Source organism: Lathyrus oleraceus, chromosome 4, assembly GCF_024323335.1.
Source record: "Lathyrus oleraceus cultivar Zhongwan6 chromosome 4, CAAS_Psat_ZW6_1.0, whole genome shotgun sequence".
Classification (NCBI taxonomy): Eukaryota; Viridiplantae; Streptophyta; class Magnoliopsida; order Fabales; family Fabaceae; genus Lathyrus; species Lathyrus oleraceus.
Window position 1 is genome coordinate 446169994 of NC_066582.1, and position 72089 is coordinate 446242082.

The following is a 72089-nucleotide window of genomic DNA, read 5'->3' on the forward strand; positions in this document are numbered from 1 at the left end:
TAACGTCAAAGTATATTTATTAATTCAATATGAAGAAAATTTGTAAGCCACATAATAGCATTCTGTATCCTTAAAGTAACTAAAGTGAAAAACTATTCCTACTTTTATATATATATATATATATATATATATATATATATATATATATATATATATATATATATATATATATATATATATATATATATATATATATATATATATATATATATATATATATATATATATATATTTCATGAGTTCTATTTATTAGAAAATTCTTAAATACTAATAAACTATTATTTATTTCTAAAATGATCGGTCAAATAAATAAATGTATATCCGAAAAGAATATGAAAAAGTAAATCACTAATACCACTTTATATGATATAAAAGACTACTATGTCATTCAACTTCACATTGATCAACGCAAGGAGTTTAGCTCATGATTAGAAAAGTAAATATAATAAAAAATTTTAAATTAAAAATAAATAAATTATTAACTTAAGAGTGACACTTCAACTACTTGCAGCCTTCATCCAGCAAGAGGCACTTTGTGTTGTGCCTACTCGTGCTATATTCCTTCAAAAGTGATGGGACTGGATGCTCATGAGACTCATGTTCTTCTTTTCTTACTTCTTAATAACTTTCTCTCTCTAAATTTCTGAATTCTTTTATCATTCCAATGCACATCCTTTTATAAAAATTATTCAGCTTGGGTGTTGTCTCAATCGTTGGGTTGGGCCTTATGATCAATACTACAAATAATACATTTCATGACAAAAATTTTACCTCATCAAACAAAAAACCGAAGTATAATTCTAAAATTCGTCATGTTTTATTATTATTTTTTAAATAATATTTATTCTCTCGGTTTCTCAAATAATGGAGGGGAAAACAAATTCAGAACATGCTTCAAAAATCAGAGCAAATACAGTTTATGTTTTTATTTCTTTAAAAGCGATGTCTTTTATATTTTTTATTTTTTTTGTAAATTAAATGATATTTTCCTTAGGTTTCTTAAATAATCGAGGGGTTTAGATAATCAGGTTTTACTATAAAAACACACGTAAATCCTAAGTGTAGCTTATCTATAGTCTCTCCAAACTCATACATATCATTGTTGTTTTCACCTCTTGCAAGGTCATTGTATTATTTTATAAAACACTCCATAATATATTGCTTTTCTAGGTTGACAACATTGAGAAATTTATTTCAAAGCATATTGTAAATTGCAAGCAATGTTGTTTTATAATACAAGTCCTTGTTTGAATATTGCAGCATACAAAGAAAGTGGTGAATGCTAAAAAATTCAAAAATGAAACAATACATGTTACTTTTCAATTTTTTACCAGTAACTATTTTTTTCAAGTAATATATTACCTCGGTTATTTTATTAAACCAAGGGGTAAAATGCCATTTTTCACCTCGATTTTATTTAAACCGAAGTGAAATTATATATATATATATATATATATATATATATATATATATATATATATATATAATATATATATATATATATATATATATATATATATATATATATATATATATATATATATATATATATATATATATATATATATATCTTAGCTTGTAGCTTTCTGTTTCACGTACCTAGAAAACATATAATAAAACAACTCCCACATAACCCTAACGAAGATCTCTAAACAACGAGAATCTTAGAAATATATCATCCACCAACTCCCAAAAAAGTAAGGAAATACGAAGATGCTATGTGTTTAGGGTTTTTGTTCACTTCTTCTTCTTCACATATCCGGTATGTCTAACATCACTATTCATGTTATATTAATGTTGTTGTTGTTTTCATTTGTTGTTGTTGTTGTTGTTGTTGTTTTTGTTTGTTGTTGTTTTTGTTTGTTGTTGTTGAGCTTCAAAATCTTAAACGTTTTAATCTTGTTGTTGTTTTTAACTCGTTAGAGGTTTAATCTTGTAGTTGTTGTTTAAACTGAGATTGATGTTATATGTTGTTGTTTTGGTTGAATTAAATACATTATAGGTTTATTGAGATTAATGTTGTTGTATTTTTGTTGAGAGACTGTTTTTTAGTCGTTGTTTAATGTTAGTTGTTGTTTAGATTGAGATAAACAAAATATTGTTGTTATTCATTGTTGTTTTTGATTTGTTGTTGTTGTTGTTGTCTAGTTAGTATACATAGCAAAATTTTGAATCAGATATGTTTAGGTTTAGTTGTTGTTATTAAGCTTGAGTTTGAAATTGAGACTGAGATTATGTTTTTTTGTGATTCTTTGTGCAACTCTCATATTGTTCCTCTGAACATGTCAAGAGGATATTATATTGACAAAAAATATAATTGAGTTTATTATGTCTAATATCAATTATTTGTTTCATTAATCTCTCTCTAAACATATAAACTATTAAATTATTTTTGGAAATAATATGAATAATTATGTTATATTTGAAAAACATCTTACTCTAATCAATATTTTTTCGGGAATTTTGCAACTCATCATTCATCTCATGTCTTTGATGGTCAAAATCTCTCCAATGCTTCTAATTTTTGTTTGAATTTCTTCCTAACAAAGAGAGTTGAACAAAAACTAGAAACATTAAAGAGATTTTAACCATTAAAGAACATGACACTACTACAAAAATTATATACAACAACGCTCACATTACCACAGTCCTGTGAAGGACTGTGATGATATCTCTAATTTCAGACTCCGATTTTTTTAATTAAAATTTTTAACCTATTGCCGCGGTTGTTTAGAACAACCATGGTGATATCCTATACATTTCATGATTTTGAATCTCAGCGTCAGCAAATTCATTATTTCTTCAGTATTTTAGTTGCACCTTTCATCTTTATATATTTTTAGTTAAAACATAAAAGTGATATCACTATAATTATTTAATATAACCGTCGTGATATAATTTTCATTTTTTAAAATGCTTAACACTTGAAGCTTTTTTTATAAAATTTCATTAAGTAAACCATATATCACCACAGTTGGTTTAGAAGACATTGGTGGAATGACTTATTCACTTAAAAGAAACACAAATATCTAGCTTGTCTCTTTATTTTCATTTCTTCATTTTCATTAGCAAAACAACGTCATTTTTAACCCTGATGAAACAACGTCATTTCGAGACAACTTCATTTTTAACCCTAACGAAACAACATAATTTTCAACCCTAACGAAACAACACCATTTTCGACCCTAATGAAACAACACAATTTTCAACCAACTTCATCGTTCTTTGCTTACATACCGTCGAGGAGGAAGTCGACACCAACTTCATCGTTCTTTGCTTAACAACCATCGAGGAGGAAGACAAAGATTCTGACAACATTTTTTTACTTATTCATCACGTTTCTGGTACATAAACGTTTTTTCTCATGCATCTACATTAAACTTTATTTTCCATTGTGTTTATGTTTATGTTGTTGGTGTTGAAATAATATGTTATTGTTTATATAGTTATTGGTGTTGTTATTTAAAAGTTGCTGATGTTGTTTCTATTCTACTGGGTTGAATGATATGAGGTTCTTCTTGTGTTTCTAATGTAGATATTTAAATTTGGAGGTTTGATGAAATGGGGTTCCATTATGATTATGTTTATGTTGTTGGTGTTGAGGATTTGGCTTTATCAGCAAACTTTAGCCTTCCCTCGTTCAACGCTCCTTGCACCAAATCTGAAAAGGACACACTGATAGGTTTTATGGCCCAGAAAGTTATGAAACTTACAAAAACCTCTTTTCTTACATTGCTCTAAAGGTTGCGTTTTTAGTCCTTTAGGGACTAAGATTTGGCCATCAGCAACTAATAGGTCAAAAATCTCGTCGCACTTAGTTACGTCAAATGTGTACGTTTTGGTGACAAACTTGTCATTTTTTGGTTCGACCAAATTCTTTTTTTTGGATGGTTTCAATAGTTTATAAACATAGAGAGGTTTAGGCTTAAGTTCCGCCATGTTAACATCATTTTCTTTGGCCCCCTCGTATCATATATCATAATTCTTGTCTCTCTCATCTGCCTCTATATAGGCAACCTTCTTTTTTTATGGAATTTGCTCGTCATGGCCTTCTCAGCTTTTAGTCGTTCAACCTGTCAGACTCTGTCAACTATTGTATATCTAGTTTCTTTCTAATAGAATAATCTAGACCCTAACAGTCATTTCAACCAGTTCATGTTCAGAAACTTGGATAAAGCACATTGCCTTCAACATCCTGAACCTATTTAGGTAATCATCGATTGACTTAGGGGATTTGTGCCTCACGCTAGCCAATTCTGAGACTAATTTTTTACTGTCCCGGTATAAAGATGTTCATGGAACATACTCTCTAATTGGTTCCAGTTATGTATTGAATGGGGATGGAGTGTCATGAACCAAGTGAAATAATTTTTTGGTAGAGAATTTGGGAAGAATCTCATTTTTAAATTCTCATTATTTCTTATGTCATCTACTTTGGTTTGGTATCGAGTGATATGTTCGAAAGTCGACTCACTTGTGTCTCCTGCAAACTTTGTGACCTTAGGGACTTTCCATCCCCTGAGAAGTTCTGTTTGCAGAACATATTCAGTCAAAGGAGACACATAATTTGGCCTATGTAACTCTACATTAAGGCCATTCTGAGCCATGATGTTTTGGACTATGTGGGATAAGTTATTTATCCCACTTAGGTTATCTTGTCGAACATTCCTAACCATCTATTCAACATTTTGGTTCCTATCCACCATAACTATTTCGTGGTTAGCCTGGCCTATTCGTTCTTCTTCCCCCAAAATTACAGGGGTCTGACAGGTCGAAGTCCTTCTTGTTATTGTTGGCATAGATTAAAAGGGGCAACCCCATTATCAGTTATCCCCATCGGCTTGACTAGCACAATTTAAGAAATTAGTTGTGCTTGAGCCTATGGGGCGCAATCCAAATACAAGGATGAAAAACACAAACAATCCAACAACCTAATTAAAATAGTAATTAAAACAACAAAGTGGACTAACTATACAAACATTCAAATTAATCAAATTAATATTAGTCAATCAAATGGATCTCGCTCCAAGCCTCTCCCACGACAAGGATTTAACTAAAGATGTAATTTTCAAATCCCCTTTGTGATCATCTTTGAAAAAAATCTCAATCCTAACTTGTGAAATAGATCAGACTGTTGATAGTCAAAACAGACGCTATCATTTCTTCTTTGTTCTTCCTTTCATAAGACCATAAAAAGCCAGTAGGTGGTCCGAAAGTGAGCCACAAAAGGATAACCTGCACGGGCCTAATCAGTCAAGAATGATCTGCCAAACTCTTGCAGCCACATGACAAAAAAGAAAGAGATGTAGATGAGATGCTTCTAGACCTAAGTAGGGTGGACAGAAGACGTTATGAACACTTGTCAGCACCCGTCACTTTGCAAGCTCATCTCTAGCTTGGAGCCTACTCAACAATAACATCCACACAAATACTTGAATATTGTTGGGTACATTTGAGCCCCCCAATAACTTGAATGCCTTAACTTTTTCTACATCAATATGAGAACCAATACTAACAAAGTCTACCGGAATACCATAAGCAGATTTAACAGAAAATCCTAACACATCACGCCACCAAACAAATGAATCAATATGTTTCAGATTAGGATTAATATTCAAGAGAATATTTTCAAGTTCATCCCACTCAGAGCTCCTCTCCTTGTCCGCATTATGATCAATTGAAGTTCTAATGCTCCAGACCCACCCATCATTGATCCAATGCCCTACATCTTCTACCTTAAGCATGGAATTCTGAAATGTCTCAAAACAGTCTGGAAATAACAGATTAAAAGGAATTTCCCCTAACCATTTATTTCCCAATTTGCAAGAAACACTGCTAATGAACCAATTTAATTCCCCCCCCCCCCCCCCCCAAAAAAAATCTCATGGACAATCTACAATCTAAGATCTCTCAACCATCAGAAGAATTGTGTGGATTGGAAAAAATTGATTTTGAAAAACTTTTAGAAATAAAATAAGAGTTTGAAAATATTTTAAAAACTTAGCAGCGAAAAATAAATTATAGAAATAAAGGGAATTAAGGGAAAAGAGGAACACCGAGAATTATAGATGTTCGGTCCAAAATAAAAGGACCTACTCCTCTCCCCAAGAATTGATCTTGAGAGATTTCTAAAATACTTTGAGAGGATTTATCAAGAAAGACACACGAACCTCCTTATACAAGAAAATGATGATCGATCTTCAATCACAATATACAAGACTATGGATTGGGGGTTTGTGTATTTTCTTCGTAATAAACTTGAGAGTGAAATAGTTAATCTTCCTTCTTAAATAATAAATTAAAGCAATTAATCTTTTCTCAAAAACTAAAAAACCTCAAAACATTTCTTACTAGAAAAATTCTACTCCGATAGAAAAGGACTAAAAGCCAACAAGAAAGTAAATATTCCGAAGAAAACACAAGAATTTGAGGTAATAATAAATTTGACACAAGAGATGACATGTGACGCATAATTGTATGAAACGACAAAATCCAACGTGGTGCTTATTAGTATGTCCTGTTGAGGAAACCGGTATTTCTAACATGTGCTACATTTGGACAACCATCCGAACAACAATCATTTTTGAAATGTGTCACGATTTTCCACACACGGTTAATCGAGACTAATTTAGCAAGGTAACTACGACCGTCATGGCCTTTTCTTAAAATGACAATTAGCTAATTCTATTTACAGAAATAATATCCTTACATTTGTTTATACACCTAAACCGTATCTACATACTGGTCTTTTTATAATTCATTAATTTAATAGGGGTAAGTTGGTCATTTGTACTTTAGGTTTTAGGGTAACTCAAAAGCACACACATCACTGCAGAGTGTACGCTGAATATTGAAGTTGCTCTCTCAAAAAGACCAGTTGCGCTCTCCATCTCCATCTCGTTACCTCCGCGCGCCGCGTCTCCATCTCGTCACCGTGGCGTCTCCATCTCCGTCACCACCGCGTCTCCGTCACTGCGTCTCCGTTTCCGTCTCTATCTCTGTCACCTCCACCGTGTCCTTCTGTCTTCATCTTCTACGTGTCATCCTGTTTGTCTTCATCATCTCCGTCTCAAGGTTAGATGGTTACACTTCCACCATATTAACACTGGAAATTTAGGGTTAACGCCTTTTAGGATGGCATTTACAGTGGAACCAGAAGCATGTACAAGATTCCTTTGAAATTTAGGGTTTAGGTTGAGTGATTTATGTGTTTCTTTGGTTTTTAATTCCATGGTTGTAGTACTGATTATGTGTTTTTTTTTGTTCTGTTTTGTTATTAGGTGATTTATTGCCGAAACTATGACATCATCAAAAAATGGCGATGAAACTGAAGTAAGTAATAGGCATAGGTTTAAACTTTTATTTGCTTACATATTGTAGTTGGTTTGCACTGTTGGTTAATCAAGTTTTTTCATGAACTTAAGGTGCGAATGAGGCATAGCTGTATCCCGGTGAATTTGAGCAGCATCAATGAAAAGTTAACAAAAACTCAACGTGCTCACATCGAATGCACCCCATTCAAATGGGCGATGGATATTTCTAACAACTTCTCAATCTCAGGTGGTTTATTATGGGAGTCGGTAAGTAGATGGGACGTACGTAGTAGGGGATTTAGGGTTAGGGATAGAATAGTTCCCTTTACTCCAGTTGATGTTTCTTTTGCTCTTGGATTGTATATTGTTGGTAAGTCTCTAGTAGTAGAATAAGATCAATAATATGAAACATTAGGTCTATTTAAAGGGGATGAGATAACCATTAACAATATCCGCAAACAACTTCGTTACCATAAGAAAAAAATAGTTAATTTTGTTAGACTTTACATATTACTTGCATTTGCAGAGTTTTACTTTCCCAAAATAGGGAATAAGGTATTTACGGGATTTGTTAAGCAATTGGATGATTTGGATTCCCTTGATGCCCATAGTTGGGGCATTGCTGTTTATAACTTTGTGGTTTCTAGTTTATGTGAGTCTTCAGTTGTGTTGAAGGAGGGAAAAAACAAGGCACACAGACATTTAAACGGGTGTGCTGCCATATTGCAGGTAAATATATTATACTACTTTATAGTTACATCTTGTGTTTTGAAACTTTGAAACCTTTCAATTTTGAAATTTACAACTCCTAATATTTGTTACAGATTTGGGCATTCAACCACTTATCTTTGGGGAAAGCACCAGCTGTTTCTAGGTTTAATTTTCCACGTGTATTGAATTGGCCGATTATAAGTATGTAGAAGAAAAATATTGAAAAAGCATTTGAAAAACATATGGTAAGATTTTGTGTGTTTGAATTGAGAAAATTATTTTTTTCTATTATTGTGTTGTTGATTGAATTTTATTTTGTTAGATAATTGATAGAGTGGTTGCAACAAAGGAAGAGCTAAAATATGACATAGTCAATGCTGCTCTGTTTGAACAAGGACAACAGTTTGTGGATGTTATTGATTATCATAGATTGGTGGCTGAGAATAAAGATTTTAAAGAGAGGATAACAGTTCTTGAGTATGAAGTGAGGATGATGAAAGAGGCGAGAGTTAACACTCCGTTTGAGGAGGAGGTTGTTCAAGATGATCGACAACTTGTGAACTTTATCACTGAAGATGAAGTAGGAACTTTGGCTGGAGATGTTGGACATAACACTCCATTTAATGATGATGCCAATGTTGCGGAAAATCAATCAAAGTCTAAATCCAACATGGCTACAAGAATGAGGAAGAAACCAAGGAATCGTGGAAAAAGAACCAGACTTAATTTGTAATCATTAGTGTTGTAGTGTAGAATTTGTGTAATATGTATTGCAGAACTTGTACCAATTATGATGTGTTGTAGTGCAATGTTGACAATTTGTGGTTGTGTTTTATTTATGTGCACAATGTCCTGATTATGTTATCGTTCATTTTATGGTTAATGTGTTGAGAATGTGTTGAGTATGTTATAGTTCATTATGTTGAGAATGTGTTATAGTGAATATTGTTCCATCAATGTATTAACCAAGTCTAATTTAACAATTTCCCTTGTTTTGAAGTCTGGAATTGTATTAACCAACTTCATGAAAGGTATTAACCAGGTCTGGGACTGCAATTTCCCTTGTTTTAAAGTCTTAAACTTTTGTTAACCAACTTCATGAAATGTATTAACCAAGTCTGATTTAACAATTTCCCTTGTTTTGAAGTCTGGAACTGCATTAACCAACTTCATGAAAGGTATTAACCAGGTCTGGGACTGCAATTTCCCTTGTTTTAAAGTCTTAAACTTCCGTTAACCAACTTCATGAAATGTATTAACCAAGTATGAAAATGCAATTTCCATTATTTTAAAGTCTGGAACTGCATCAACCGAAGTTAAACTTCCATTAACCAACTTCGTGAAATGTATTAACCAAGTCTGGGACTGCAATTTCCATTGTTTTGAAGTCTGGGACTGCAATTTCCATTGTTTTGAAGTCTGGCACTGCATTAACTGAAATTAAACTTCCATTAACCAACTTCGTGCAATGTATTAACCAAGTCTGGGACTGCAATTTCTCTTATTTTAAAGTCTGACACTGCACTAACCGGAGTTAAACTTCCATTAACCAACTTAGTGCAATGTATTAACCAAGTCTGGGAATGCAATTTCTCTTGTTTTAAAGTCTGGTACTGCACTAACCGAAGTTAAACTTCCATTAAACAACTTCGTGCAATGTATTAACCAAGTCTAGGACTGCAATTTTTCTTGTTTTAAAGTCTGGCACTTCAATTTCTCTTGTTCTAACGAGCATTCACATTTGAAATCGTGGTTTTCCTTATTAAGCATAACTTTTAAGACTCACTTTTTGCGTATGTCTCCAACTAATATCTCCTCCAACACATGATACATAGCAAAGCAATCTTCCATGCTATTTAATGAGGCAGAACAATTCATTTTAGATCTGAATTCCACTTGAATTTCCTTGAATTTGGCATTCGTAAACTCACTTTGGAATTTCTTCTTAATGGACGAGTTTGACCCACATGGAATTGTTATATCCATCGAATTAAAATCAACTTCAAATTCCTTTTCTGCCCGACTTCTAAGAGCATTATCATATTGTTTCACGAACTGATTTAGACTTGTTGTAGAATTGATATATCCATCAAAGAAAGCATGTATGCTCTCACTACATTGCGTAGTTGACATACCAACCCAAAATAAATCCTTAACAAAGTTGATGCCCACCTATGACGCTCAATATATAACCCACCCAACCAATCATTTTCTTGGAGATCAAACTTTTCTATGAACAAACACCATTTTTTTCAAAATTAGTTGTTGTAAATGTATCATAGACGACTTCTTTCATTGCATACTTGATCCTTTTGTATTCACCATATCCACTTAGCTTTTCTGGAATTTTTTTCATTATATGCCATAAACACCACCTATGACGAGTTGTAGGGAAGACTAACTCAATAGCATTTTTCATAGCCTTACATTGATCGGTCACAATACCCAAAGGTGCTTTTTCTAGCGTACAACAAAGCCATGACTTAAATAACCACACAAAAGAATCTGTGTCTTCACCTGATAGTAATCCACAACCAAGTAATGTTGACTGACCATGGTGATTCACACCCATGAATGCAGCAAAAGGCATGTCATACTGTCGCTACCGGGATTTCACGATAACGAAACCGGGACTAAAGAGATACCAAAGAGAGGCAAAATCAGAAGAGTCGCCACTGAATTTTATTTAGTTTACCTCTATCGGAGAGGAGAGGGGAAATAGTCGATAAAACCCTCGGAAATGAGACGCATACGGGAAGCGCTAAAAGAGAATAAGGAATCGGTCTCGCAACCGAGATTTGAGTTCGGAAGTCGGTTACGTAAGGGGAAGGTATTAGCACCCCTTACGTCCATGGTACTCCATGGGAACCATTTGGGTTGTTTTACATACATGGGATTTATCTATCATTGTTTTATTTTCAAAAGAATGTGTGAAAAGGGGGGGGGGGTGTTTTTGTTATTATAGTGCTCACCAAGGATTGAGGCCCTTGTGCCTACTTATCACTCATTCGGGGATGAGGAATCAGAGCTCCGTAGTTCGGAGTAGAAAATGTTTGTGTGTTGGTTGATTTTACCTTTGAAAAAAGGGTTTTCGGGATGATGCCCTAAGGCACAAAAATGAGTTTGATGAGTTGTATTATTTTTACCTTGAATAAGGGTTTTATGAAATGAGTGTTTGTGATTATATTGTACTAAAGTCTATGGGCGGAGGTGATTATTCTAGACAACAAGCCAAGCGTCTTGCGTCCAAAATAATCAGAGTAAGGGTATGAATGCTCCATTCTTACTCATTCTTTACCACTTAAGGCTCGTGGCGCACAATAATAATCGTAATTATTAAGTATTTTTGAATTTGGTTATGAAAATTCCGCTTGACGTTGAATCAAGGGTTTGTTTTATTTGATTATGAAATTTGGCTTATGCGACATGAATGCAAAGTAACCAACAAGAAATTAAAGGGGTCTCATTGTAAGGTAGCCCAAGAGAAAGCCTTTTGTGTGCGAAAGTGACCTAAGCTAAACAAAGGATAATGGTCTTACAAACATGTCCCCCTAAGGTGGTGCCATGATGCCATTCTTACAGCATGAATGTAAGTTACAAATAAAATCCAACATTTACAAAGTATCACAAAGATAAGGAAAAGGCCTCTAAGCAAGGGTCCTAAAATGAAATCCTCTAAGTCCAAGTTGATTAAGAGTGGAATGGATATTTTTGTCTTATCATTTTATCATATTTTTATCGTTTTTAATGTTTGATGACAATAAAATAAATAACAAGTAAATAAACATGCATGATGAATTTATACAATGATGATGATGAGTACTTTAATGTAAATTACAAGGTAATGACATAAAAGTAAATTACAAGATAAAGAAACAATATCACAATAATAATGGTTAATGAATATAAATGATATAAAACAAATATAAGTCAATAATACCAAAATCACAATAATAAAGGTTAATGATAAACAAAATTAATGAAGTATAATTAGTGGTTAGTAACATGTACAAAAATGAATATTTTTTAAGACTATTTTTCTAGGCCAAAAAGACTTAAAATATGACACATTAAGGGATAGCTTATCATTGATGCAAAGTATTGAAGATGATTAAAAAATCAACTAACAATAGATTTGTAACAAGGAAAGTTATGCAACCTTAAGTCCATCTATTAACATTTTAGAAAAAGTGATTTGTTCTCTTTCTTTTGTTTTTATTCCTCTTTTATTTAACAAGATAATAAGGTAGTAAATAAATTAGCATAATGTAAATGCTATAGTTAGATAACAATAAACATAAACATAAAATACTTGAAATAAAGTGAACAATAAAATAAATTGCAAAATAAAATAAAATGCAATAATATAAATGTTAGAAGTTAGTAGTTAGTGAACATAAACATAAAGTAAATGAAATAAAATGAACAATAAAATAAATTGCAAGGAATTAAAGTGCAATAATATAAACGTTAGGAGTTAGTAATTAGTAGTTAGTAACAATAAGCAAATGGATTAGCAAATTAATGTAAAGACATGGTTTCATCTATGCATCAAATGACCCAAATATGGTTAAAATAGAGGCAATCTATCAATGCCTCAAAGTATCATGAATGATCTATTGATCAACCATTAATATGTTTGAAACATTGAAGATTTAATCAACTCTAAACAACCATGGTCATGATCTAATAGACCTCATCAACCAAACAAATACAACAACAAGTCCATAATAAAAGAAAATGATAACACACATAAAGCAACCACAAAAAGGTTAACAAAAAGATAGTAAGAGTAAAAAATCTTTTAAAAAAAGTGAGTAAACCAAAGTCAATCATTTTTTGCAAGCTTGAATCTAAATCATTTCAAAAGACCAACCAAGAACAAACAACCATTTTTAATAAAAAAAAAGAACCAAAAAGTTAAAAAGTTTAAGTTAAAATCATTACCCACAAAATGTGAAAAAAGTTAGGTAAAAATGGTGTTGAGCTTAAATGTGAAGCAAGGCGTTTGGGATGAAAATATTTGTGGTGAAAGCTTAGTAAAGGGATTGGGTTATAGGTGTTAGAGAGTGAGTAATTTTGAGGAAAAAATATGAAAATGAAAAAAGGTTGGTGGTGGTGACTTTTGAGAGAGAAAGATTTTTTTTGTTTTGATTTAGGTTTGGAGAAGAGGGGTTGAATGATATTTTTTCAGAATTTTTGGGGGCTAGAAAGCATGAAAAATGAGGGGGAATAATGCATCTATTTATAGGGAAAGCAAGTGGGAAAGTGGGGGGAACCAAATACCCTTTGTGAAAAAAAGGCTTATTTTTGGTGTCTGCGCAGGGGAAATCGATTTACCTAATTGGGTAAATCGATTTCCCTATTTTTTATTTTTTTTATTTTTTTTATTTTTAAAATTCATGCCTTGAGCCCATGCAATATGCCTTTGGTTATGAATGTTAATATAATTATGGTGACGGAGCAATGAATAAATATATGTATAATAGGATCATAGATCTGATGAAAATTGTTTCGGGGTAGGGTGAATTTTGGGGTATGACACATACTTGTTAGTCAAGTATGTTACGTCAAAAGTTACAACATCTCCAAAATATTCGTAAGCGGCTCTACTTCTTGCATCAATCCAAAATACATTCCTCACATGAAAATCATCATCCAAATCTATGTCATAGAAGAAATCAGTATTTTGTTCCCTCATTTTACAAAAATAACTAATCAAAGCCTTACCATCACCTTCTTTTCCAATTGCACGACGCTCTTTATTAATATAATTCCTTACATCTTTTTCAAAAAAGGGAATATTTTCATGTCCTCCTGCATCTTTAACAAACGATTGAAAAGTCTTATTGATCCTTACTCCCGCATCATCATTGATTTGGATTGTTCTCCTCACATGTAAGTTCATTTTCTTGTTAGCCTTGAACAATCTTGCTTTTGTAGGGCTAGTCTCATGAGAATGGTTAGATTCAAATTGTGTAATGTACCAAAAACCATCTTGTTTCAATTTAATACAAATCTTAGCATGACAATTTTTTGCTCTAGATGGTAGTGTCTTTAACGTGCATGAAATTTTTGAAATGTTAGACCCCTCTCTTGAACATGAAAGTATTAGGTAGTTGACCTCCCCGTCATCTCCTTTTTTCGATAATCTAATCCTCCATCCAAAGCCCTTTTTTAAAGCATACTCTTGAAAATATGTTTTAACTTCCTCTAGACAAGAAAAACACATCCTGATTGCAGGAACCCAAAGTGTGTCATCATCATAACCACCACAATCACTGTGATCAACTTCTACATCTTCCCCTTGACTACTACCACATTCTATAAAAATGCTTGAACTGTCCATTCTGACACAAACTGCACAAAAATGTCACTGTTATGTATAATATAAATTTATAACAACGTTGATTAATAGCATTCACAAGTATGGTTAATGTTGTCTATAACTTGGTTAATAAACTCCCAGACATGTGGACAGGTTTATAACATTGTTTATTACAGAGTTGTTTATTGGTGTGACATAACTTGGTTAATACAGTTCCCAAAGTGGTTAACGAACCAACATGAGTAAATATATGAAATCAAATCGTTTCACAGTAAATAAACATGGTTAACGGTGTGACCAAAGTAGATGAATATTATTTAGAACATGGTTAATGAGCAAACGTGAATAAACATATGAAATCTATAACAGTAGATCCAAAAGAAGAACATTGATATTATTGGATGAATCTACAAAAATGATATCTAAAAACTTACTGAGTTAAATCTTCATCTTCATCACATAATGATTCTAAATAATTTTCTATTTTTTTTTCAAAAACCATGTATGTGATTGGGTAAAGAAAAGAATAGTTGAAGAAGAGATGAGTAGATGGCGCGCAAGAGAAAGAAGAAGAAGAAATGGAAACAGGGATGGCGTGAAAGAGAAAGAAGAGGAAGAAATGGAAACAAGGATATTGTGTATGTAGTTGTGGTTAGGAGAGAGAGTGTGATTATGACCTACACAAAATACCACACATCCATCTTACAATATGTTATATTTATTATTTATTATTTTAAATACTATTCTTACACTGTTCATACGGTTTAGTGTATGAATCAAGTGTAAGAATAGCAAACCTGTTCTATTTATCTATAAATAATAATTCTTATGAAGAACAAAAATTAAGATAGACCAATCATGAACTATACTATTTAAATTCATTTATTTTATTTGCACTTTATATTTCAAATCATTTCATGATTTATGTCATTTAAAATTTTCAAGTTATTCACATTTTAATATTTATATATTTTTGCCTTTTACTATATTCATTTATTTAATGTGTGAATAACAAATACATTCCGTAGTTATACTCCCAAGGCACCGCTTCTAATTGTGACCGAAATTCTAATTCCTATAGTAGTGTCTAAATCCATTCTGCCGCTATACAATACGTTACGTGTCGTTACCAGATAAGCAAAACGACGACATAACACACACATGTATCAAGAGGAGCAACCTCGTATGGTGACAAGCTTCACACAAAGGACTCAGTCTCCGTCACTATAAAACCCATGTCTTCATTCTTATTCATACTCAACATAGGTACGTGTGTGTTCACTACAGTATTTAAAAATGTCGCAGCTGGTTAATAAAGCCAAGAACTTCGTCTCTGATAAAATCAGCGATGTGGCCAAGCCTGAAGCGAGTCTCACCGACGTCGACTTTACGCGCGTGACCATGAACAATGTCGAGTACTTGGCCAAGGTCGCTGTTCATAATCCTTATTCACATCCACTACCCATTTGCCAGATCAACTACTCATTCAAAAGCGCCACTAGGTACCACCTTCCTTAGTTAATTCCTTTCATATGCTTTTATTTTATATATGTTTTTGACGTAAGGTTTTTGTGTTGGGTGGTGAAAGGGAGATAGCATCAGGGATAATACCAGATCCTGGGTCATTGAAAGCAAAAGACACAACAATGGTGGATGTACCTGTGAAGGTGCCGTATAGTATATTGATGAGCTTGGCAAAGGACATTGGGGCTGATTGGGATATTGACTATCAGTTGGATGTGGGTCTTGTTATTGATCTTCCTGTTGTTGGTAACTTCACCATTCCTCTTTCTCGTAAGGGAGAGGTTAAGCTACCAAGTCCTTTCTAGCATGTAAAGTAATAGTAGTTGTTGTGGACATGGACAATATACTAAGAAAGTAAATAACTTTGTACTTTGTACCGAGTTGTGTTTCCTTTTATGTGAATAAATAAATACCTTGTTCTTTGTCTCTACTTATGTTTTTTTAATTGTATATTATATATATATATATATATATATATATATATATATATATATATATATACACTTTGGTGCTCCGAAAGTGAGCCATAGAAGGACAACTTGCATGGGCCTAATCAATCAAGAATTATTTGTCAAACTCTTGCGGCCACATAACAAAAAATAACGATGGACTTGTGTAAAATGGACACACGAGGTTATGAGCATTTGTCAGCACCTCTTACTTCGCAAGCTCTTCTCTAGTTTGGAGTCTACTTAATAACATTAAATATTGCTAGGTACATTTGAGCCCCACAATAACTTGAATGCCTTAACTTTGTCTGCATCAATACCTGCACTAACAAAATCTACTAGAATACCATAATGCCACCAAAGGAATCAATTTCTTCCGAATTGGATTAACATTCAAGAGAATGTTTGTTCATCCCTCAGTGCTATTAGTAATGAAGTTGTTTTTTTTATTATAAAATGGAATAATTTTAATGATAATTAAAATAAAATGGTCAGCTTTCTTGATTTTAGTGTCCTGCCTACACCACTTGTAGGCGTTACCCTCAATAATACATGATTACCTTCTTGAAACTCTAGAGGCCTCCTCTGCTGATCTGCATAATTCTTATGCCTGTTCTGGACTGTCTTCATTTGTTCTTGAATCAACTTGACCTTCTCAGTTGTTTGTTGGACTAATTCAGAGCCTAATAACATGATCACCATCTTTATATCAACATAATGGGGCCTGACATTTGTGCCCATAGTCCATATAAAGCCTCGTATGGTGTCATGCCGATGCTCGAATGATAACTGTTATTGTAAATGAATTTAATAAGTGATAACAAATTGTGCTAACTACCTCGATCATCTAAAGGTACATGCTCTCAACATGTCTTCCAAGGTCTGAGCAGTCCTCTCGGTTTGTCCATCTGTCTGAGGATGATAAGCAGAACTCAGTCTTAGCTTCGTCCCTAAAGCCTCCTGTAATTCTCCGCAAAAGTGAGAAGTAAAATTCGGATCTCTATCTGACACAATGCTAGAAGGTACTCAATGTAGTTTCACAATCTCTGTAATATATATCTCTGCGAGCTTGGCTAAATTATAATTGGTTCATACTGGTATAAAGTGAGTTGATTTTGTCAACTTGTCCACAATCACCCAAATAGAGTCAAACTTACTATGTATCTTCGGTAATTCCCCAACAAAGTCCATAGAAATGTTATCCCACTTCCACTGTGGAACATCAAGAGACTGTAATAATCCAGCTGGCTTCTGATGTTCTACCTTAGCTTTCTGATATGTCAAACAAGAAGCCACGTACTCGGCCATCTATTTCTTCATCCCTGACCACCAAAATCCCCGCTTTAAGTCTTGATACATTTTTGTTGCTCTGGGGTGAATACTCAGCTTACTCTAATGGGCTTCATCCAAAATAGTCTTTCTCAACTCTGCATTATTAGGAACAGACGCACGCCCATTACGATGGAAATTGTTTTCTGGTCCCAATTTGAACTCTAGTTCTCTTTCGGTCTCCATCAACTTCCTCTTCTCTTAAATTTCTCCGTAGTCTCCCTAGAGGGCTGCAATCTTATTCATCAATTCATTCTCGATAGTGATCATTCCACAATGCACCCTCTCAGTTGAAGAATCTAAATCCAAGTTCAAGTCTCGAAACTTCTCTAACAGTTCCAACCCCTTCAATGTAATAGTCGAGAGATGAACTCGCTTTCTGCTCAATGCATCTGCCACTACATTTGCTTTTCCTGGGTGATATTGCAAAGTGAAGTCATAATCATTGATGAATTCCATCCATTGCCTATGTCTAGCATTAAGCTCTTTCTGATTAAATAAATATTTTAAGCTCTTATGATCACTGAACACTTCAAGGTTATAACCGTATAAGTAATGCCTCCAGATCTTATGTGCAAATACTATAGCAGCAAGCTCCAAATCATGAGTGAGATAATTCTTCTCATGAATTTTCAGTTACCTCGGAGTATAAGCCATAACTTGTTTATGCTGCATAAGTACACATCCCAAACCTTGATATGAAGCATCACAATAAACTTCATAAGGTTCTTCTGGTTGTGGTAGTACTAACACAAGTGATGTAGTCAATTTCTCCTTCATTAGCGGGAAACTCTTCTCGCACTCCTTCGTCCATACAAAAATCTGATTCTTTCGAGTGAGTTGTGTCAGCGGGGCTATAATCTTGGCGAATCCTTCAATGAATCTCCTATAATATCTCGCCAATCCCACAAAGCTTCTAATTTCAGTGGCTATTTTTAGTTGTTCCCAAAAAACTACGGCTTCTACCTTGGATGGGTCAACTGCAATCCCTTTATTTGAGATTACATGGCCTAAGAATTTCACCTCCTCCAACCAAAATTCACACTTCCCTAAGTTAGCGTACAACTACTTCTCCTTTAACACTTGCAAGACTAGGCGTAAGTGCTCCTCATGTTCTTCTCTACTCCTAGAGTATATAAGGATGTCATTAATGAAAACTGAAATTCTAGTTAACAGACTTTCGATGTCACACGGGTTGTTATGACATCCAATTCTGCGCAGACAAGAATTATGCAGAACTTAAAAAGTAAGTGCAGTAAATAACACAAGGAATTGTTTACCCAGTTCGGTCCAACATGACCTACGTCTGGGGGCTACCAAGCCAGGGAGGAAATCCACTATTAGTAGTATTAATTCAGACCTTAAACCAACTGTTTAACCCTATCACTTAATACCTACCCAATGCAATTTCAATCTTACACTAAGATCAGAGTTCCTACTCACTCCCCCTCAATCACCTCAGTGATTACAACCTTTAATTAAGATTAAAGACAATTGTGAAGTCACACTTCAAACAACTCTTGATTGTGCTTAACAGCTTTAATCAAGATACACAGCACTCACGCTTAAAAGCTTAGAGTGACACAACACTTACAACTCAATGAACACCCTATACCAATGCAATCATCTCAGTGATAATAGCTTGGCTCACAAGATACACTTAATACAAGACACACAAAAATACAGCAGTGAAGTATGATGGACACACAAAATCTTCACGCCTAAAATCCCCGAGTTCTGAATGAAGGATTGCCATCCTTTTATATTGCAGCACTTGGCCTTGTACTTGTATTTCCTGAAATTAAGGTCAAGCGAGTTACCCTAAATTCCACATCTAGGTTACTAACAAATAGGCTATTTGTTAGGTTCATTAATTGTAGCTTAGTTGTTGGTTTCCTGGATTTTAGCTCAGCTGTTGAATTCCTGAAGAATAGCCTGAGAAAAATGCTGAAACAGAAAAACTAAACAACCTACAATTTAGCATATGTTGCTAGGAGTGAATGTCTCAACATTTAGTTTGACATTCAAAGCATAGACCATATGCTGAGTCTGTTATCTTTCTGAAAACAGACTGTACAAATTTGTTGTACTGTACAGGACCAATCTGTCCATACTTCAGTAACAGCGTACATTAATACATGTCAAAACATCCAATTTGACATTTACACACTGAGTCTTACGTCAGGTCTGTTATCCTCTTGACAAGCAGACTGAGATACATACTGAACTGTAGCAGACAACCAACCTGCCTATTATTCAGCATATGTTGTCAATGATGAATGTCATAACATTCAGTTTGACATTCAGACAGTAGGCCTTGTGCCAGGTCTGTTATCCCCTTGATAAACAGACTGGAAGTAAATACTGAGTTATTAAAGAACACCAGCTGTTCTAGTCCTTAGTATCTGCTGACAGGGATGAATGTCATAACATCTAGTTTGACATTCAGTAGATCCTGTATTAGCTAAACCTGCAGCATATACCTCAAGTATGTCATGACATCAGTCAAGACATCAGAGTACAGTTAGATATTCTAACATACAATGCAGTCAAACAATCATCTCCACAGCATGTCATGACATCAGTCAAGACATTAGAATCCAGCTAGTGTTTTACCATACAATGCAGCCAATTAAACATCTACAAACTCCCCATTTGGCAAATTTTTGGCTAAAACACTTTGGCCTCACAACAGAGTCCACAGCAGCGGAAAACACACATCTAGCAGGAAATTAACCTAGCTAATACACTCAGAGTAGCAGCACACTCACACAGATGGAAGTTAAATAAAAACTTCACATATCAACACACATACAGAAGTTAAATAAAAACTTCTAATTGCAGCACACATAAACACACTCACACTCATAGAAGTGGAACATCAGCTGCAGCACAACCTCTGGATTAGAGGATCTTCAATATCTGTTTAGCAAAACAATCTGTTGTCCTGGGGCATCACAGGTGTTACTCCCCCTTTTTGTCAAAAATGTTGCCAAAGCAACACTTTAAATTACAGACCAACATAACATAAACAGAATTACACAAATGACAGAATTATAGACTTGATTTTACTTCACAGTTTCAATCAAGAATACCCCCTCTTGATCTTGCTTTACAGCTTTGATCAAGACATCACCCACTTGATCTTGCTTCACAGCTTTGATCAAGTAGTCACACACTCTTGCTTTACAGCAGGTACACCCATATCAGATGCCATGACTTTGAGTCTGACATCTTGAACCACTCCTGCATGAACACTTTCTTGAAGTCCAGCAGGCACATAGGCCGACCTATGTTAGGATATCCCCTTAACATCTTGTTACTACACTTGCAACAAGTAACATAGCTGTGAACTGTTGTCCAGTCATAGCACACTTTCAATTGTTTAATAGGTTGAGATATTAAACAATACATCCCAAACATCATTGGTTGCTATAAGTCCTCAGAAAGGCATATTCCCAGTTTGCCTCTTAAATTTTCAAACTGAGTAGCATCCAGAGCCTTTGTAAATATGTCAGCCAGTTGTAGTTCAGTGGCTACATGTTCCAAGGTAATCACTTTGTCTTCCACCAGATCTCTGATGAAGTGATGTCTAATGTCAATATGTTTGGTCTTGCTGTGTTGGATGGGATTCTTGGAAATATTGATGGCACTGAGATTATCACAGAACAATGTCATGACATTTTGAGAGACATTGTACTCAATAAGCATCTGTTTCATCCACACCAGTTGGGAACAACTGCTTCCAGCCGCTATGTATTCAGCCTCTGCAGTGGACAGAGATACATAGTTCTGCTTCTTGCTGAACCATGATATGAGATTGTTTCCCAAGAATAAACATCCTCCTGATGTCCTTTTTCTGTCATCAGCACTCCCAGCCCAATCAGCATCACAATACCCAGATAGGACAGGCTCAGAGCCATGAGAGTATAGCATACCATAGTCACAAGTCCCATTGATATACTTGAGAATCCTCTTGACTTAATTCAAGTGGCTCACTTTGGGCTCTGCTTGGTATCTAGCACACACTCCAACTGCATAGGAAATATCAGGTCTGCTTGCAGTTAGATATAGTAGACTACCTATCATGCTTCTATACAAGCATTGATCAACATTGGGACCTCCATCATCTTTGGTTAATTTTAAATGCGTAGGTGCAGGAGTTCTTTTGTGCCTAGCATTATCCATACCAAACTTCTTAACTATGTTTTTGGCATATTTTCTTTGGGAGAGAAACATAGAATCCTCCATTTGGTTAACTTGCATTCCAAGAAAATAAGTCAGTTCCCCAACCAGACTCATTTCAAACTCAGATTGCATCTGGTGAACAAAATGTTTCACCATTTGCTCTGACATTCCACCAAAGACAATGTCATCCACATAAATTTGGGCAATCATGATTTTGCCATCTGTATCCTTCACAAACAAGGTCTTATCTATCCCACCCTTTCTGTACCCATGAGAGGTCAGAAATTCAGTCAACCGTTCATACCAAGCTCTAGGTGCTTGCTTTAACCCATACAAGGCTTTCCTCAACTTGTACACATGTTTAGGTTGGTTAGGATCACAGAACCCTTTAGGTTGTTCCACATAGACTTCTTCATTTAAGTAGCCATTCAAAAATGCACTCTTCACATCCATTTGGAACAATTTGAACTTCAGAATGCAGGCCACACCTAACAACAATCTGATTGACTCAAGTCTAGCAACAGGTGCAAACGTCTCATCAAAATCAACCCCTTCAACTTGAGTATATCCTTGAGCCACTAGTCTTGCTTTATTCCTAGTGATTACTCCTTTCTCATCAGACTTGTTCTTGTAAATCCACTTGGTACCAATGATGTTAGTCCCTTCAGGTCGTGGAACTAGCTCCCATACTTCATTCCTTTTAAACTGCTCCAGTTCATCTTGCATGGCATTGATCCAATATTCATCAGTCAGGGCTTCTTTCATATTTTTTGGTTCAACCTTGGATACAAAACAGGAATTTGAGCTAATTTCCCTTGACCTGGTAGTCACACCACTATTGGGGTCCCCTATGATAAGATCCTTAGGGTGGTCTTTCTGAATTCTGATAAATGGCATTTTGGTGGGTGCATCTACCTCACATTCAGGAGGAGTCTCCTGTACTTCTTCAGACTTGACTGGTATGTCTGTTGAAGTATCAAGGAATGTTCCAATATCCTCTATGACATTGATTCCTTCCTCTTTATCATCCACAATAACATTTATGGATTCCATCAGGACATTGGTCCTGTAGTTGAACACTCTATAAGCTCTGCTGTTAGTTGAGTATCCTAGGAATATACCCTCATCACTTTTGGGATCCATTTTCCTTCTCTGTTCACGATCTGTGAGAATGTAACATTTACTTCCAAAGATATGAAAGTACTTCACAGTGGGCTTTCTGCCTTTCCATATTTCATACAGAGTGGAGGAGGTTCCTTTTCTCAAGGTAACTCTATTGTGAACATAGCAAGCTGTATTCATCGCTTCGGCCCAAAAGTGCATAGGAAGCTTCTTTGCATGAATCATTGCCCTGGCAGATTCTTGAATAGTTTTGTTTCTCCTTTCAACTATCCCATTTTGCTGAGGAGTTATAGGAGAGGAAAACTCATGACTTATCCCTTCAGACGAGCAAAACTCATCAAACCTGGAATTCTTAAACTCCGTCCCATGGTCACTCCTAATTCGGACAACACAACTGTTCTTTTCCCTTTGAAGTCTGATGCACAGTTCTTTGAAGACATCAAATGCATCTGACTTTTCTCTGATGAAGCTTATCCAAGTGTATCTGGAATGGTCATCTACCACCACATAGGCATACCTCTTTCCACCCAGACTCTCAACCTGCAAAGGTCCCATTAAGTCCATGTGCAGAAGTTCCAGAGTTTTGGAGGTTGTAGGATGTCCCAACTTAGGGTGTGACATCTTGGTTTGCTTGCCGACCTGGCATTCTCCACAGACTCTTCCTTCATCAATAAGCAGCTTTGGGATTCCTCTGACTGCTTCCTTGGATATGATCTTCTTCATTCCCTGTAAGTGGAGATGACCAAGGCGTCTATGCCACAACTTTACCTCCTGTTCTTCCTTGGCTGAGGAGAAAATTGTGGAAAAGTTTGAGACTTTAGGTTCCCACAGATAACAGTTATCTTTGGATCTGGATCCTCTCATAACTTCCTGATTGTCTCCATTTGTCACAACACATAGCTCCTTAGTAAACTGAACATAGAACCCTTGATCACACAGCTGGCTTATGCTGATGAGAATAGCAGTTAGTCCTTTTACTAACAGCACATTAGTCAGTTCTGGAACTCCAGAGCAGTCCAGCTTACCCACACCTTTTATTTTTCCTTTAGCACCATCACCAAAGGTCACATAACTGGTAGTGTGAGGTTGTATATCCACCAATAAATTCTCCATACCAGTCATATGTCTTGAGCAGCCACTGTCAAAGTACCTGATCGGTCACCATTTCCATTGAATTCCCACCGTTAATCCGACATATTTTCATCACTTTGGTAAGATTTATGTTTGTTTATAGTTGCTTCAGAGTCATTTATCATGTTTTGTTGGTTTGGTATCGCATTGCATTTGATTACAAGTTTATGTCAAAAAGATCTCTTTTACGCTTCGTTTGGTAGTGTTATTGTTACAGGCCATTGCACAGGTTTAAAAGCACTAATAGTGGAGTTGGGGACACTCAGAAAGGCAAAAATATGAAAATACAACAGTTCAACACGGGCACCCGTGTGCCACAACACTGCCCGTGTTGTTGGTTAGGCTTGGAGAGAAAAAAAAAACAGAGAGTTAACACGGGCACCCGTGTGTAGGAACACGGCCCGTGTTGATGCCCCTGTAACTTAATCTGAAAATAATCATGTTGGAAAGCACACACGGGCACCCGTGTGTACACACACGGCCCGTGTTGTTGGGCGCGGCTTGGAAACCTAAACTTTTGCCTTGTGAACCTATTCTGCTCATTAAGGGTAGTTTGAACCTTTTGCTTGGAGGAGATTCATCTGAAGCTATTAGAAGGCTTGGAAGGGAAAGGAGAAAACACTTTTTGACGTACGAAAGAAAACACGACATTGAGAAGATAACTACTACGGAGGATTCGAAGACGGCGAGATTCAAGGGTTCCGACCATTGAAGTTCCAAATCTCCTAGTTATTTGTAATGTCTAATTCTCATACTATGATTTCGTTTACTACTATGAGAGGCTAAACCCCCTATGTTAGGGGGGTGGTCCTGATTTGATCGTATGTTATGAATTTGAACAAATGATTTCCTTATTGCTATGTTACTTATTTCAATTCAATTGTGTGATGTTATTATGCTTTTGAATCGGACAAATACAAATTGATCTATGACTATCAATAACAGGATTGTGATTGTTAGGGTTTTCACACAATTAGGTTTATGATTGCATCATCTAGGACTAGTAACTTTTGTAAACCACCGCAAACCTTGATATTATTTATGATTAAAACCAATGATTAATTGAATGGATGTTTGAGTAATAATTGGTAGTTTAATAGTTTCTTCCTTAAGGACTTAAGGAAGAACATTCTGAGGTTAGGTAATTGAATGTTTCATATGTATTAAGGAAATCTTGACTGAATTCATAACTGGTTAAATCAACCACTTCCCCTAGCATATTTTATATTAATCAATTATATTTTACTGTCTGTTGTGTTTATTGTTAGAATTCCAAAACAACCAAACCATTATCTTTTTGTTCTGATAGAATCAAAGTAAAATAAGTATTTCCTACGCAATCCTTGAGATCAATACTTGGAGATAAAACTCCTTATTACTACATCGGTAAAAATAGTACACTTGCTATTTTTCCGATCAAGTTTTTGGCGCCGTTGCCGGGGATTGCCAAAATACATATTTTAATTTCTATTCTATCGAAATTTTGTTGCTCGTCAACCAAAATTTTATCTGTGAAAATTTGTTATTCAATTCTAATCTTTGTCTAACCTGTTTATGCGAGGTAAGGCCTCAGCGAATTTGTCTTTTGACGCAGATCCAGAAAGAACTCTTCGCGCTAGACTGAGACAAGCTAAGCGAGAAAAACTGGAATTAGCAGAGAAAGCAGGGAAGGAAGTTGTTTCAGTGCACTCAGAGAATTCAGATTCCGGCGCGGAAACAGTTCCTGAAATCATGGCTGCAAACCCACCACCATCACCACCAGAGAGACTTCTCGGTGACTATGGTGGAACCAACACTCCGGGTGGTCGTATGACAATTGTAAACCAACCGGTCAATGTGGAACAATTTCAGCTGCATCCCAGCACCATTAATCAACTCGAAAGGCGGTCCTTTTCTGGAAGAGTGAATGAAGATGCCAACAAGCATCTGCAAAGGTTTTTAACTATGAGCACAACGCTGAAAATGCCTCGACATAACGAAGAAGTAATCAGACTTCGTATGTTCCCATTCACTTTAGCAGATGAAGCCGAAGAGTGGTTCTATTCCTTACCTGCTGGTAGTATCACTACATGGGAGCAGATGGAAACAGCATTCTTGCAGGAATATTTTCCCGCATCTGTGTCATTGCGGAAAAGATATGAGATCCTAAACTTCAAGCAGAAGGAGGGTGAGTCACTAGGAGATTCCTATAAAAGATTCAAGAAAATCCTAGTGGTTTGTCCTACTCACAACATGGATGAAACTGAGCAGATGCAAATGTTTGTTAATGGTCTTCGAATTCAAACGAGACAAATCCTTGATTCAGCAGCTGGTGGCTCAGCTAACTTTGCAACATCCACTGGTATGAAGAAGATAATTGAAGCAATTGCCTCGAATGAGCATTTGGAGTTATATATAGGGTGTCAAGCAAATCTGCAGTTATTGATTTGAAGCTTGAAACAAACAAACAGGTGAAGATTGAAGAAGCAGTTGCTGCGGAGGTAGAGAAAAGGTTGAAAGCACTAAACATAGGTGCTCAGAAGGTGGCTCAAGTGCAACAGGCACCAAACGATGTGTGTGGCATTTGTAATGGACCATACAATACTGTTCATTGTTTTGCAACACCACAGCAGATAAAAGAGATCAAGTTTTTAAAGCAAAACAATCCCTATTCCAACACATACAACCCGGGGTGGAAGAATCATCCCAACTTTGCATGGAAGGATCAGATAGGGAATGAGCAACATCAGGTATAAGGTCAATATCAAAACCAATATCAGCAACAGCAACAACAAGTCCCAAAGAAGGCAGATTGGGAGATTGCAATTGAAAAGATGGCAGCTCAAAATGGGCAATTTGAAGAAGAGACTAGAAACAATCAGAAACACACTGCCGCATCCCTAAAGAATCTCGAAGTTCAGCTGGGGCAGATAACGCAGCAACTGGCAAGTTCTCGAACACCAGGTTCCCTACCAAGTGAAACAGTTCAAAATCCGAGAGGTCATGAGAATATTAATACTGTCACGACGACAGAGAAAAAAGATGCTAAAAAGGAAAAAATTATATCACCGAACGAGCCGACTAAAGAAGAAACTACAAAAGAAACTAAACCGGTGATTAAGTTGCCCTATCCTCAGATTATGACAAAGAAGGAACCTAGTGAGTCAGACTTGGAGAAATTCATGACAATGTTTAAAAGGATTGAGGGTCATATGGCTTTGTTTGAAACACTTGAAAGGATGCCCATGTACAAGAAATTCGTGGAAGAGGTAATGGCTGAAAAGAAACCAACCACTGAAGAACAGGTATTCGGTAAGGAACAATCTAATGCAAACTCCCTGGAGCAGAACATTCCTAACAAACAAAAGGATCCAAGAACCGTCATAGTACCGTGCACAATCAAAGAAAGAACCTTCAAAAAGGTACTAATAGATTCTGGAGCTAGTGTGAATCTGATGCCATTATCAATCTATCACAGGCTGGGTATGAAAAATATCAGTGATATAAAGACCAATCTGAAGTTTGTGGATCACTCAAGAAAAGATGCATATGGTATAGCTGAAGATGTGCTGGTAACAATAACGGACTTGACTTTCCCGATCGATTTTGTAATCCTAGACATACCTGAAGATAAGGAGGCACCCATCATCTTGGGTCGACCTTTCATGAAGACGAGTCGACGCAAGCTCGACATGGATGAGTGCACGTTAACCTTGAAAGTTCATAACAAGGAAATAACATTGAATGCTATTGAAGACCAGGAGAAGGAGGAAGATACAGAATCTCAGTATCAAGTAGGCTTAATTAGGACATTGAATACTATCAAAGTCTCACCTCTGCCAGTAGCCACCCTAAACGGAAAGATTCCTAACACCGAAAGGAAGGTTAAAAAGGAATCGTGGTATAAGGGAGTCCACACTGGTAAAAGAGACAACGTCCGAGTTATAGACAAGAGGTGCAACAAGGTTTTGAACCTGAAATACCCCCCATGATAAGGGAAATGAACCGTCGAGCCATGCGACGTTAAACGAAGCGCTTCGTGGGAGGCAACCCACACGTTTGATTTCTAATTTATGTCATTTTTCTTTTTCTTTGTGTGCGCTAAAATTTTGTTGTAGGGGAGGAGGAGAATTAGAAGGGAAAAGTCACAAACACCTCAAAATGGAAGGAAACCACACAAGTGCAGTAAAACAACAGTAGTCGCTGTGAGTCCCCTTTGTATCTGGATTTAAACATTGAGGTCAATGTTTAGTTCAGGTGTGGGGGGAGTTTTCCTTTCATGTTTTATTTTGTTTTCATTTTGTTCATGTTTTCCTCCATCGTTTTTGGTTTTCGTTTTTGCTTCTGTTTTCGTAGTATTTTGTTTTTATTGTTTACCTGTGTGTACAGAGTGATGAGAAATGGTTGGACGAATCCGGGATCAATGGTAGTGGATGAAAGACACCCCTTAGACTTGTTCTTTTAAGGTACCCCGGAAGTTGATGCAACCATGAGAAAGTAAAGTCAGACACAATTTGGGGACACCGGACCAAGAGAGCGGTATGGAAAAACCAAGTCAGAAAAGAACCACATAACATGAGGAGGCTTCAGAGCTTGCAAAGCTAACCAACATGGTGAGATCACAAAAAGCCAAACACTGAATATCAGCATGAGAGTTCAGCCAGGTATGACTCTATCACTCTGAGTTTGCGTATGTCCTTTTGACATGTCACAACATGATAACACACACTGAGGCAAGTTGTTTGTTTAGCCAGGGCCTTTCTAGACATCCCTATCTGTATGTTTCCCTTCATGAACCCCGTTGAGCCTTAGCCATTTTATTCATAATAAACCCCATGTTAACCACTAATCATTCATTTCTTCCATCACTCGGCGTGATTTTTGTGAGTTATAAGATGTGCATAAATCTAAGTTTGGGGTAGTAATCTAGAAAGATAGGGCAAGTGCATAATAAGAGATCATACAAAAAGAAAAGAATTGTGTATGCCCAAAAATAAAAAAAAATAAAAAAAAGAGAAAAAAATGCACTTGCCGAGACTTAAGACTCTAACAAAATGCTCGAAAAATTTGAGTAGAAAAAGAGTCAAAAGAGTGAAATTAACCCCCAGAGTATACGTGATGCACGAGAAAAAGAGAAAGAAAAATCTCACAACATGACTGCCGAGTTCAAAACCCTTTGTTATCCAATTTTTTTGTTTATCCCACCGTACCCAAGCCCCGTTACAACCCAAAAAGACCTCGTAAAGTGTGTGAAATCTGCTGTTGTCGTGACATTAGAATGTATTCAAATTTAAGAGTTCGGTATTGCATACTGTGCTATGAGTGTACACCCCTAACCATGAGAGAAGTTGTGAGTGTGTGAAAAGCTTGCAGGTGACGAGGCTTCTGATGTGGAAATGTGGCAAACTGCCTGAGTCGGAGAGACCTGAAACTCGATTGGAATGGAATAACACAAATTGTGAAAGACTAGGTTGCATTGTGGAAAATGAATTCGTGGGTGACCTTTGTTTGGACTCAATACATCACTTGAGGACAAGCAATGAGACAAGTTTGGGGTTGTGATCAGTCACCATTTCCATTGAATTCCCACCGTTAATCCGACATATTTTCATCACTTTGGTAAGATTTATGTTTGTTTATAGTTGCTTCAGAGTCATTTATCATGTTTTGTTGGTTTGGTATCGCATTGCATTTGATTACAAGTTTATGTCAAAAAGATCTCTTTTACGCTTCGTTTGGTAGTGTTATTGTTACAGGCCATTGCACAGGTTTAAAAGCACTAATAGTGGAGTTGGGGACACTCAGAAAGGCAAAAATATGAAAATACAGCAGTTCAACACGGGCACCCGTGTGCCACAACACTGCCCGTGTTGTTGGTCGGAGAGTTAACACGGGCACCCGTGTGTAGGAACACGGCCCGTGTTGATGCCCCTGTAACTTAATCTGAAAATAATCATGTTGGAAAGCACACACGGGCACCCGTGTGTACACACACAGCCCGTGTTGTTGGGCGCGGCTTGGAAACCTAAACTTTTGCCTTGTGAACCTATTCTGCTCATTAAGGGTAGTTTGGACCTTTTGCTTGAAGGAGATTCATCTGAAGCTATTAGAAGGCTTGGAAGGGAAAGGAGAAAACACTTTTTGACGTACGAAAGAAAACACGGCATTGAGAAGATAGCTACTACGGAGGATTCGAAGACGGCGAGATTCAAGGGTTCCAACCATTGAAGATCCAAATCTCCTAGTTCTTTGTAATGTCTAATTCTCATACTATGATTTCGTTTACTACTATGAGAGGCTAAACCCCCTATGTTAGGGGGGTGGTCCTGATTTGATCGTATGTTATGAATTTGAACAAATGATTTCCTTATTGCTATGTTACTTATTTCAATTCAATTGTGTGATGTTATTATGCTTTTGTATCAGACAAATACAAATTGATCTATGACTATCAATAACAGGATTGTGACTGTTAGGGTTTTCACACAATTAGGTTTATGATTGCATCATCTAGGACTAGTAACTTTTGTAAACCACCGCAAACCTTGATATTATTTATGATTAAAACCAATGATTAATTGAATGGACATTTGAGTAAGAATTGGTAGTTTAATAGTTTCTTCCTTAAGGACTTAAGGAAGAACATTATGAGGTTAGGTAATTGAATGTTTCATATGTATTAAGGAAATCTTGACTGAATTCATAACTGGTTAAATCAACCACTTCCCCTAGCATATTTTATATTAATCAATTATATTTTACTGTTTGTTGTGTTTATTGTTAGAATTCCAAAACAACCAAACCATTATCTTTTTGTTCTGATAGAATCAAAGTAAAATAAGTATTTCCTACGCAATCCTTGAGATCGATACTTGGAGATAAAACTCCTTATTACTACATCGGTAAAAATAGTACACTTGCTATTTTTCCGATCAGTACCAGTCTTCTCTGGTAGATGCCCTTAGAGCTGTGTGAGCTAACCTAGCATACCATTGTCATTTCTTGATGGGGGCATTATGCCTATATGCCTTATGCTTAGGTCTGACATGAGGGGCTTGGTTAGGATAACCATGCAGCCTGTAGCAGAAGACTTTTATATGGCCAAACCTACCACAGTGATGACATCTCCATCGCTGAAATTTCTTCTTCTGATGGTTACTCATCCTGGTTCCCTGATGTTGAGACATTGGGTGTGACCTCCGCTTGAATTTCTGAACTTTAGCCTTTGAGCGTTTGAGTTCAGCTGAGGATTTTTTCACAAAGCCTAAACCAGACATGGTTCCAGACTTCTGTCCCACCTTTAGGATCTCTTCCAAGGAATCTGTTCCTTTATTTAGCATTCTGATGGATTTCGTCATTTGATCCAACTTGGAGGTCAGCAAGGTTATCTCACCATTTAGACCATCTATGACTGTCAGATGCTTCTGTTTCTCATCCTCCATCTCCTTGATGAGCTTCTTCTGCTTTTCTCCTTGTACACGCACTTCTGCACTGGTGACACATAGCTCCTTATATGATGCAACAAGTTCATCAAAGGTCAGTTCATCTGCACTTGAGTCATCATCAGTGGCACAAACACTAGTTAGTGCAGTGACATCCTTAGCAGATTCTCCTTTAGATTCACTCTCAGAATCTCCCTTAGACCATGTGACAGATAGCCCCTTCTTTTGCATCTTGAGGTAAGTAGGACATTCAGCTCTAATGTGTCCATAACCTTCACATCCATGACACTGGATTCCCTTGCCTTGGTTGAACTTTTCTTCAGAAGTTGATCTTTTCCTGATGTCAGACGAGATGTTCTTGACATTTGGTCTACCTTTTTTATCAATCTTCTTCACGAACTTGTTGAACTATCTCCCAAGCATGGCTATGGCTTCTGATATGCTTTCATCACCTCCAGTATATCCTGCTTCTGACTCCTCTTCAGTATTTGATACAAAAGCCACGCTTTTGTTCTTCTTTTCAACATTCTCACACAAGCCCATTTCAAAGGTTTGGAGAGAACCAATGAGCTCATCCACCTTCATATTGCAGATCTCCTGAGCCTCTTCTATAGCAGTGACCTTCATGGCAAATCTCTTAGGTAAAGACCTGAGAATCTTTCTTACAAGTCTCTTCAGCCATTTTCTCACCTAAGCCACCAGAGGTGTTGGCAATTTCAAGAATATTCATGTGAAAGTCATGAATAGTCTCATCCTCTTTCATCCTCAGATTTTCAAACTTGGTGGTCAGCATTTGAAGTTTAGACATCTTCACCTTGGAGGTACCTTCATGAGTTATCTTGAGGGTATCCCACACTTCCTTGGCCAGCTCACAGTGGTGCACCAGTCTGAAGATGTTCTTACTTATTCCATTGAACAATGCATTCAAGGCCTTAGAATTTCCAAGGGCTAATGCCTCTTGCTCCTTGTCCCACTCTTCTTCAGGAATTTGCATACTGACTCCATCGTTACCTGTCTTCGTTGGATGTTCCCATCCTTTGTTGACAGCTCTCCAGACTTTTCTATCTAAAGACCTTAAGAAGGCTATCATACGAGGCTTCCAGTCATCATAGTTAGAACCATCCAGCATGGGTGGTCTATTTGAGTGTCCTACATCCTTGTCCATGGTACTAGAAAGTAACTTCCCTAGATCTCATCCAGAAATTAATAGGCGGGGTGCCTGCTTTGATACCAATTGAAATTCTAGTTAACAGTCTTTCGATGTCACACGGGTTGTTATGACATCCAATTCTGCGTAGACAAGAATTATGCAGAACTTAAAAAGTAAGTGCAGTAAATAACACAAGGAATTGTTTACCCAGTTCGGTCCAACATGACCTACGTCTAGGGGCTACCAAGCCAGGGAGGAAATCCACTATTAGTAGTATTAATTCAGACCTTAAACCAACTGTTTAACCCTATCACTTAATACCTACCCAATGCAATTTCAATCTTACACTAAGATCAGAGTTCCTACTCACTCCCCCTCAATCACCTCAGTGATTACAACCTTTAATTAAGATTAAAGACAATTGTGAAGTCACACTTCAAACAACTCTTGATTGTGCTTAACAGCTTTAATCAAGATACACAACACTCACGCTTAAAAGCTTAGAGTGACACAACACTTACAACTCAATGAACACCCTATACCAATGCAATCATCTCAGTGATAATAGCTTGGCTCACAAGATACACCTAATACAAGACACACAAAAATACAGCAGTGAAGTATGATGGACACACAAAATCTTCACGCCTAAAATCCCCGAGTTCTGAATGAAGGATTGCCATCCTTTTATATTGCAGCACTTGGGCCTTGTACTTGTATTTCCTGAAATTAAGGTCAAGCGAGTTACCCTAAATTCCACATCTAGGTTACTAACAAATAGGCTATTTGTTAGGTTCATTAATTGTAGCTTAGTTGTTGGTTTCCTGGATTTTAGCTCAGCTGTTGAATTCCTGAAGAATAGCCTGAGAAAAATGCTGAAACAGAAAAACTAAACAACCTACAATTTAGCATATGTTGCCAGGAGTGAATGTCTCAACATTTAGTTTGACATTCAAAGCATAGACCATATGCTGAGTCTGTTATCTTTCTGAAAACAGACTGTACAAATTTGCTGTACTGTACAGGACCAATCTGTCCATACTTCAGTAACAGCGTACATTAATACATGTCATAACATCCAATTTGACATTTACACACTGAGCCTTACGTCAGGTCTGTTATCCTCTTGACAAGCAGACTGAGATACATACTGAACTGTAGCAGACAACCAACCTGCCTATTATTCAGCATATGCTGTCAATGATGAATGTCATAACATCCAGTTTGACATTCAGACAGTAGGCCTTGTGCCAGGTCTGTTATCCCCTTGATAAACAGACTGGAAGTAAATACTGAGTTATTAAAGAACACCAGCTGTTCTAGTCCTTAGTATCTACTGACAGGGATGAATGTCATAACATCTAGTTTGACATTCAATAGATCCTGTATTAGCTAAACCTGCAGCATATACCTCAAGTATGTCATGACATCAGTCAAGACATCAGAGTACAGTTAGATATTCTAACATACAATGCATTCAAACAATCATCTCCACAGCATGTCATGACATCAGTCAAGACATTAGAATCCAGCTAGTGTTTTACCATGCAATGCAGCCAATTAAACATCTACAAAAACCACAACAAACTTGTCTAAGAAAGGATGAAAGATACGATTCATATAGTCCATAAAAATCGTTATTGCATTGGTCACTCCAAAAGGCATCACCAAATACTCATAATGCCCATATCACGTTCTAAATGTTGTCTTGGATATATCTTGTTCCTTCACTCGAATCTGGTGGTATCCTGACTTCAGATCAATCTTCGAGAATATCACAACGCCTCTAAGTTGGTCCATCAAGTCATCAATGCGTGGTAAATGGTATCTATTCTTGATAGTGACTTTATTAATTTGTCGGTAGTCAACACATAATATCGACTTTCCATCCATCTTCTTCACCAATAATATTGGAGCTCCCCATGGTGAGACATTAGGTCAGATCAAATTCTTTGATAGAGGTCTTCAACTTGACTTTTTAGCTCTAACATCTCAGATGGAGCCACTTTGTATGGAGCAATATGAATAGGTGCAGTTCCTGGGATCACATCGATGGCAAATTCAACATCACGTACTAGAGGTAACCTTGACACGTCTAATGGAAATACTTCTGGAAAATATCTTACCACTCGTATCTCATTAATCTCCACTTCTGGTTTCATGCTGACGGAGTTTAAGAACACATACTTCTGGATGCCTCCGTTCAAAGAAATTTTCAATCGATTGGCGTTGAGGAATCGAGAAACGTCGGGGTCTGGAAAGATTACATACTTTCGAGCACAATCCAAAAGAACATGATGACTAAATAGTTAGTCCATCCCAAGGATCGCTCCCATATGTTTCAGGGGAATACAAATCAGATCGACTTTGAACTTCATGGAGATGGTTAAGGGGAATTGCAAGCAAGCTTCATTAAGTATTACAGGTTCAGAAGATAGTATTGTGACCACCAAGTCAAAAGGTAGTGAAGTAACAAGTATTTGTACAGAATTTGAACAGTCCATAAAGATGAAAGAATGAGTAGCACCAGAATCAAATAATATTGGAAATAGTTTATCTATAATTTCACACTCACCCTGGATTAATCCTGAGGCATTCAAAGCTTCCTTTCCTCCAATGTGATAGACACGTCCCTTAGTAGAAGGGCGGCTAACATCATTATAGTTGTTGGTAGATGGAACATGATCTCTCCTTGGTGCTCGACAATCCCTAGCAAAATGTCCTAGTCACTGGCAAAGATAACAGACTCTCGCTCTTTTTGGGCACTGAGTACTCACATGTCCATCCTTATTGCAGTTGTAGCAACGAATACTACTTGAATTTTGTGGCCTCTGACCTTCCATGAAATGTGTTTGAGGTTGGTCTCTTCCACCCCTTTGAGGTCGGGTGTATGGATTTTTTTTGCTTGCCCCTATGATTACGGTCATGATGTCCCTATTTGGAAAAAAGCTTTGTGATAGAAAATTCTCACCAAGTTTATAGATTTTTTTTCAGATTCTACCTGGTGTTTATATGGTCCTTCAGCAACCCATCTATTCGGATGTCCTTGCTTCATCCGCTCCACCTTCTTATATTTCTCCACTAGCACTTGGAACTGAAGAATCTTCAAGGGCTCCACAGATTCCTTAATTTCATATATGAGTCCTTGGTCAAATCTCTCACACTTATAGTTCTCATCCACATGGTCACGAAAATATCAGAAAAATTTGGCTAGTGAGTCAAATTTGTCAGCATACTCAGAGATAGTCATATTACCTTGGTAAAGTCTGAGGAATTGAGCCTCTTTCTCAGATCTAACACTTGATAGGAAATACTTGTCCATAAATTTTTGTTTGAAAGTTGCCTAGTTCAATGCTTCATTGTTACTCTCCATTTGTTGTTTTGCACCCCGCCACCAGGATTCAACCTCTGCCCTAAGCAAAAAGGTTGCATATTCCACCTTCTTAGCAACTGTGTAAAGGAGCATTTCAAAAAAATTCTCAATTTCCTGTATCCAAAGATCATCCTTATCTGGGTCATGTTCCCCCTTGAATTTTGGTGGATTTTGACTATTGAAATCTGTCAGTTCTCTCGCAGTAGTAGCTTCCTCTCTCTGATCCCTTAGCCCTTCGCATTGAGCTCGAATTGTAGCTCGCTGAAAGAAGTTTCAGCTTGTTGAACAGTAGTTGCATATTGTTGAGCATTAGTAGTAGCCATTGCGTGAACTGCCTGAATGGCGCTTGCCATGTCAGCAATTGGCTGGGTATTTTATGGGTCAGTTGAAGTTCTTCGTCGGCTCATCGTAACTCCCTACAATTACACTTGTATTAGAAGGATTTTCAAGATCTCATCCTAACACTTGGGCTATAAGTAGGTGGAATCCAAAGAAATTTCTTACTCATAGATTTTTACATTCGTTAGAACATAACATAGGTAATGAACTAAATAAATAGTCACAATGCTTATCTAAAATATTATGAGAACTCTAAATAACTCATGCATCACACAATTTTCACAATCATGCACCATTCAAGATCGTCCCACCCAAAAAGTTTGTCCAAAGATTATTGTTTTGATACCAAATGTAACATCGCAAATTTTTTTTCCAAGATATTATTTTAAAGTGCTATTAGAAATGAATTTTTTTCTTTAATTATAAAAAAGAATAATTATAACAATAATTGAAATAAAATTTAAAGAATAATAGAATTGGTAAAATTTAGAAATAGTGGGCAAATATCTAACGGAAGAAAATCAATATCCGCGTTTCTAAACGAGTTCGGATGCTAACAATAAGTGAAATAAAATGGCGTTCTTCTTTTATTAAATAAAATGCTAAGTTTGCAAAACCATTTTTCCCACGTACACGCTTCAAGCAACACATTCAATCATGCATATCTCCTTGAGTACCTTAAATGTTAATTGTAAAGGTCAAATTCCATATCCACATTGAATCCTACTCACCATAAGAAAATATCGTAAAATAATAACAAAATCATTCACCATCAAAATATAGTTATTAGTTTAAATTTTTTATTTTATATTATATGACATGCAATGTGACTAAAACCACTACATGAGACACTAATGATCCAGATAGTAAACTCATTCCAATGGGAAAGGCCCGAAAGTGTCAGACTTGCCACAAAGGCTCAAAAATGTCAAACTTATCACAATGACAAACACATTGACTCTAACACCTCATATATGATGCATATCTCAATCGTATAAAAGTTCATAATAAAAATACCATTATCTAGTCTCCCATACACTTTTGTTTTCATTCAAGTTTTAAACCATAGATATATTTATTACTTATTATTATTATTCATCCAACTCAAATCTACATTATACATGTTGACCATATATATATATATATATATATATATATATATATATATATATATATATATATATATATATATATATATCACATGCTCTCTCACACAGTATAACTCTCATTACTCTAACTAGCTCTCATATGTCTAAGTATAGACATATTAATAAATACTTGGTAGCAAGTAAACATTCGACTACTCCTAACAAAGTTGTTGGAATTGAATCCTTTGCAGTCGTGAAATAACACAGTTGCTATTATTAATGTATTTTGGAGGCTATTATTGTCATTACATAATTCAATCATTACATAATTCAATTTTATCTCTCTCCATATTTTTTAAGACAAATTTTGCCTAAATGCAGGGCCCTGAAGTCATATGTGACGGTAGAGGAAAAATATTGCTACAGTGATCATAACTTAATAAAAACACAATTACTACTGCACCAAATTGGCATCCAAATTCTGCTTTAATTAGAACACTCCTAATAACATACACGGAGTACATAAATCAAACCATTATATGTATTTTAACATTTTTAAAACCTCTTGCAAATAAAACTAGAGTTTTAAAACATTTTAAAAACTTAGCAGCAGAAAATAAAATACGAAAATAAAAGGATTTTAAAAACTTAGTAGCAGAAAATAAAATACGAAAATAAAAGGAGTTAAGGGAAAAGAAAGTCATTCTCGTGATGATGCAAAATTTTCATATTTGTGGATGATTAATTGAGTATTCTCCTTAAAATGATAAAATGTCTTTTCCCTAAAAATGAATCAAAACAAACTCTTTTTTGTTATTTTTACCACGAATAACTAGATTTTGATTCTCCATTTCACTTTGTTGGTACGTAGGCATAAGACTTGGCAAACACAAAAAAATAAGAAAAATGTTTCTTTTCTCATCCCTCAAATCTTTTAACAAACAACACATTTTTCAAACCAAAATGTACATATTTTTCAAAGAGGTTCTTATGGAGAACCATAGATGTTTAGGGTTCTAATATCTTTCCTTTACATAACTAACTCATGTACCCTTGTTCTCTTTTCATTAGTTTTGTTTGAAAAACTCTTAGAAATGAAATTAGAGTTTGAAAATATTTTAAAAACTTAGCAGCAGAAAATAAAGTGCGAAAATAAAAGGAGTTAAGGGAAAAGAGAGTCATTCTCATGATGATGCAAAATTCTCATATTTATGGGTGAGTAGTTGAGTATTCTCCTTAAAATGACAAAATATTTTTTCCCTAAAAATGAATCAAAACAAACTCTTTTTTTGTTATTTTTACCACGAATTACGAGGTTTTGATCCTCCATTTCACTTTGTTGGTACGTAGGCATGAGACTTTAAAAGTCTTGGCAAACACAAAAAAATAAGAAAAATGCTTCTTTTCTCATCCCTCCAATCTTTTAACAAACAACACATTTTTCAAACCAAAATGTACATATTTTTCAAAGAGGTTCTTATGGAGAACCATAGATGTTTAAGGTTCTAATACCTTCCCTTTACATAACTAATCCTCGTACCCTTGTTCTCTTTTCATTAGTTTTGTTTTAAAATTTCTTTCTGTTTTGTTCTTACTTTTTCCCTTTTCCTCTAGAAATAATAAAAGCGCGGTGACGACTCTTGCTTTGCGAGTTAAGTTAATACTACCTAAATGAAATTCCAAAATAATAACTTGAAAAAAATGAGAGAAATTTATGCAAAGTTTTTACTATATTTTTGTGAATGATTCTTGGTGTCATTTTTGAATGAAATGAGGTTGATTTATAGGCTCTAAAATTAGGTTAAGGGGTGATTTAGGAATTATGAAAAATGAAAATAATGTGAGTGTCTTCTAGAAACTTATTTAAATAAATAGTGAATAATGATGTAATATATGCATGGAATGATGATGTAATAAATGAGAGATATTTTGGACCTTCTAAAAACATTGATTTTTATTTTATTATGCATGAAAATGATTAATAAAATTCAAATGAATAGTTTGATGATAAATCAAATGATCATGAATTTATTTTTCAAAATGCATAATAAAAAAATGAAATTCTAGTCAATTTCTTCAACATGTAAAATGTTGACTTTTTTACTATAATTATGGTGACTTCATTTGATGATAAAAATACATATGACTAAAAATACAAAACTTGACAAATGAACATGTATCAGATAAATTTAAAATACCTGAACAAAATTGGGGTATGACAATGATATGAAAGTTTCTATTAGAAAACTCGGTCTGTCAATGATTAATCAAATGCAACATCCCTAGAATGAATGTAAGGGTGCCGGTGAGAATATCAATGATAAATATAGTTGCCCACAATGTAAGGGAGAAAAGGTTGTACAAAAAAAGAAATTACTTGAAGTTCACGTGGAAAAGGGAATGCAGACCAGTTAGAAGATTACATTCCTTGGCGAAGCTGATGAAGCAGTATGTTGAGAAATTTAGTGATATTTGCAAATGAGTTTCACAATTTATGTATTGTTACCAAATCTTAACCATTTGGTTTGATTATTTTCTTATCATATGTTAACGAATTTTTTATTGCATGTTAGTTTTTATTGTATGTTATCAGGTTTTTTTATTGATGCTTCATTCTCCTGATTTCAAATTAAGAACGGTTCCATCAGTAACAAATATGAAATGAAACTTCCAGATCATACCAGCATTCATGTTGATGCCCCTGGCAACGTCTACGGTCACTACTTCGATGCTGCCTTTGATATCGGCTCCATCAACTTGCATGTCCCCAATAGTTTCATCTTCTATTCTATTCTTCTTTTTATCCAAGTGTTTTGTTTTATTGGTTATTATTTTTAAAGCTTGTTTTGTTTAACTAATGAATTTTTCCAGGTCCATGTCTTTTAGCAGATGTTTTGAGACAATAATATAACTGGTGGTAATATATCTGATTCACATAGCGATTGGACAATGTTGTTGAGTTTCTTAAAGATTTTGAAGATCCATTAAAAACTAATGATAATACTAAAAATATTGGCTTAATTATTTGTAGAGAAATTGAAATGATTCTTGTGTCCCCAATTGAGGGTTCATGTGAAATTGAAAACCCATTTCAACAACCATATGGGCCTAAGAGTAAATTTGTGGGGGAAAAACACCTTATATGTATGCTAACAAATATTCTCATTAAATTAGTTAACAGGCATTGTTGTGATATCTGTCTAGTAGTTATTATTCTTTGTGTTACACTTATGACAAGATTATATTGCATTTTGCATTACTAAAAAATGTGAAATTTGTGGCGTTTAAAACTGCCATTACGTACCCATTCAAACTACCACTTTATTCTTGAGTAAATTGTGGCAGTTGATATGAAACTGCCATATTTTACGTAGCAGCAGCCAAAAATACGACTTTTGAAAATTATGGCATTTAAACTGACATAATAGCACTTTTCTTAGCCACCAAAATTTTTCCTATTTTTTGGTAGTGCCAGTTATATACGTCATCCCAGATATCATGTTCAACTTTTGTCCTCCTGAGAGCAAAATTTTATAATGAATTAGTGATGTTAAATTAATGTTTAAATGATGACATGATGTGTTATGTTCTGTAATTTTGTGTCAATTGTGTTTTTTTGGAGTTTTTGGCTGAGTAAACATGTTTGAGAAAGGTTTGGAAATAAGCAAATGAACAAAAATGCACAAATATGAGTTTTAGCTACGGCCCGTAGCACTTGCTACAGCCAGTCGTAGCTAATGTTTCTTTTTTTATGGACGTGTGATTTACCTTGCTAAGGTCCGTAGACGTTTCCTGTTTTCTGTGTGGGGTATGTTTTGGCTTGCTATAGGTTGTAGCATTTGTTACGCGGTCCGTAGCATTTTCCACGGGTCGTAGCATTAGTTATGGCAACCCGTAGTTGTTTGTTATTTTTAGTATGTTACAAAATTGAAATAACATAACTCAAGTTTTATAACTCGGATTCAAATGCGGTCAAATGAGTTAGAAAGCTAATGCATAGATGTATCGTATGTTAAATGTTTCATGATTATTATATGTATGAATAATATTGTAAATAATGAATAATCGTATAATGTTGTGTAATATTTTAGGACACGGGCCCAATATTTTGATATGATTGTTATGAATCAAGTTGTGCATGATGAATGATTGTGTGAATACCCTTAGAGAGTGAGTCAAGTGTTTGATAAAGTACTTGTGAATCTCTAATGTGGTGATTATGTTGAAGGTTCGATAACAACCAAGTAGAATCCTTAGTTAATATAGGGTAAAACCTTGTGGAAGTCTATAATGTGGTAACCAAGGTTAATGTGTTTCAATATGATTTAGAGGTTCGAATGTAATTCACATTTTTCTGATTATCATGCATCATATATGTACCATAGTAGGTATCATCTAGTGAGAGTTTGTAGTACGACGTAACTCACATGTACTCATAGGCATTGCATGTCTACAAACGTCTAAGAGAGTGTCGTAGTACAGGTGTAGATCACATGTACTCCTAGAAGTATAGTTTAGCGAAGGGTGTTATAGTGTGTATATTGCTCACATATACTTTTAGACCTTGCATATCTACGGCCATCTAGGAGAGTGTTGTAGTGTGGGACGTGGCTCATCTATCCTCATAAACTATTAGAACTCGGGAACATAAACTATAAGTTTAGTGATGATGTCACATGCATTGGAGTATAGGAGAAGTGTATTTTATAAGCGTTCTTGTATACGTTGTGTAATGTTGTATGATTTTCTTTAATGTTGTAAGAATTGTGTAGCTGTTGAGTATTGTGATTAAGCTGCCCTTTTATGTTATTATACCATGTATTTTTGTAGAATGCATTCTCACCCCTTTATTCCTATGTTTTCCAATGTGAATATATATACAGAGTAATCTCAGGTCGAGACTAAGGAGTGGTCGTTTTGCAGTACCTTATGGAAGATGGTATAGAAGACAATTTCATTAGTTTTCCTTTATGCTTATGTTTTACTGGACTATTAGGTTGACTAGTTGGTTTAATTGTAATAAGGCTTTTATGTTGTGACATTGAGGTTGGGATTCCTATTTTTGAAATTATTATGTTTGATGTTATGTTTTAATCAAAACACTCATTTATGAGGAAGTTTTATGTTATTTATGTTAATGTGATACCCTTTTAATTTTATAATCACTTATTTTGCATGTATCTTATATTATAAATAATTTTTTATTGGAGTTTAGGGTGTCACACATTTTACGAGTGTTTATCCACAAGGATGGATTAAGGCTGCCATTTTCTGACATATAAGTGGTCGTCCTAAAGAATTAAAAGTTTTCCTCCTCCTAGATTCATTAGAGTTCTTGGGCTTACATGAAGGTATTCCAGTTGTGTGTTGAGCATAAGTCATGAAAGCCTTCACTCGGGTTGTTTCTCAACTTATTCTACATGGTGCGCACCTCCCAGGACAACTATCGCGACTAAGGGCTCATTAGTTTCCACCCAGATGATCCTTGGTTTAACCATTTCATCCATGATTGGGGAGATTTTATGAGGCGTTTCTTACTGCTAACACCCCTCACTCTGGAGGTACATCTTGCATTTTCCTCTTCCCCGACCGAATTTCCTCGTTTGTTCAAAATCATATTCTTGAAGTATTGATCTTAGTCTTACTTCCATCGTGACGCCAATTTTTATTGCACCAAATTAGAATCTATTTCCCCTGACGAGGTGGCAATGAAGAAGGGCCTCTGTTCTTGGTTCCAAGGACTTTTCTATGAAGAAGAGTTTGGCCCCAGTGAGGGAATTTCTTTTGAGGTGAGAAAGAAGCGAATTGACACTTACGCCATCGTGAGTGTGGTTTTTTGGGAGAAAAGGAATGAGATTTTTGGTGAGGACGGAGTCCTATAGTCTTTTTTGACGTGTGTGATTTCATTTTAAAGATAACATGAATATGTTGAAGATGGTTTATGGCCTTTCCAACACTCAAGGCATCAAAGTCGGTCCTACTGAGCAAGCCCCGATGCTCCCTCCTACGACCATGACTCATTCTTTGACTATTACTTCCATCGTGAGCACCGAGACCGCTATAGCCGGGGTCGAACAACTTGTTAGCGTTTTAACCGTTTTGACTATGGAGGATCTTTCCTGTCCTCGATTTCAATAAAGAGGGGTCGAGATGAAGAACTACACTCCCCCTAGTCGAGGGTTATACCAATCAAACACGTCTGATCAAGGACGCTTTGCTGGGATAGATAACTCCCTTCTTACAGATGCCTCCCATTCTTCCTTCTCGGCTTGCTTGCACTCTTGAGGATGCTATTGTGTTCTCGACATAGGGTTTATACTTTGACCAAAATATATCTGAGGAGGATAAGGTGAAACGCCTCTCTAAGGTCACCTTTAACATATATTGGACCTATGATCTATTCGCTTTGGCTTCTTCTAGAAGAAGGGATATCTTAGTTGTCGGTAAACCTTAAAAGATGATAGGTACTTGGAAGGGGAAGTACGAAGCCATGGAGAAAAAGTGCCTGAATTTCTACAAGGAGATGATTGAGTTGTAGGAGAAGTCCAAGATTTTTGAAACTTTTCAATAATAGGCAAATAAACATGGTTCCTCTGCAACCTGGGCTGCTCGGACCACTAAATTAAAATCTTCCCTCGAGGCGGAGAAAAAAATGATGTTACAAAGCTTTTAGCACTGTTACTAAGATGAACCAAAGCGTAGACAAGAATCAGAAGACACTTCGGCAGAAGGCCAAGGCTTATGCTGAGGCTCTGAAGGCTCTTGAGGGTGAGGTTACTGGCCTGAAGGAGAAGTTCCACAATTATCTTTTGCGGTTTATCCAAGGTGTGCTCAGGGTCTGAGATCTAGTTGTGGAACAAGCAAATGAATTTTTTCACGGGGCCATTATTATTGTTGAGGCGTTGGATCCCTTCAAGGATGATATAGAAAGGGACTCCAAGGGTGATCTGTGTGCTTCATCTCCAAGAGTTGTAGCTTGAGTTCTTCTTTATTTTCTTTGTATTGTTTTTCTTGTTCCTGTAATGTTTTCTAGGCTGCTGCACCTTGGATGTAATGACAATATTTATATAATATATTCTTACCGCGATGAGTTGTGGCTTTATTTGACTTTGAGTTTCAAATATGCGTTTCACTCTACTTTAGTGTCATATTATGATTCTGATTTGTTGCAAGTTGTTGCAACATCAGGGCTTGCACATTGCCTCGTGGAAGGTGTAAGATGTCGCCTGATGTAAGGTGCAAGACCTTATAAGCTTTTATTTCATGAAGATGATGTATTTTGTTGAGTCGAGGAACTTGGTGTGCTCTTGGAATTCTGTAGCTTCAATCAGAGTATCTTTGCCACTAGCTTCAACTGATAAGAGTTATTACGCTTGCTCCACACCGCCAAGAGTTGTTCATGGCCACAAGAAAGGTTCTTGTCCCTACTTTTAGGGCTGACCTATTTTAATTTGTAGTTTATCACATTAAATGATGTTTTCTACCATGTTTAATTGTTGTGTTTATTCGATGTAATTAGCGTTCCCTGATTCAAGGTGTATTTGTTTTTTGTTTTTAGCATGCCCTGATTCATGGTGTATTTGTTAGTTCAATCTTGAATGGATTTAATTTTAATGAACTTTCATCCTGAAATTAAGAATGTATTAGATTACTTCAGTTTACTTTAAGTTATTTAGATAATGATGTGAACCAAGTATCCAAATGATAATAAAACATATTGAATTTGCTTTGATAAAATATTTCACAAAAATGTTTTTAGGATCAAAATCTACATATTTGACTTTTGAATTCACTTAGACCTAGTCAAAAGATCAACTTTGAGGTCAATTGTTGGGTGAGAATGTAGATATAGTAAGGTCTAGAAGGGGGTTGAATATAATATACCCCTTAAAAAATTGAACTAAAAAATGATTTCTTTTTACAAAATCAGAATTAAGGTGCAGAAGCAAAATATAATGAGGAGAAGTAAAGCGTGATAAATGGGTTCAATAAATTATGTTTTTTCATTAACATAGAAACAAGATAAAATCATTAAATTAATAAGTACACTTGAAGTTGATTTAACAAGTAATTTAAATCCATAAACATAAAGTCAATACACTCTTTATTTAAGAGACAAATATTCATCAAATTAATTGCATCACTTACCTACACTTATATGATAAGACTCTATCAGTAAGACCTAATTCTAGATAACATTTTTATGATGAATTATGATTAACATGCATGATATGATGCGGAAAATTAAAGAGATAAGAGTAGAAGAATACACACACACACATATATATATATATATATATATATATATATATATATATATATATATATATATATATATATATATATATATATATATATATATATATATATATATATATATATATATATATATATATATATAATGGTTTGGCAATTTGCCCTCACTATACATACTCCACTCTTCGATGATGTTAATCATCGAAAACGATAACATCTTCTACTAATGATAAAAGTTAAAGGTACAAATATTTTGGTACAACGAATTATTATCAAACAGAACACTAATAACCAAACGCTTTAGCAAACACAGATCTAAAACAATAATTTTTCTTGTTGATGTAGATTACTCAATTGCTAACATTCAAGATCTTCAATGATCTTGATCCACCAAACATGATAGACCAAATTACCTACTCCAAGCTTTAATTATGAAGCATCCTTTACTCGGATCTGACAAAGTCTTGTTTGAGTAATTGTTATATCACTGAATGAGGGCAACTCTCAATTTTTTTCTGTGGCAACCTTAACTATGATCCACCAAACTTTTCCTTGAAGAATTAAGAAAATAACTCTTATCTTTCATGACAACCACCAAGCAATAATGAGCAAGAACTGATTCTTTATCCTGATATAAACAACAAAATTTCACACACAAAAAACATTAGATTCTCTAATGTACCTCAATCTATCTCTCGTATTGAATTTTTAGAGTGAGACCCATAATAATGGTTTTCTTGGAATGAGGTTGAAGATGATGAATAATATCTAAAGAATGTCACACAATACAACTGCATAATTCTCACACTTTCAATATTCTAGGAGGTTTCTCACAAGGTTGAATTTTGAAGATAGTTGATTGGTGAGTGATGAAATCAATTATTGACTTCTCTCAAGTTTCTTGACAAGGATTGTTTGGATTCAAATGAATTTTCTAGGTTTTCAAAACAGAAACATTCAATGGCATATCATGAGGTTTCTCTCAATTGTGATCACCACATGTGATTCACAAGTGTCATTGACTAACAAAGTCAACAACCCTTTTTGGAGAAATTAAAAAGGATTTAAATAGATTTTAGAGGTAACACACAAAAATAAAGAAAAGGAACAATGAGATTGATTTAAATCAAAGAGATATTGTGATTTAAGTCAAAGAAAGAATGAAGTGAATCAAGGTAATAAAGTGAATATCATATATAAATCTAAAAGACTTACACCAAATCACAACCCTTAATATGAATAAATCAAACAGTCATATAAGTAGTCTATCTTTTAGGAAAAAGAAATAGTCATATATATATATATATATATATATATATATATATATATATATATATATAGAGAGAGAGAGAGAGAGAGAGAGAAAGAGAGAGAGAGAGAGAGAGAATATCATGTATAAATCTAAAAGACTTACACCAAATCACAACCGTTAATATGAATAAAGACTATCGACTGACAGTGTAAAATATTTTTACACTGTCAATCAATCAGAGATGTGCATCCCGCCAAATCACACATTTAATTTTAAAATACTTGTATGACATGGCAGAACGTTATAATTCTATTGAATGATGGTGTAAAGAAAGTTTACACTGATAACACACTACATTTAATCTCTCTCTCTCTCTCTCTCTCTCTCTCTCTATATATATATATATATATATATATATATATATATATATATATATATGACTGTTTGATTAAATCCTATTAGCGATAGAGATTTTGTGTAATACTTATAGACTTACACCTAGTATCAATGGATCATCTCTCTCTCTCTCTCTCTCTGACTTACACTTTGTGTTAACGGATCCCCTCTCTCTCTCTGACTTACACTTTGTGTCAACGGATCCTCTCTCTCTCTCTCTCTCTCTCTCTCTCTCTCTCTCTCTCTCTCTCTCTCTCTCTCTCTCTCTCTCTCTCTCTCTCTCTCTCTCTCTCTCTCTCTCTCTCTCTCTCTCTCTCTCTCTCTCTCTAAATCGTAGCCTTTAAATAGAATCTAATTTAATAGTTAATTAGCATTTTTACTTAATTAATCATTAGATTAGATTCAATTTAAAGACTATGATTTAGAGTACGTTAAAAAAATCTTACTTATGGTCAAGATCAAATGACACAAATGTGTCAAATTTAATAACATGACATCTCCGATAACTCTTTTTCTTATATCCATATAACAAAATCCGTCGTTGGATTTAAAGTTATTATGATATATATCACATCTATAAAATTTCACATCAATCAAATATCATTTAATATATTAAAAAGAATTATAAAAAATATCGGTTTTCATGAAGTTTTATATGACGTTAGTTTTTATGTATCTCATTGATATGTCAAAATAATTTTGATTAATATTAAATTTTATATACATGATCTATTTGATAATAGCTTTCAATTCAAGAGTCGATTTTTGTTATACGAATATACGGTAAAGAGTTATCAGAAGTTTCATATTATTAAGTTTGAAATTTTGATGTTATTTAATCATGAGTATATATATATATATATATATATATATATATTATATAATATATAATATATATATATATATATATATATATATATATTATATATATATATATATATATATATATATATATATATATATATATATATATATATATATATATATATATATATATATATATATATATATATATAAAGATTATTGTAGACACTCTAACAAACTTATAAGGTAGGGGTTCTTGTCGTGGTAAAATTAATGTTTTAAAAATTAAACGTTTAATCGGTTGGATCGGAAATCGAAGAGGAATTCGGTTGAGTCAATCTTTCAAAATCGTTAGTGAGTCAAAATCAATATAAAATAAGAAAAACCGGATTGAATCGTCCAAAACTATTTAAACCAAAAAATCGAAGTCGATTTTGTAAAACTGTATGGTTCAAAAAAAAATACATCAAATTATTATTTTATTTTTTAAAATGTTTTAATATATCATTATCGAAACTTAATATACATTCTTCAATGACATAAAAAAATCCATATTTTTTTTACAACCATGCAAATTTATAAATTTTGTTACTCAATTATAATTTTTCTTTCAACCACGCTTTATCATCTTCATGTCGTCTCTTTCAAAAATAGTCACGATATTCAACTCAATATTAATTGTCGTTCAAATCAATATCGTTTGTTGTTGTCAATTAAGACTTATTTGTCGTAGTTCAACTCAAATTGATTTTTTTTTGTTGTTTAATAAAATATATGATTTTATTTATTTTGATATTTAATTATTTGAATTTTATTTTAATTATTATATTTTATTATTTTAATTTTGATTTAAATTAGTTTAATTTATTTTATTATAACTCTTTAATTGAATCAAATTATTCTTAAACGAAGATTGAAATAAATTATAAAACTATGTTATGTTATTATATGTTTTCGGTCTTGGTATATTAAATTTGTAATGAATTTTTAAAATATTTATTTTATTAAATTATAAATGTATGTTTATGTGTGACATATTTATGTAATTTAGTTTTATATTATTAGTTTATTTAATAAGATTGTTCGATTATAGAGAAAAAAAGAAATTTAAATAATGGTCAGATATTTTTTAATAAGAAAAATGGCCAAAGTTTTTTCTTTTGACACAAAAAAAAGTCAAGTTTAGAAACTAAAGTTTGGACACGATACAATGATTTCTCTAAAAAAAAATTCATTAAATATCAAAATTATTTAATTTTGCTTATATGTAGACTAAGCAAAAAGTCAAGCAGTCCATTTATTGATGAAATAACTACATCTAGATAGAGTCAACATAAACCAGCTTTGAAATCTTGACACACAAAGCACACCCATTTATAACCGCGTCTCCATATTCTCTTTTCAAGATTATTATTTATAGTCAACAACGTGTCCATACATTAATATACTACTGAGCCCAAAAATTATTTTATTATAAATATAAACATACTCAAAGTACGACCACAAATTAAATTTGTACACACAACAATGGCAGAACCAGATCAAGCAAGACCATTAGCTTCAGTTAGAGTCCACCCAAGAAGCGATTATGAAGAAAAAGCTCTCAAAAAAATGAACCATAGAAGAAACCTCAAGTTATGTGGTTGTGTAACAGCAATTTTACTACTACTTTTAGTCATAGTAATTGTCATCTTAGTATTCACGGTTTTTAAGGTTAAAGATCCGACAGTAACAACAAATGAGATCCAACTCACAAACTTTGGTCTCAACCTTGTTCAACTTCCAACACCTCAAGTTAAGATCAACATGACCATGTTAGTAAACATGTCTATTAAGAATTCTAATAGAGCATCCTTTAAGGTTGGGAATAGCACAACATTGGTGTACTATCGCGGTATATCGGTAGCAGACGCGGTGATACCGGCGGGACTTGTGATCAAGGCGCGGAAGACGTCGGGGTTGAATGTTACGGTGGATGTTATGGCTGACCGCCTCGCCTCTAGTCCGGATTTGCTGAGAGATGTGCTTCAAGGAAAGATGATAATGAATACTTATTCGGTGATTCCGGGGAGAGTAAAGATTTTGTTTATTAAGAAACATGTTGAGGTGAAGATGAATTGTACTATGACGATTGATATTTCAAAGAGAGGAATTCAGGACATGAATTGTAAACATAAGGTGAAACTTTAGAGATGGAGTTTGAATGTTTTTGTTTTTGTGTTTTTGTGGGGACCTATGCTAGAATTCTTTATTTTATTTTATTTTTTTAGAATTTTGTAAGAGATTTATGGCCATAGCCCATAGGTAAGCCTATAGATTTATGTGTTGAAATAAATAACGATAGCAGCAGACTGTGTAGATTATCTTTAGTCATACTTTTACACTAATTATATGTTTTTAATTTGACATAATATTTAGTTGATTGTTGTTTTTTATATAGGTTATGTGTTTTTTTTTTAATTCTCAAAACCATTCATTTGTCATTGCAAGAAGACAACTTGTGTGTTAGTGAAGGGAATAATATGCACTATTTCATGTTCATAAGTACTGTAATCATATAAAGAACTGGAACAAATGATATTCAGTAACAAAATAGAGGAAAACTCTCTTTTGATTGTTGAATCAAGTACTCTTTATTTTAATTTTTTGTTTGAGTGTCTTAAACAAAATTAATTTAAGAGTTATAAATTAAATTTTAGACAAAATCATAATTTAAGTCTATTGAGTTTTTTTTTTTGCAATATCTATATTGAGATCGTCTGAACAATAAGTAATATTTTTTTTTATAGAAGTGGATCAAATTAAATTCTTTATTGCAAATGTATATGCAAATAACTCTTATGCGATTCAAAGACAGTTATGGAATGAAATTACCAATCTTCATGGTGTCAATTCCTGTCTTTGATGCATGATATGTGATTTCAATATAATTATTGATTTTCATGAGAAATTTGGTAGATGACTTTCGGACAAAATTTTCATTGATGAGTTTCTTAGTTTGACTGATAAAAATGAGTTTATTGACATTAATGGTAGCTGTAATGCCTCAATTTTATTTAAATTATTTTTTTTAATTTAATTATGTGATAGTTGTGGCTGTGTGGTGTTGATTGGTTTTTGATATGTTATGTATCCATGGTGTGGGGTAGTTACCTTAGAAGTTAAGATGTTGGGGAGTGTATGAGCAAAACGTAGAAAGGGTGGTGTGGTGAGTAAGACTAATTAACAATATTAGTTATTATTTACTTAATTAATTAATATTATATGAATATTAATTTAATTATTTAATTTGAGAGGATTATTATATTTATTATTATTATGAGATTAATTACTATGCACTGTCACTGTAAAAAGATTTACACTGTCGATTCATCATCATCACCCGTTTGCATTACTTTATAGGTTTTCAAAATAAAAGTCAAACTTATTTTATTATCCAACATCTAAGATTAACTGACGGTGTAAAATCCTTTTACACTGTCAGTGTATTTCAATTAAATCTTATTATTATTTTTATTATTATTATTATTATTATTATTATTATTATTATTATTATTAAGAAAATAGTGATAATATAATAAGTTAACAAAATAATAGGAATTGTAATAAAAAGAATAGAAGAGGGGATTTGGGATAGAAAGTCAGTAACCTAACTTTTGGGAGAAAAGAGGAGAAGCAGAGAAAGAGAGAAGAAGAGGCTAGAGCTCAATGGGAGATTCACCATTATTGAAGGTTCAAGAATCGATTACTAGGAACTCTAAGATAAGGATGGGGTTCTGATTATATAAGGGGTAACATGATGATGGTGGGTAGATTATGCCATGTAGGTTTTGTGTTTTCTTCTCTATGTTGAATTTTGTGCGAATGATGAATGTTGAATTATGTGAATGATGAAATCGTTGTTGTTAAAATTATGAAATTTGATTGGATTGTTGTTGTCAATGTGGTGTGAATTGATCTTGTTTCGGATCAGATTCAGAACGCGGTTATGAATATTTTCGGGGTAAATAAGTTGGATTTTGAACTTTGGAAAAATGATTTTCGGATTAAAATGTGGTATAAACTGTTTGTGAGAAAAATGGGGTTTGGAGATGAATTATGAGTGAGTTTTGTTTTGAAAAAGTTGCAGAAAAGTGATTCTGCAACAGTGTAATCGGTTACCAGAATTGGAGTAACCGGTTACATTGCTTAAAACACGTTTTGGAGAAAATTTTAGAGGGTGTAACCGGTTATAGGTTTTTGGGTAATTGATTACCCTGTAAAACAGAAGTCACACAGGGGCTGGAATAAGGGGTGTAACTGGTAACCAGTTTTTGGATAATCGATTATTGTGTGTGTGTGTGTGTGACAGTGTGGGTTGCGCCACTGGTTGTGGTGTAACCGATTACTAGTTTTTGGGTAACCGGTTACACTAGAAGCATTTTCTTAAAAACTTTAAAAATTCATAACTTATGTTTCGAGTGTCCGATTCGAGTGTCATTCGAAACATCGAAAAGATGAGAATATGTATTATCATTTAAAATTGGTTTCAATACCTGTAAATGAATATTTTACTACGTGGTGGTGTTGATATGCATTGAAATGTTTATATGGTGGTGTGACATAACCTTAAATGCATTATTATTGCTTGTTATGTTGTATATTGATGTTGTTGAGTTGTATAACATGTGTTTGATGCGTGATGGTCAGTATTGGCGGTGTACATTGACTATGGAGGTGAGTCATTGTGCATGATGTTGTTGTTGCATGTATTATATGTCACATGCATTCATGTTGTTGGACAAATGGTCAGTTGTTAGTGAGCCTCAAATTCCATTGTGTGGATTGGGTCGGTAGTTGATTTCAGAGGTGATGGAATCAGTGAGACGTTATCAGAGGTGATGATAATGAAATGATGACTTTGATTCTAGGAGGTGAGGATCGAAGTGGTGAACTTGAGTGTTCACGTATTAGTACCACATGCATTGAGTCGAGTTGTGAGTCTTATTGTATTGTATATTTGTTGCATTTGATATTGTGTGGATTGTTGATTATGTTGTTGTTATGTTGGATGGTTTTTATGTTGCTATTATGTGTGAATAGTCGTTGTATGGATTATGTGGAATTGTATTGTGGAATGGGTGATGTGCATGTGATAATATGATGCATATTTATTATCATATTTTCCTTTATATAATTATGATATATCACCCCTTTTGTTTGAACGCCGCCTCCATGTGGGTAACATGCATATAATCCACAATAGGAGATCTGATGTGAGTGAAAGATGAAGTCTTCCATTTTATTTTAGGGGGGAGGGGGGAATTTAGGGTGTTACATAGTGGTATCAGAGCATGCCAGTTTGTCCAGCCAAGTTGTTAAGTCGATGTGGTGTGAAAGTTGAATACTGGCGATGTTGTCTCTTTAACCATTGTTATTGTTGGTGGTGTGAAATAGAAAATGGATGGAAGAAATGATGTGTTATTGCTGCTGCTTTGCAGGTTGTTGCTCAGGCAGTGCAGAATCAGCCTAATGATGGTGGGAACGACGAGTTCCGACATTTGAGGAAGCTCCATAGGAATAATTCGCCTACTTTCAAGGGTAGGTGTGATCCTGATGGACTGCAGACTTGGCTCGGGGAGATTGAGAGGATTTTCAAAGTGATGGATTGCTCTGAAGCACAGAAGGTGCAGTTCGGTACCCATATGCTAGCTGAGGAAACTGATGACTGGTGGATCAACACTCGTCAGGTGTTGGATGTTGCAGCTGAAGTTGTGACTTGGGTTGTGTTCAACAGGGAATTTATGAGAAACTACTTTCCTGAAGATGTTTATGGGAAGAAGGAGATTGAGTTTCTGGAGCTGAAGCAGGGTAACTTGTCGGTTACTGAGTATGCTTCCAGATTTGTGGAACTTGTTAAGTTCTACCCTCATTATAGTGAGGCGACTAATGAGTTCTTAAAGTGTATCAAATTCAAGAGTGGTTTGCATCCTGAGATGAAGCAGGCGATTGGATACCAACAGATTATGAGGTTTATAGAGTTGGTGAACAACTGTAGGATTTATGAGGATGATAGTAAGGCTCGGTCCGCTCACTACAAGGGGCTGAGCGAGAGGAGAGGAAAGTAGAGCCTGAACTATGGGAATCCATATAATGCTCCAGCTTATAAAGGTAAACAGAAAGATGATAATGGTAAGAGGCCAAGTGGGGGAGGTGATCTTACTCCTCTTAAATGCTATAGGTGCAGTGAGTTGGGTCATCGTGTCAGTGAATGTAAGAGTGATGTGAAGAAGTGTTACAAGTGTAGGAAGTTAGGACATTTGGTTGCTGATTGCAAAGAGAATATGGTGACTTGCTACAACTATGGTGAACTAGGACATATCAGTACGCATTTCCCGAAGCCTAAGCAAGCTTCAACTAAAGGAAAGGTGTTCACTCTGACAGGAACTCAGACTTTCAGTGATGACAGGTTGATCATAGGTATATGTTATATCAATAATAATCCTTTAATTGCTATTATTGATATTGGTGCTACTCATTCTTTTATTGATGTTGACTGTGTGAAAAGGCTAGGCCTTGTTATGTCTTCTATGAGTGGAGAAATGGTTATCGAAACTCCTGCTAAGGGTTCGGTGACTACTACTTCGTTTTCCATTGGATAATCTTGATGTTATCTTGGGGATGAACTGGTTGGAGTTCAATCATGTTTATATCAGTGTGGTTTCTTACTCCTAGTGGGGAGGAAGAAGCTGGTTTCTTGTCTACTAGAGAGATAAATGAGCTTTTGGAAGAGGAAGCTCGGGTGTTTGCGTTGTTCCCGATGTTATCTGCTAAGATTGAGGCGGTGATTGGTGAATTGAAGGTAGTGCAGGATTTTCCAGAGGTATTTCCAGATGACATTTCAGATGTACCGTCAGAGAGAGAGGTGGAGTTTTCTATTGATCTTGTCCTGGTACCATACCTATTTCTATGCCACCATATAGGATGTATGCATCTGAGTTAGCAGAGTTGAAGAAACAATTAGAAGATTTGCTATAGAAGAGGTTTGTGAGACCAAGTGTATCGCCTTGGGGAGCTTCGGTGTTGTTGGTAAAGAAGAAAGACGGTAGCATGAGGTTGTGTGTGGATTACCGACAGTTGAATAAAGCGACAATTAAGAACAAATATCCAATTTCGAGAATAGATGACTTGATGGATCAGTTGGAAGGTGCACGTGTGTTTAGCAAAATTGATTTGAGGTCAGGTTACCACCAGACCAGAGTGAAGGATGAAGATGTACAGAAGACGGCGTTTAGAACTCGATATGGACACTATGAGTATTTGGTGATGTCGTTCGGTGTTTCTAATGCACGTGGAGTATTTATGGAATACATGAATCGTATCTTCCATACTGACTTGGATAGTTTTGTTGTGGTATTTCTTGATGACATTTTGATCTATTCTATATCAGAAGAAGAACATGCTGAGCATTTGTGAATTGTATTGCAATTATTGAAGGAGAAGAAGCTTTATGCTAAGTTGTTGAAGTGGAATTCTGGTTGAAAGAGGTTAGCTTTCTTGGTCATGTTATTTCAGGTGGTGGTATTTATGTGGACCCATCCAAGGTAGATGCAGTTCTACAATGTGAGGCTCCAAATTCGGTGACAGAGATTAGAAGCTTTTTGGGCTTGGCTGGTTATTACTGCAGGTTTATTGAAGGCTTTTCCAAGTTGGCACTTTCGTTAACTCAGTTGACCTGCAAAGGTAAACTGTTTGTGGGGACGTTCGTTGTGAGAATAGTTTTGTAGAGCTGAAGAAAAGGTTGACTGCAACTCCAATTTTGACTTTACCTGAACCAAATGAACTGTTTATGGTGTATTTTGATGCGTCGTTGGTGGGTCTAAGTGGGGTGTTAATGCAAGATGGAAAGGTTGTGGCTTATGCTTTATGACAGTTGAGGATTCATGAGAGAAACTATCCTACTCATGATTTGGAGTTGGCTGCGGTGGCGTTCGTGTTGAAAATTTGGAGGCATTATCTTTATGGTTCCAGATTTGAAGTGTTTAGTGATCATAAGAGTTTGAAATACTTATTTGATCAGAAAGAATTGAATATGAGACATCGCAGATGGTTGGAATTCTTAAAGGATTATGACTTTGGCTTGAATTATCATCCCGGTAAGGCGAGTGTTGTGGTTGATGCTTTAAGTCAAAAGTCTTTACATATGTCTACTATGATGGTTAGAGAGTTGGAAATGATTGAACTGATCAGAGACATGAGTTTGGTCTATGAGCTGACACTGCAGAGTGTGATGTTGGGTATGCTGAGTTCAACAATGATTTTCTTAATAACATTAAAGAGAGTCAGAAGTTGGATGTGAAGTTGGTGGACTTGGTGGTTGGAAGTAATCAGACTGAAAGTAATGATTTCAAAATTGGATGAACAAGGTGTGTTGAGGTTCAGAGGCAGAATTTGCATTCCTTACGAAGCTGAGTTGAAGAAGATGATTTTGGAACAAAGTCATTGAAGTAGATTGAGCATTCATCCAGGAGCTACTAAGATGTATCAGGATCTGAAGAAGATCTTTTGGTGGTCTAGAATGAAGCGAGATATGACTCAGTTTGTTTATGCTTGTTTGACTTGTCAGAAGTCAAAGGTTAAACATCAGAAAGTTGCAGAATTGATGCAACCGTTGGATTTTCTAGAATAGAATTGTGATAGCTTTTCTATGGATATTGTGATGGGGTTGTCGAGTACTCCGAGAGGGTATGATACCATTTGGGTGATTATTGATAGACTGGTGAAGTTGGCTCATTTTATTCCGATTAACATAAGTTTTTGTATGCAGAAGTTGACAGAGATATATATCTGTGTGATTGTGAAGTTGCATGGAGTTCCTTTGAGTATTGTGTCAGATAGAGATCTGAGTGAAGGTAGAGAAAAACAAGAAAAAGGGGGTTGAATTGTTTTCACGGTAATTAAGAACTTTTGCGACACCACATACACAAAATAAATATTAACAACACAAAGAATTTATCCTGGTTCACTTGAAATTCAAAGTTACTCCAATCCACCCGGCCAAGGTGATTTCGCCTTCAATAAAGACTTAATCCACTAATCTCAACAAATTACAAAAATACGTCTAAGAGTTTTAGCAATCTCTTAGCCCTCTCAAGTCTACAAACCTAAACAAGTCACTTGAGGAATTACAACCAATTTCAAGAAATTACCAGTGTTTGACTCAATGCTTCTAGATAATCAGTATAAACACACTTTGAGAACAATGAAACACAACCACACAATTTGATCAACAACTCTTGTATGGAACTATTTCTTACAACAATGATAATGAAAATTATTTTGAAAAGAGAGTGTTGTTGTGTGAAAGTTGTATTGTTGTATCTTTCGTTGTGTTTTCCAGCAAGTTGTAAGGAGGTCTTTATATAACACTTGAAATGATACCATTGGGGGGAAATTAATGTATATTTCGTGCCAGCTGTGGAAGTTAAAGGTAGTAAATTTTCTCGTCCTTTCAATAGCAGTCTTGGAGCGTAATCCATTGTTTCCTTAAATGGAATTGTACTTAACTTTAAATACTTTCAGTATAAGTTTTTGATTAGGTGAGGTCTGATGGCGTGTTGAGCATGTATCAGAATGAGCATGATCTGAGTCTTCAGAGTTGGAGATCTGATATCTTTTTGCAGTCTTCAAATATCTTTGTAGTCTTCAGATATCTCTTGAAGTCTTCAAATATCTCGTGCAGAGTCTTCAGATATCTCGTGCAGAGTCTTCAGATATCTCTTGCAGAGTATTCAGATATTTCTTGTAGTCTTCAGATATCTTGTGCAGAGTCTTCAGATATCTCTTGCAGTCTTCAGATATCAGAGCTTGAACTTTAGCATCAGATTCTTCAGGTAATTAATCCTCAGATGCATTCTGTTTGGAGTCAGATCTGATTTTTCTTTATGTTGGGTCAACTTTTCTGGACTAGTGCGGATGTCAGATATTTGTTTTCTCAGAGTCATTTTAACTTAGATTCCTGTACTCTTAAGAAAAATATTAGGGTACCAAATTGTTTCATTCTTTGTTATCATCAAAACTTAGAGATATATTGCAGAATCAAAATCTTGTTCTAATAATCTCCCCCTTTTTCATGATGACAAAACTAAGAATTTTGATGAAACAATAAGTACTATCCGAGATAACAAATCAGAGTCAGATAGAGAGTGACTCCCCCTAATATTAGCAATCTCCCCCTAAGTTGGATACATAAAGAAATATTTTAAAGAATTTAGTATCAGATAAGAGTGTATGGGTAGAGAATTTCTTACTAGATCTTCTTAGGTTGCTTGCCTTGATTTATTAGTTTCTCAGATAAAGATTCATTTCCCTTTGTTCAGATAGATCCTGTAAAAAGACTTAGACTACACAATGATTTTATGTCAGAATGTAAAAAGTTCAATTTTGAGAGTTAGATAAGTTATTTCATCAAAAGGACTTCTATTTATTTCTCCCCCTTTTTGTCAGACTCAAAAAGTGATAAACTTAAAGATTTTCATTGATCAGGAAAAACTTTACATAAGCAGAAGGAAACAAAAGATAAAAGCCTCAGAGGAAAAAACAGTTAGAAAAAATTACAAATAAAATCCTATAGTGTCTAAGGGTTTGGAGGAGGAGGCATCCTCTGAAGAAGCTCATCTAGCAGATTCTATATGCTAGAGTTGACTTGGTCTTGTTTGTTGAGTATGGCCCTGACTAGTCACTGTTCTTTATGCAACTCTTCCAGAGTCCTGATGACTATGGGAGCAAGGTTAGTTGTTGATGACTCTCCTTGAGTCAGAGCAACCTTTGTGGTCTTCTTAGCATCTTCAGCAGCTTTCTGAGTAGCTTTAGCGGCCAATGTTGCTTCAGCTCCAGCTTTTTCTCTAGTTACAGCTTCAGCAGCAGCTTTCTCAGCTGCCTCCCTGGCAGCAGCTTCAGCAGCTGCTTTCTCCGCAACTTCTCTCTCCTCCTTCTCAGCTGCCTCCTTAGCCAAACGAGCCTCTAGCTTCTCTTCAGCACCTCTGATAAAGTCATTTCTGACTTGTTCAGATAAGCCTTTCATCTTGAAGACTTCAGAGGTTGTCCATCTGGTGAACCCGTTCCAGTGAGTCCTTACTTCAGAAGGATTGTCATTGACGCTGGATTCGTCAAAGAGCTTCTTGAGTCTTGAAGCGGAACTCTCTAAGAACTTGGCAAGTGCCTCATCATGGGTAGGAAGAGTGAGGTCAGGTTCAGAAGGTTGGGAGTGGGTTCAGAAGGTTCATGTATGGGTTTGGATGGTTTAGGCAGACAGGGTCTTTTTAGAGTCAGTTGCGGCCTGAAGGTCTTCGTGGTTTGAGGAATGAGGGTCAGGGTTATCTGAACCAGAGTGTTCAATGTTAGAAGAAAGATCATAGTAAGGAAGGGAGCTAGGGGTGGAGGAGAGGAATGGTAAAAAGGGTTCATTGAATAGTAAGGCTTCAGAGTAGGGGGTGGATGTGGTTTGGAGGTTAAAGAGAGGTAAGGGATATGAAGGTGTGATGGTTCTGAGGGGGATGGGTATAGAAGGTTCAAATAAGGAAGCGAGTGAGGTTATTTGTTGTTGAGATTTGGATTTGGATTTGGATTTGGATTTGTATTTTGCTCTAGGAGCTATAGTTTGTATGAAAGGTGAGGTGGATGATGTTATAATAGTGGTTGAGAGTGTGAGGGGTGGAAAATTGCCTAGAACCAAAAGAAGGATGAGCTTCTGAGATAGGAGACTTACGTGCAGGTGCTAAGGAAGTTAGAGGCACTGGCTTCTTCTGAGTTGCTGAAAAGACTCTCCCAGCTTGAGACTCTTTTTCTTCTTCTTCTTCTTCTTCTTCTTCTGAGATGGTTCCCTCTTTCTCTTCAAGAAGTTTGGGGGTTGATCTGGGAGCCAATCCAAGCTGAAGCCAAAGATATTGTATCCTTGGGCTTCCAGATAATGCAGGTAGCAAGCAATGACTTCTGGAGGAACAATATTTAAGAAAAGATACATATCATTAGCTACCTCCCTTTGATCCTTCAGAGCTTCCCAAGAGGTGTTCTTTGTGGGTTTGACACGGACCTTGTCAATCAGACCCATGCTCTTCAGATTCCTCCCATTGAGATGCTCTTCCATGTTCATGATAGTGTTTTTCATCATATTCAAGGAAATGAGGTGATCCACCAGACCACTCTCAATCAGAATGTCATAAATCAATCTTCCCAGAGGAATGTAGTTTTTGGGCTTCAAGTTGCTCCTTATGTCTCTGACGGAACCTATAAGACACTTGAAGAGGAGAGAAGGAAGGTTCAGCTTCAAACATTTGTGTAGACAATAGAGAATGCACTTATGATCAGTGTTGACATAATCAGAAGAACTGGATGAAGGTCGGTGGGGGATGCATCCTAGAATGATCTTGAGCCACACTCTCTGATGCTTTTGAAGCTCTTGATTCTTGGAAATTCTTCCTTTTGGGTTCTGAGTAAAGATGGTGGGGATAACTTCCTGAGACATGTACTTGGCCCTAGGGTTTATGTTGTAGATTATTTTCCCCCAGCCTTTCCCATATTCAGGAGCGCATCTATTGATTTCTCAATGATCACCATTTTGATTCCCAGAACATGAGACATAATGTGGTGATCGTCGCAATCAGCAAATCTCCAGGATTTCTTCACCAAGTTTGAGTAGACGGGGCCTTATAGAAGGTTGAAATAATTGATCCACCCTTGATTCTCCAATTCTGGTGTGAGGTCCATGCCATTCTCCTTGAGGTTTTCGAAGTCCACCAGTAACTCACAAAGAACTTCAAGTTGTTCAAAGGGAGTTGAAAGGTTTATATGGGCATGACAATCAAGAACATGGGGTTCTTGATAGGAAGTTATTGAAGGAGAAGCGGTATAGGTTGTAACTTTTTGTAGAGCTTCAACTTGTTATTCAGTGGCGTTCATTTGTTGAAAGAATTCAAAAACCTGTTGTTCTTGAGCATTCATGTTGATTGTCGTAGTGAATTTATAGTGAAGGAGATTAAGAGAGGTTGCAGAGAAGTTGGAGTTTATGGGTTTATATAAGTTGTGAGTAGTAAAAGTGTGAATGTGGGATTTGTGGAAGTATATAAACACACGTTCAAAATATGCAAAACGACAGCGTTAGTTGAGAGGGAACATAAAAATTAATTATTGCTAAAAACTGAGTTTTGACAAGCGTGGGAAGAATTAAATGATGGGGGTATAATCTCAAGATTTGCACACTACTCGATGGGATCTCAACAGTTTGGCCTTTGAGTTATGAGCTAGACAAGTGTCTAAAAGAGCCAGAGCCACACATTTGAGGGACCACGTGTTAATGTTCCTGGAGTCAAGAATACCAAAAGGTTTCTGATTAAGGAGGTTTATGATAAAGATATATTCTAAATTGTAGAAGTATCAGAACCAGAATAAGATAAACAACATATGATTGAGTCAGAGTCTAATTTAACATCAGAGATGAGAAGCACATGTTCAGAGTCATTATGGGTAATCTGCCACATTTAAGTTTTTCAGAATGAAAAGAAATCTATCTCCAGCTAAGGATTTTGTAAAGATATCAACCCATTGATGGTATGTATCTATAAATTTTAAAGTGATTGTCCCTTTCTGAACATGATCTCTAATAAAATGGTGTTTAATTTCTATGTGTTTTGCTCTTAAATGTAAAATAGGATTCTTACTTAAGCAGATATCAACAGTATTATCACAAAAGATAGGGATGTTACTCTCATAAATCTGAAAGTCCTCAAGCTGATTCTTCATCCAAAGCATCTGAGTGCTGCATAGTGAAACTGAGATGTACTCTGCTTCTGTAGTTGATAGTGCAATTGTTGATTGTCTTTTGCTTGCCCGTGAGATGAGGTTTTCTATCAGAAACTGAAAGTTCCCAGATGTACTTTTGCGTTCTAATTTATCTCCAGCATAATCTGCATCACAATACCCAGAAAGCTTGTACTTTGATGTTTTCTTAAGTTTGAAAATATGTTCTTGAAGTTTTGAATTTTCAAATCCAGGAGGTTGATAGACATACACTTCTTCAGAAATATAACCATTCAGAAACGCACATTTGACGTCCATTTGATATAATTTAATGGAATAATTTACAGCAAAAGATACAATAAGACGAATAGATTCTAACCTCGCGACTGGAGCAAAGGTTTATTGTAGTTAATTCCTTCTTGTTGACTATAACCTTGTGCTACTAGTCGTGCTTTATTTCTGACAACTTCACCCTTTTCATTTATCTTGTTTCTGTAAACCCATTTGGTTCCAATCACATGGGTTCCCTTAGGTCTTGGCACAAGATTCCAAACATCATTTTTAGAGAACTGATCAAGTTCTTCTTTCATTTCTAGAATCCATTCTTTATCTTGAAGAGCTTCTTCACAGGAAGTTGGCTCTATCAAAGATACTACTCCCAAAAGTATTTCTTCAGAAACTTTGACTGTTGATCTTATTCTGACAGGTTCATCCTTGTTTCCCAGACTTAGTTCTTCAGAAACATTCTTCCTATTTCTTTGTATTTTCTGATTTAATGAGATTTCAGGTGCTTCCGAAGTTCCTTTTTCTACTTCTTCAGAACCAATTGTCTTTTCTTCAGGACATGCAAGTGTGATCTCCAGATCTGCAAATTTATCAACTAGCTTTGACTTTTCATAGTCAAGCTTGTCATCAAATCTGACATGAATTGATTCTTCCACAATTTGTGTTTTCTGTATTGTATACTCGATATCCTTTAGAACGTTCAGAGTATCCCAACATAATACACTTTTGTGCCTTAGAGTCAAACTTGTTCAGATTGTATTTTGTGTTCAGAATAAAACAAGAGCATCCAAAAGGATGAAAATAAGCAATGTTGGGTTTTCTTCCCTTTCACATTTCATAAGGAGTCTTCTCTAAAATAGGCCTGATAGATATTCTATTCTAAATGTAACATGTTGTATTCATAACTTCTGCCCAGAAGTGCTTAGCCATATTAGTCTCATTGATCATGGTTCTGGCCATTTCTTAGAGAGTCGTGTTCTTCCTTTCTATAAATCCATTTTGTTGTGGAGTTATAGGACAGGAGAAATCATGGGATATTCCATTAGATTCAAAAAGTTCTTCTAAAAATTTGTTTTCAAATTCGCCACCATGATCACTTCTGACTCTGATTATCTTAGAGTCAAATTCATTTTTCACTTTTGAACAGAAACTGGTGAACACAGAATGTGACTCATTCTTGTGCCTTAAGAATTTCACCCATGTCCAATGACTATAATCATCAACAATACAAGTCCATACTTCTTACCATTGACCGACGTTGTCTTAACAGGTCCAAAAAGATCAATGTGTAGAAGTTCTAGAGGTTTAGAGGTGGAAACAACATTTTTGGTTTTGAAAGTGGTTTTAGAAAATTTCCCTTTTTGACATGCTCCACAAAGAGCATCTGAAGAAAACTTCAACTTAGGCAGGCCTCTTGCTATATCAAGTTTATTTAGCTTAGAAATCCTCCTCAAGCTAATGTGACCCAAGTGTCTATGCCACACCCATTTCTCTTTATTAACAGACATTAAGCATTTTACGTTTTGGTTTTTCAAATATGAAAGTTTTATTTTATAAATGTTGTTTTTCCTCTTTCCAGTGAAAAGGACTTTGCCATTTTTCTGATTAACAACTTTGCACGTTTTTTGATTAAAGATAATATCATAACCGTTATCACTTAATTGACTTATGGATAAAAAATTATGCATTAATCCCTCAACATAAAGGACATCAGAAATAGAGGGAAGAAATTCGTTACCAATTGTTCCAGATCCTTTGTTCTTCCTTTTTGATTTCCTCTAAAGCCTACAAAACCAGCATCCTTAAATTCCAGGTTTTGAAACATATGCTTTCTTCCTGTCATGTGTCGCGAGCATCCAGAGTCCAGGTACCATGATTGGTGTTTTAACTCTGCTGCACAAGATATCTGCAACATACACTATTTTATCTTTTGGTACCCATAATCTTTTGGGTCCTTTAAGATTAGTTTTCCCATAGTTTCTAAAAACTTTGGATTTTCTAGTGTTACTGAATTTATGTGTCTGTGCAGGTGTATAATGATAAGAAAAAAGAGATTTTGATTTGTTTTCTAGAGAAGGCTTCAGACCATCTTCATCAGAGTCATAAACAAATCCTCTTTTTATATTATGACTTACACCATAGATCATAGAAGCCATTTTTCTTCTTTCTAGGCCGTTGTTCATAAATTTCTTAAAAAGCTTTTTCATATTTGTATATGATAGTGTCAGGAGTTGGTAGAGCTTTAGAAAGAGTTTCTTCAAGTTTTGAACATTTCTTGGTTGAAAATTCATTTTCTCTTTCAATAGTAAAATTATTTTCTTTGAGTTCAGAAACTTATTTCTCAAGCTTATCACACTCTTCAACAGTCTCTTCATGAACCTTTTTCAGGTTCTTGAATTTCTTTTGAAGCTTCTAATACTGGCTCAGAGATTCTGACGAACAGGCTTCCAGATCAGAACGAGAAAAGTCAGAGAATACCTTTTCAGAGTCAGACTCTATTTCAGATGAACTTCCAGAGGTAGTGGCCATGAATGCTACATTTGCTTTCTCCTCTTCAAAATCAGGTTCTGAAGCTTCAGATTCAGGGTCGTCCCATGTTGCCATGAGTCTTTTCTTCTTTGCTTTGAATGATTTCTTCTTGAAGCTTTCCTTTCTGGAGCTATCCTTCTTTAACTTTGGACATTCGTTTATGTAGTGTCCAGTATCTTTGCATTCATAACACGTTACTTCCTTGTTGGGTCTGCCTCTGGAGGTTGAATCTGGACGGTCTCCCTTCTGTCTGGGCCTTCTGAAGTTGTTTTGTCTTTTTCTCAAGAGTTGTTTGATTCTTATGGAAAGAAGAGATAATTCTTTTTTATCATCAGAATCTTCATTCTCAGAGTCATCATCATCTTCCTCTTCTGCTTGAAAGACTTTGTTCCTTTATGGCTTTCTTCTTTTTGATTTAGACTTTAGAGCAACTTATTTTCTTTTCTTCTGAGATTCATCTTCTTTTAGCTCTATTTCATGACTTCTAAGGGAGCTGATAAGTTCTTCAAGACTTATGTTGTTCAGATCCTTGGATAACTTCAGAGTAGAAACCATAGGTCTCCACTTCTTGGGAAGAATTCTGATTATCTTCTTGACATGATATGTTGTAGTATATCCTTTGTCCATAACCTTGAGTCCTGCAACCAAGGTTTGGAACCTTGAGAACATCACTTCAACAGCTACATCATCTTCCATTCTAAAGGCTTCATATTTATGGATTAAGGCTAGAGCCTCAGTCTCTTTAACTTGATTATTTCCTTCGTGCGTCATTTTCAAGGAGTCAAAAATATCTTTGGATGTTTCCCTGTTGGTTATCTTCTCGTACTCATTGTAGAAGATATCGCTTAACAGAATGGTTCTTGCTTTATGGTGATTCTTTAAATCACGCTTCTGATCGTCACTCATTCTACATCTTGGAATAGGAATACCAAGTGCATACTTAGGTATCTCATAAAAATTTGTAACCATATCCCCAAGATCATCATCGGAGCCTAGGAAGAAACTTTCAATTCGGTCCTTTCAGTAGTCAAATTTTTCTCCATCAAAAACTAGATGTTTGACGTTGTAGCTATCTCTTTAATTTGTGCTAGCCATGAAGTTTTTCTCACCCTGGGCCTCTCTACACGGTTAAGTGTTTGATTCAAAAATCAATAACATAGCCGAAGCTCTGATACCAATTAAAGGTAGAGAAAAAAAGGGGGGGGGGGTTGAATTGTTTTCACAGTAATTAAAAACCTTTGCAACACCACATACACAAAATAAATACTAGCAACACAAAGAATTTATTCGGGTTCTCTTGAAATTCAAAGCTACTCCAGTCCACCCGGCCAAGGTGATTTCGCATTCAATAAGGACTTAATCCTCTAATCTCAACAAATTACAAAAATACGTCTAAGAGTTTTAGCAATCTCTTAGCCCTCTAAAGTCTACAAACCTAAATAAGTCACTTGAGGAATTACAACCAATTTCAAGAAATTACAAGTGTTTGAATCAATGCTTCTAGATAAGCAATATAAACACACTTTGAGAACAATGAAACACAGCCACACAATTTGATCAACAACTCTTGTATGGAACTATTTCTTACAACAATGATAGTGAAAAGCATTTTAAAAAGAGAGTGTTTTTGTGTGAAAGTTGTATTGTTGTATCTTACATTGTGTTTTCCATCAAGTTGTAAGGAGGCCTTTATATAACACTTGAAATGATACCGTTGGGGGGAAATTAATGGAGTTTCGTGCCAGCTGTGGAAGTTAAAGGTAGTAAATTTTCTTGTCCTTTTCATAGCAGTCTTGGAGCGTAATCGATTGTTTCCTTAAAAGGAATTATACTTCACTTTAAATACTTTTAGTGTAAGTTTCTGATTAGGTGAGGTCTGATGGCGTGTTGAGCATGTATCAGAATGAGCATGATCAGAGTCTTTAGAGTTGGAGTTCAGATATCTTTTTGCAGTCTTTAGATATCTTTGCAGTCTTCAGATATCTCTTGCAGACTTCAAAAATGTTGTGTATAGTCTTCAGATATCTCGTGTAGAGTCTTCAGATATCTCTTGCATAGTATTGAGATATCTCTTGCAGTCTTCAGATATCTTGTGCAGAGTCTTCAGATATCTCGTGCAAAGACTTTAAATATCTCTTGCAGAGTCTTCAGATAGCTCTTACAGTCTTCAGATATCAGAGCTTGAACTTCAGCATCAGATTCTTCAGGTAATTACTCGGATGCATTCTGTTTTGAGTCAGATCTGGTTTCTCTTTGTGTTGGGTCAGCTTTTCTGGACTAGTGCGGATGTCAGATATTTGTTTCCTTAGAGTCATTTTAACTGAGAATCCTGCACACTTAAGAAAAATATTAGGGTACCAAATTGTTTCATTCTTTGTTATCATCAAAACTTAGAGATATATTATAGAATCAAAATCTTGTTCTAACACTGAGGTTCACTTCTAGATTTTGGGAGAGTTTGCAAGAAGCTTTGGGTTTAAAGTTGAGGTTTAGTTCAAGTTATCATCTGTAGATCGATGGTTAGACAGGGAGGACTATTCATTCATTATAGGACTTATTGAGAGCTTGTGTTCTCGAGTAAGGAGGTTCTTGGGATGGTCATTTATTGCTGATTGAGTTCACATATAATAACAATTTCCATCATAGTATTGGAATGAGACCTTTTGAAGCCTTGTATGGTCGAAGGTGCATGACACTTTTGTGTTGGCATGAATCTGGTGAGAGTGTAGTGCTTGGATATGAGATTGTCCAACAAACTATTGAGGAGGTGAAGTTGATTCGAGAGAAGATGAAAGCTTCACAGAGTAGGAAGAAAAACTACCATGATAAGAGGAGAAAGGATCTTGAGTTTTAAGAGGGAAACCATGTATTTTTGAGAGTCACTCCAGTGGCCGGTGTAGGACGTGCTTTGAATTCGAGGAAGTTTATTCACCGGTTTATTGATTTGTATAAGATATTCGACCGAGTTGGACCCGTTGCTTATAGAGTGGCATTTCCATCGAATTTTTCAAATCTACATGATGTGTTCCATGTTTTATAACTTAGGAAGTATGTTTCGGATCCATTATATGTGATTCCGATGGATGATGTTCATGTGAGGTATAACCTTACAATTGAGGCTCTGCCTATAAGGATTGATGATCGAGAATTGAAACAGTTGAGAGGCAAAAAGATCGCTCTAGTGAAGGTAGTATGGGGAGGCACTACCTGAGGAAATATTACTTGGGAATTGGAAAGCAAGATGCGAGAGTCATATCAAGAGTTGTTCGCCTTAGGTAATTTTCAAGGGCGAAAATGTTCTAAGTGAGGGAGAGTTGTAACACCCCGATTTTATTTAAATTATTTTTTCGTAATTTAATTGTATGATAGTTGTGATTGTGTGGTGTTGATTGGTATTTTGATGTGTTGTATACCCTTGGTGTGAGGTAGTTGCCTTAGAAATTAAGGTGTTGGGGAGTGTGTGAGCAAAACGTAGAAAGGGTGGTGTGGTGAGTAAGACTAATTAACCATATTAATTATTATTTACTTAATTAATTAATATTATATGAATATTAATTTAATTATTTAATTTGAGTGGATTATTAATAATATTATTATCATTATTACTATTACTATTATTATTATTATTAAGAAAATAGTGATAATATAATAAGTTAATAAAATAATAGGAATTATAATAAAAAGAATAGAAAAGGGGATTTGGGATAGAAACTCAGTAAGGTAACTTTTGGGAGAAAAGAGGAGAAGTAGAGAAAAAGAGAAAAAGAGGCTAAGGTTCAAGGGGAGATTCACCATTGTTGAAGGTTAAAGAATCGATTACTAGGAACTCTAAGGTAAGGGTAGGGTTATGATTATCTAAGGGTTAACATGATGATGGTGGGTAGATTATGCCATGTAGGTTATGTTTTCTTCTCTATGTTGAATTTTGTACGAATGATGAATGTTGAATTGTGTGAATGATAAAATTGTTACTGCTAAAATCATGAAATTTGATTGGATTCTTGTTGTCGATGTGGTGTGAATTAATGTTGTTTCGGGTCAGAGTTGGAACGGGGTTATGAATATTTTCGGGGTAAATAAGTTGGGGTTTTGAACTTTGGAATACTGATTTTCGGGTTAAAATGTGGTATAAACTGTTTGTGAGAAAAATGGGGTTTTGGGATGAATTATGAGTGATTTTCGTTTTGAAAAAGCTGCAGAAAGATGATTTTGCAACAGCGTAATCAATTACATAATTGGAGTAACCGGTTGCACTACTTAAAAACACATTTTTGGGGGAAATTTTGGGGGTGTAACCAGTTACAGGTTTTTGGGTAACCGGTTACCCTGTGAAACAGAACCACACATGGGTTGGAATGAGGGGTGTAACCGGTTATCAGTTTTTGGGTAACCGGTTACCTTGTGTGTGTGATAGTGTAGGTTGCACCATTGGTTGTGGCGTAACCGGTTATTAGTTTTAGGGTAATCAGTTACATTGGAAGCATTTTCTTATAAACTTTAAAAATTCATAACTTATGTTCTGAATGTCTGATTCGAGTTTCGTTCGAAGCGTCAGAAAACTGAGAATATGTACTATCATTTAAAATTTGTTTCAGTACTTATAAATGAATATTTTTCTGTGTGGTGGTGTTGATATGCATTGAAATGTTTATGTGGTGGTGTGACATAACCTTAAATGCATCATTGTTGCTTGTTATGTTGTATGTTGATGTTGTTGAGTTGTATAACATGTGTTTGATGTGTGATGACCAGTATTGATGGTGTACATTGACTATGGAGGTGAGTCATTGTGCATGATGTTGTTGTTGCATGTATTATATATCACATGCATTCATGTTGTTGGACAAATGGTCAGTTGTTGGTGAGCCTCAAATCCCATTGTGTGGATTGGGCTGATAGATGATTTCGGGTGTGATGGAATCAGTGAGACGTTATCGGAGGTAATGATAAAGAATTGATGACTTTGATCCTAGGAGGTGAGAATCTAAGTGGTGAACTTGAGTGTTCACAAATTGGTACCACATGCATTGAGTCAAGTTGTGAGTCTTATTGCATTGTATATTGGTTGCATTTGATATTATGTGGATGGTTGATTATGTTGTTGTTATGTTTGATGGTTGTTATGTTGCTATTATGTGTGAATAGTCGTTGTATGGATTATGTGTAATTATGTTATGGAATGCATCATATAAATGTGATAATTTGATGCATACTTATTATCATGTGGTTATTACTACTACTTTTATAACTGCAAAGTTTTATATGTCTTTTCAATTGAGCAGGTTGATTGTATGTTGTAGTGTAGCATCCTAAATTGCATGTTGATTTGTTTTACTCTGATAAATGTTTTAAATTTACGCGGGGGAAATTTAGGGTGTTATAGTAGCTATTACACTTGGACCAATAAGAGGAAAGGTGGTGCTTACTCTTTTGTTAGGCTTGATAGAATCATTTACAATCCGAATTCGATAGATAATTAGAATAAAATAAATTTCTCCACTTTTATCAAGAATCACTTAAACTATTACCCTATTCTTCTCAATTTTCACAAAGGTAGGATTGACTCGGTTAGGCCATTAAAATTTATGAAGGTTTGGACTCTGTATGATAGATGATGGTAACTTATTGTTGATAATTGAAATACTGGTGTGATTGGTTGCCATATTATTGTTTATCTGCTAATCTGGGATCTCTTAAACATATTCTTAAGAAATGGAATAGAGATACTTTTGAAAATGTTCACCTTAAAGTCACTCAAACTACTGATGAAGTTAACAGGATACAAGATTTAATTAATAAGGCAGGTTACAGTGACAATCTTGGATTGAAGGTGAAAAAAGCTCAACTTTTGTTAGATAAGGCATTGCATATGCAGGACTAGTTTTGGAGGAAAAAGATAAGGAATAAGTGGTTTATGGATAGAGATAAGAATACAACATTTTTCACAACACATTCAAATTGAGATATGCTACTAACAAAATCACTAGAGTGACGCGTGACAATATATTTTTTCAGGAGGGCATTGAATTAGATAATCATGTTATTAACTTCTAAAATATTTGTTCAATTCAGAAAATAATTGCAATTATATTAATCTGGTGCAAAGAACTATCCCACAACTTATAACTCGTGCAGATGATGAATATTTCACTAGAATGTCTTGGCTTGAGAAAATTAAGAATGCAATGCACAATATGGATGAAAATTTTGCTCTAGACCCTGATGGCTTTAGGAATGTTTTTTCCAAGACTGTTAGGATATAATGGGGACATATGGATTGAGATTAGGTTGGAACATTCCTAATCTCAATCCATTAAATATGACTTTGATACCTAAAAAACATAGAGCATATTCATTTAAGGAGTATAGACCTCTTGCACTTGTAAATTTTGAATTCAAAATCATCTTAAGATCGTTGTATATTGTTTGGCCATCTTAGCTTCTATAATTATTTCTGAACACCAGAGAGGCTTCATTAGAGAAAATATATTTATGAATGCATTGGGATTACTTTAGAAACCATTAATTTGTTGGAGGTAGCATGTCTTTAAACATATACATTAGAAAAACATTTGATACTTTAGATTGGAATTATCTTATTAAAGTTCTTGTTCAATTTGGATTTGCTCAAAACTTTTGCAATTGAATTTTTATGATTTTCCATTCGGTCAAACTATTGATCATGATGAATGGTAAAGTTGTAGTAGCTTTTTCTTGCTCTAGAGGAGTGAGGTAAGGAGATCATATTTTACATTAATGAAGAGACACTTAGTAGGCAATTATCTATGTTGGTGGATCAAAGTAAGCTTACAAGCATATCAATTGGTAAGACAATAATTCATATCCACACTTTTATTTGTAGACGACCTTATGATATTCTGCAAATCTACTAAGAAAAATGTTCAAGTCATTAACCATTTCCTTCAAGAATATTATTAGAATTCTGGTTGACACTTCGGTGCAACTAAGTGTAAGCTTTATGGTGGAGCTAATTTAGGATCTAGGCTTTGGCATATTATAAATATGCTTAGATTCACTCTAGGAAAAACAACATTTAAATATCATAGAGCTCCTCTAATCAAAGTTAAGTATATATAACTCATCACCTTTAGATCATAATAGGTAGAGTATTTATAAAGCTAGCTACTTAGAAGGGACACTTTTTTTCTATGATGAGCATATTGCAATTGGTTTAGTCAACCATAAAAGGTATGATTCTGTATATTATTAAGATTTATGAATAGTCAATCAATCTTCTTAAAAAACTAAATTTTTGCATTATAAATTTTGTGTGGAAAGGTAACATAGATAGTAGAAAGTTGATTATT

General features: G+C 35.2%; 3 protein-coding genes across 3 annotated transcripts; all 3 read left to right on the forward strand.

Moving 5' to 3' along the window:
- Nucleotides 1-15598: 15598 nt before the first annotated feature.
- LOC127076005 (desiccation protectant protein Lea14 homolog) lies at nucleotides 15599-16306 on the forward strand. Its single transcript, XM_051017556.1, has 2 exons — nucleotides 15599-15854; nucleotides 15941-16306. The coding sequence occupies exons 1-2, from the start codon at nucleotides 15649-15651 to the stop codon at nucleotides 16179-16181; spliced, it is 447 nt and encodes a 148-aa protein (XP_050873513.1). The 5' UTR covers nucleotides 15599-15648; the 3' UTR covers nucleotides 16182-16306.
- Nucleotides 16307-49623: 33317 nt separating this feature from the next.
- On the forward strand, nucleotides 49624-50609 carry LOC127076006 (uncharacterized). Its single transcript, XM_051017558.1, is given in 2 exon segments — nucleotides 49624-50188; nucleotides 50191-50609. Coding segments are annotated over 2 exon segments (564 nt in total). The 5' UTR covers nucleotides 49624-49701; the 3' UTR covers nucleotides 50268-50609.
- Nucleotides 50610-52839: 2230 nt separating this feature from the next.
- LOC127137909 (uncharacterized) lies at nucleotides 52840-54815 on the forward strand. The gene is made up of 3 exons (XM_051064316.1): nucleotides 52840-52890; nucleotides 53655-54228; nucleotides 54316-54815. Exons 1-3 carry the CDS (start codon nucleotides 52840-52842, stop codon nucleotides 54813-54815), a joined length of 1125 nt encoding a protein of 374 aa, XP_050920273.1.
- The last annotated feature ends 17274 nt before the right edge of the window (nucleotides 54816-72089 follow it).

Excerpts from the sequence above, each read along its gene's own strand:
- LOC127076005 (XM_051017556.1), top strand. The coding sequence starts at position 15,649 with ATGTCGCAGCTGGTTAATAAAGCCAAGAACTTCGTCTCTGATAAAATC. Across the intron at positions 15,855-15,940 it reads TCATTCAAAAGCGCCACTAG|GGAGATAGCATCAGGGATAA; the intron begins GTACCACCTTCC and ends GGGTGGTGAAAG.
- LOC127137909 (XM_051064316.1), top strand. The coding sequence starts at position 52,840 with ATGTGTTTGATGCGTGATGGTCAGTATTGGCGGTGTACATTGACTATG. Across the intron at positions 52,891-53,654 it reads GGTGTACATTGACTATGGAG|GTTGTTGCTCAGGCAGTGCA; the intron begins GTGAGTCATTGT and ends GCTGCTTTGCAG. Across the intron at positions 54,229-54,315 it reads TAGGATTTATGAGGATGATA|CTTATAAAGGTAAACAGAAA; the intron begins GTAAGGCTCGGT and ends ATAATGCTCCAG.